The following is a 72089-nucleotide window of genomic DNA, read 5'->3' as shown; positions in this document are numbered from 1 at the left end:
CGCGATCTAAGCAAAATAAGATGCATAAAAAGGATTAACATCACATGCAATTCATATGTGATATGATATGGCCCCTTTGTCTTTGCGCCTTTGATCTTCATCTCCAAAGCACAGACATGATCTCCATCATCAACGGGCATGATCTCCATCATCGTCGGCGTAGCGTCAAGGTCAATGGCGCCGTCTTCATGATTGTTCTCCCATGTAGCAACTATTACAACTTCTTTGAAATACTACTCAACATGAAATTTAAAGACAACCATAAGGCTCCTGCCGGCTGCCACAATATAATAATGATCATCTCATACATATTCATCATCACATTATGGCCATATCACATCACCAAACCCTGCAAAAACAAGTTAGACGTCTCTAATTTGGTTTGCATATTTTACGTGGTTTAGGGTTTTCGAGTGAGATCTAATCTACCTACGAACATGAACCACAACAGTGATACTAGTGTTGTCAATAGAAGAGTAAATTGAATCTTCATTATAGTAGGAGAGACAGACACCCGCAAAGCCACTTATGCAATACAAGTTGCATGTCGAGCGTGGAGCAAATCTCATGAACGCGGTCATGTAAAGTTAGCCCGAGCCGCTTCATCCCACTATGCCACAAAGATGCAAAGTACTCAAACTAAAGACAACATAAGCATCAACGCCCACAAAACAATTGTGTTCTACTCGTGCAACCATCTATGCATAGACACGGCTCTGATACCACTGTAGGTATTCGTAGCATAGAAAACAAAAAATTTCCTACCGCGAGAACGCAATCCAAGCCAAGATGCAATCTAGAAGACGGGAGCAACGAGGGGATGAACGAGACTAACCCTTGAAGATTTCCAAAGACTACAAGAGGAGGCTCTCGTTGCTGCGGTAGACGATCACTTGCCGCTTTCAAAAGCGCGTAGAAGATCTTGACGGTGCCACAATCGGGCAGCACCTCCGTACTCGGTCACATGTTCGGTGTTGATGAAGACGACGTCCTTCTCCCCATTCCAGCGGGCAGCAGAAGTAGTAGCTCCTCCTTGAATCCCGGCAGCACGACGGCGTGGTGGCGGTGTTGATGGAGATCTCCGGCGGAGCTTCGCTAAGCGTTTGCAGGAGAGGTGGAGGAGGAGGGGCGGCTAGGGTTTGGGGAGAGGGGGTGGCCGGCCACTAAGGGGTGCGGCCAAGGTGGCTTTGTTGTGGCCGGCCCCCTCCCCTTGTCCCTCATTATATAGGTGGAACACCGAAGAGTTGGTCTACAAGTCTTCGAATAAGACCCCAAACCAAAACCTTCCATATGACATGAAACCTACCCAAGGTGGGTGATGACCCACAAGTATAGGGGATCGCAACAGTCTTCGCGGGAAGTAAAACCCAATTTATTGATTCGACACAAGGGGAGCCAAAGAATACTTGTAAGCCTTAACAGCGGAGTTGTCAATTCAGCTGCACCTGGAAACAGACTTGCTCACAAGAGTTTATCAGTAGTAACAGTTTTATAGCAGTAGCAGTAGTGAAATATAAGCAGCAGTGTAACAAAGACAACAGTAGTGATTATAGAAAACAACAGGATTAAAATACTGGCACAGGGATGGATGAACGGGCGTTGCATGGATGAGAGAAACTCATGTGACAATCAAATCAGGGCATTTGCAGATAGTAATAAAACGGTGTCCAAGTACTAATCAATCCATAGGTATGTGTTCCATATTTAGTCGTACGTGCTCGCAATGAGAAACTTGCACAACATCTTTTGTCCTACCAGCCGATGGCAGCCGGGCCTCTAGGGAATCTACTGGAAATTAAGGTACTCCTTTTAATAGAGCACCGGAGCAAAGCATTAACGCTCCATGAACACATGTGATCCTCATATCACCGCCTTCCCCTTCGGTTTTCCCAATTTCTGTCACTTTGGGGCCTCGGGTTCCGGACAACAATACGTGTATACAACTTGTAGGTAAGATCATAAAACAATGAATATCATCATGAAACAATAACATGTTCAGATCTGAGATCATGGCACTCGGGCCCTAGTGACAAGCATTAAGCATAACAAGTTGCAACAATATCATAAAAGTACCAATTACGGACACTAGGCACTATGCCCTAACAATCTTATGCTATTACATGACCAATCTCATCCAATCCCTACCATCCCCTTCAGCCTACAGCAGGGGAATTACTCACACATGGATGGGGGAAACATGGCTGGTCGATGGAGAGGCGTCGGTGGTGATGATGGCGATGATCTCCTCCAATTCCCCATCCCAGCGGAGTGCCAGAACGGAGTTTCTGGTCCCGAGACGGAGTTTCGCGATGGTGGCGGCGTTCTGGATGTCTTCTGGCGATTTCGACTTCTCGTCTCGCGTTTTTAGATCGAAACCCTTAAATAGTCCAGAGGGGGGCGTCGGAGGCTGGCCGAGGCGGCCTCACCATAGGGCGGCGCGCCCCCCTCCTACGCCGCGCCGGCCCATGGTGTGGGGGCCGTGGGCCCCCCTTGGCCTGCCCTTCTGGCTCCGTGAATCTTCTGGGAAAATAAGCCCTTTGACATTAATTCCGGGGATTTTCCTGAAAGTTGAATTTCTGCACAAAAAACGAGACACCAGAGCAATTCTGCTGAAAACAGCGTTAGTCCGTGTTAGTTGTATCCAAAATACACAAATTAGAGGCAAAACAATAGCAAAAGTGTTCGGGAAAGTAGATACGTTTTGGACGTATCAACCCCCCCAAGCTTAGCTTATTGCTTGTCCTCAAGCAATTCTGTTAATAACTGAGTGCGATAAAAGAACTTTCACGAACACATTTGTTCATATGATGTAAATATTCTCATGATATGAACAAGTACTTAGGCAGTTCATAATAAGATACATGCAAATAAAGTCATCTAATAGCTATGTCAATCATGGAAAAAGGTACCAACAAATTAATAATAAGCATCATGGATCATGTCTATCAGCAAGATTGCAATGTTCATAAAAGGATATGATAAAGTGGTATCTCGCTTGCCCGTATTTGTACAGCAAAACATAAATGCTCGGGCACCTTTGATGTTCATGGAAAGACTGGAAGTAGAGATTGTCAAAGATAAAAGCATCAAAGTTATACCACAGTTAATCACATTTTGGGACGTACAAGCATATTATACTAAGAATGACAGTTGTGCTCTCAAGAAAGTGCTCAAAGAAATGATGGTGACTCAATGTAAAAGTAAAATATTGACCCTTCACAGAGGGAAGCAGAGATTAACATGCGCTAGAGCTTTTCATTTTTAAAACAGGAGTAAAATTATTTCGAGAGATGTTTGTTGTTGTCAACGAATGGTAGTGGGCACTCCAACTACCTCGTCAACCAGACTTTCAAGAGCGGCTCCCATGAAGGACGTTATCTCTACCAGCAAGGTAAATCATCCCTCTTCTCTTTTGTTTACACACGTACTTTAGTTCTATTATGGATGACACTCCCCCAACCTTTGCTTACACAAGCCATGGCTAACCGAACCCTTGGGTGCCTTCCAACATTCACATACCATGGAGGAGTGTCTATTTCCAAATTAAGTTGCTTACTGATAAATCAGGGCAAAACATGTGAAGAGAATTATTGATGAAAGTTAATTAATTGGGGCTGGGAACCCCGTTGCTAGCTCTTTTTGCAAAATTATTGGATAAGCGGATGTGCCACTAGTCCACTGATGAAAGTCTGCCAGGAGTAAATGACAAGGTCGAAAGATAAACACCACATACTTCCTCATAAGCTATAAAACATCGACACAAATTGAGAAGCATTTTAAAGGTTTAAAGGTAGCACATGAGAATTTACTTGGAATGGTTTGAAATGCCATGCATAGGTATTTATGGTGGACAATTTGGAATAACTTGGTTTTCAGGGGTTTGGAAGCACGAGCAGCATTCCCGCTCAGTACAAGTGAAGGCTAGCAATAGACTGGGAAGCGACAATCAAGAGAGCAATAACTGTCATAATCATGCTTGCGACAAAATAAATTAACGGAGGCATAAAAGTGATACAAGAACTCTGAGGCAAAGTAAATCATCGAGGCTTAATTGACTTTTTTGTTCAGTCATATGCATGCGTGAGCATGTGCCAAGTCGATTCAAGTGAATTATTCAGAGGAGGATACCACAATGTCATACCTATTTATGAATAAAACAATGCAAGCAAATATTTATGACATGCTACTCATATTAATAAATTGGAGCTAAACATGAGAGATCATGAACTACTAGACTTTCTTAAATGACATATACCTCACATGAACCAACTAAGCATGCTCACATGGATGAGTATATGTACAAAAATGAAAACAAATAGAGTTCATACCAGTCTCTCACCACAGTCGAATTGTCGTAGATCGTCATTATTGCCTTTCACTTGTGTAGCTTGAATAATATGGAATGAAAACCAAGCTCCAGCCACCGAAGACCGCTGAACTCCATAATGAACTTTACAAAACCAAAGAAGAACAACAAATATTCTTGGTGTTTTCGAATTGGAAACAAGAGCAAAAGGAAACAAGCAAACAAAGCAAAATCTTTTTGGATTTTCTTATAGCAAACCAACGATAGCAAATAAGGCAAAATAAAGGCAAGAAACCAAAATAAGCAAATGATGAAGAGAAACAACAGAAATATTTTTGGTCTTTTTGTGTTTTAGGAAAGAAACAAAGCAAAAACAAGAAAATGAAAACTATAAGAGTCACATAAACACAAAGCGGCAGAAATTCATCAAACTTGACAGCAGTACAGTAATCGATTTTTAACAAATTCTTCCGCTGCCCAGCTCGAAAAGTGTTCAACTAATGAAAGTTAGATAACAACCTGGGTAACATGCAAAAAAATTGGCTTCACAAAATAACGTTCTGGCTGTTTTTTAGAATTTTTATGGTATCAGTCGAGAATCTGTTTTCAAACAGCACTTCCCCAAATATCATCTCCCTCTTATTAGAAACCACTTTAAGAAGCTAAACAAGTATGTACAAGTATCCAGAAATTATAATATGCAATGAATGAGTGATGCCGGTATACCTCCCCCCAAGCTTAGGCTTTTGACCTAAGTGGAGTTCAACCCCAGCGAGGGTCAGGGTTCCACACCGGTGGATCATACATGGTGTGGTCATAATAAGGTCCCTGTGCAGAAGAAAAGGGTGAATGCTCCACATGCCCGAAGTGTTGATGCGAAGAGCTTGCTGCATCGGATGACAAGTCGAGGTGTTCCTCGGCCTCCTCCATGCCGTCCCCTGCATGATGGCCATCCCCCTCTATGTATGCATTCAGTTTTTTTTCTTCCGTGACTGACCAATTTTTCCACTCTTATCTGAGAAGCTTCTCCGTTGACAGATCATCTTGTATAGACTCAAGAGCTCCTGCGGCAGTCCCCTAACCTTCTCGCACGATCCCCATTGTGGCACTCTAATTGCTGCACAAAAATCATCAAAGGGCAAGTTGACAGTTTTATTATAAATTTTGTATCGAACCATGGGGTTAGTTTGGGACCAATTGAATTCAAAATCCTGCACCACTGACATGGTCAGTTTTGCATATTGGTAAGGTTCACCAACAACAAAACTTTCCAACCCTGCATTGGAGATCAGATTTTGAACATCCCGCAAGATTCCTGCACTCCTCATAAAATCAACGCATGGGTAGTATGAGGGGTATACTCCCTCTTCGCGGTGAACTCTCATGACTTCTTGCACCTCCAATTCTTGTTGGTTTAGTTGGTTCCTATTCCACTCCATTTTCTGAAATTTTTCAACAAACATTATAAAAGTTGATTTGGAGACATATAATTGAGGGAAACTACTATAGGAACTTGCTAGAGTACTAAACATGCATCAAAACTATTTTTTACAACTTAGAACAAGCATGCAAGCTCACTAAACATGTTACCTACAGCAGCAAAATATTCAAGATATACTCAACCAAACAAAATTCTATTTGGATAATCGGAGGAGTCACATACCGGAGAGCAAATGTGCCAAATTTCAGACAAAAATCTGGGCTGAGCAAAGAGATCGAGAAATCCCGAGTTCTTGAGCAAAAACGCGAGTGAGAGAAAGCTGGTTCAAGTTTTTTCGGGAGAGAGAGTGAGATGGGACGAAAAGATGAATAAGTGGGGCAAGGAGGGGCCCACACCATAGGGTGGCGCGCCCCCTCCTTGGCCGCGCCAGCACATGGGGGGCAGCCCTGGGGTGCCCCACTGGTCAGCCCCAGGTGCTCCCAGGTAGCTCTTCGAAAAATAAGACCAACGGTATAATTTTCGTAAATTTTTGAAAACTTTGAAAAATTCACATTTTTAGGTGTTAAAATTATTATTACTGGGCAGAAAAAGATTTTCAAACCTCTAAAAAATTAAAGAACCTTGCAAAACAAGTAGTGCTACAGCGAGTAAAACAAGTGGAGGAAGAAAGAAACCTCTATGCATATAAAATATACTTGTTAACAAGGTTGATCAAGTCTTGTCACCAAATAAATTTTACATAACATAAGAAGAAATAAACCTCAAATCAATCATGTTACCTTGTATTGCATTGATATGGATCCAATCATAATATTTTGATATCCTTCTTTAGGCTCATATATAGGACAATCAATAACTCCCACTTTGATAGTTCTCACATTAGAAATTGTATTAACTCCACATACTTTATCAATCCTCTTGGGAAAATAAACAGTATGCTCCTTGTCATAAACATTGAAAGTAACTTTTCCTTTATTGCAATCAATAACAGCCCCTGCGGTGTTAAGAAAAGGTCTCCCAAGAATAATAGACATATTATCATCTTCAGGCATTTCCAACACAACAAAATCAGTTAATATCAAGCAGTTATTAGTAACTTGAACAAGAACATCCTCACATATACCAACAGGAATAGCAGTAGATTTATCAGCCATTTGTAAAGATATATCAGTCGGTATCAACTTATCTAAATAAAGTCTCTTATAAAGAGAGAAAGGCATAACACTAACACCTGCTCCCAAATCACATAGAGCAGTTCTAACATAATTATTCTTGATGGAACAAGGAATAGTCGGTATACCTGGGTCGCCCAGCTTCTTTCGAACTTTGCCATTGATGTCTACGCCCCCCCTCCTTTTCCTGTAGACAGTGTTGGGCCTCCAAGAGCAGAGGTTTGTAGAACAGCAGCAAGTTTTCCCTTAAGTGGATCACCCAAGGTTTATCGAACTCAGGGAGGAAGAGGTCAAAGATATCCCTCTCATGCAACCCTGCAACCACAAAGCAAGAAGTCTCTTGTGTCCCCAACACACCAAATAGGTGCACTAGTTCGGCGAAGAGATAGTGAAATACAGGTGGTATGAATAAGTATGAGCAGTGGCAACGGCACCAGAAAAGTGCTTTGCCCAGGACAGTAAACAAGCAGTAGTAACGCAGCAGTAGTAACGCAAAGAAACAAAGAAACAAGCAGCGATAGCAGTATTTAGGAACAAGGCCTAGGGATCAGACTTTCACTAGTGGACACTCTCAACATTGATCACATAACAGAATAGATAAATGCATACTCTACACTCTCTTGTTGGATGATGAACACATTGCGTAGGATTACACGAACCCTCAATGCCGGAGTTAACAAGCTCCACAATTCAATGTTCATATTTAAATAACCTTAGAGTGTAAGATAGATCAACTCGACTAAACCAAGTACTAACGTAGCATGCACACTGTCACCTTCATGCTAAGAAAGGAGGCATAGAACACATCGATACCATCATAGCAATAGTTAACTTCATAATCTACAATGCTCTGTTCGGATGTTGATATTGGGGGGCTAGACATTGTATTGGCCCGAATGTCCAATACCCAGGATATTGATATTGAGAGTGAATGTCAATGTTTTCTGTTTGGATGTGCTAGATATTCGGAACTAGAGTAGATATTGAAGTTGAATGCCAAATGGTGTTCGGATGCTCAAAGTGATGTATTTCAGTCCTAGGAGAATTCAATCATATACACTATGTTATGTACAGAACATGCACAATATTTTTGCAGTCTCATTAACAAGCAAAGAATATACGAATAACAGTACGTACGAACAATAATTTTTTACAGAAATTTGACAACATAAATATAGTTCCATTCATAATCCATCAAAAGCAAGCACATAAGATGAGATACATCACTGTCTCAAATCATACAAAAGACATAGTCTAGAAACGGTGGTTCACATAGAAATTCCGATACAGTTACAAGTTATTCAAGGTAACATAAGCAGCCATTCCTTTCTAGCATCCAGCGGGAGCTCAAGAAGTGAATGGAATAAACGCTCACTGACAGTAAGTTTCGCATAAGCTCGCAGTTGTTCAGTTCTGGACATATCAGGTACGGCTTCAATTGTAGTAAGCATCACGGAAGGAGGAGTAACCTGCGGCTGCTGTAGTGGCTCAGTTGACTTCATGGCATCATCAAAAGATGTCTTCAAACTTCCAAGCATGCACATAATTGCTTCACCAGTACGTGGCCTCTTTGGTGATGGACCAACTGCTTCAGGAGATGTATCATTGCCTTCTACAACTGGTTGTATCACCTCTGGATCAGTCGACTCAGCGCCTGTGCGAGCACCAAGCCCGATCGCATGGTCTTTTGAGTAAATGGTACATATCTCATTCCAATTGTGGATTACTTTGTTCTTGTATGGAGCTGCTTTTTCATTAGCCTGGAAACACATACAATCTGAAGTTAGAAACCAAATCCCAGGCAAAATAGAAGTATAATTAGTTATGACATGTCTCATACCTCCACATATCTTTCCTACACTTCGTCACTCTCAAGTTGTAAGACATTCTTTTCCCAGTCCCAACCAAATCCACTCTGAGAAAGAATTTTGCTAACTACCTCATAGTGCTTGTCAAAAGTTTTCAACCTTGATACAATTTTCTCCTTTGTGACATCGACCCCACACTTTTCGCGAACAGCTTTGATAGCAGCACGGTACACATGTGACTTCCATCCGTTCTGGGCATGATCACCATTGTTGTGATGCTCAACAAATACATCTAGCAAGGCGTTGTCCATCTCCTGAGTCCATTGTGTGTAATTCCTGCTAAACTTCTTTGCTGGTACTTCCTCCATGGACCTACACAACCAAAAAAGATGCAATAGTAGACAAACACAATGTATCAATCTTATATTATATATATAATCTGGTCACATCATACATAATATCCAACCAAGGTGCTAGCTATCTATACCAAAACACCACGGACAAGGCAACCACCAAAATACCATCAACTAGCTAGCTAACTCATACATCCTACTAAACCTCTAGTTCTGCATGGGCAACAAGGTAATCCGCAAACATGTCATCAGCGAGTTGCTTCCTAAAGTTCTTCCAAGCAGTAGTAACTCTAACACTTGTAATGTAACCAACATGATCTTCAGCCTCAATTGGCTGAGCTGCTAGTTCTGCATCAACTTCCTCCAGTAATAAATCATCCATCATGTACTGCCTATCCCTTGTATAGTTGTGCAACACACAGCAAGCATTAATAATTCGAATCTGCAAAATATTTGTTCTTAGTTAGCATATGCCTATCTTTCATTTGCAAAATATTAGTTAGCATTTGTAACACACCTGGTCCTCTATGCGAAAGAAACATGGACACCGTAAGATAGCCCACTTTTTCTTCCACAGCCCAAATGTTCTCTCTACTACATTTCTAGCACGAGAGTGCCGCAAGTTATACAGCTCGTGGGCCGTTTTGGGCTGTTGTGCACTTGCTACCCATTCTTTCAAATGGTACCTAGTGGATCTGAATGGTGTAAGAAAGCCAGGTCCATTGGTGTAGCCAGCATCAGCTAAGTAATATTTTCCTATGGTCAATCAGGCACACAAGTTAGTTAAGAACCAAAGCAAATACAAACAAATGGGCAAGCTAAAGAGTAGTACCATTAGGTACAGCAAATGCATCTTGGCGACTTGTTCTCATTGCATCTTTTAGGACTCGTGAGTCAGAAGCTGAACCCTCCCAGCCAGGCATGGCATACAAAAATTTCATGTTCCAATCAACTACACCGAGCATGTTAGTGGTGATGTCTTGTTTTCTATTTCTGTAACGCCCTTGGTCAGCCACATGAACACAAACATCAACATGGCATCCATCTATTGCTCCAAGTGCATTGGGGAACCACTTCCATTTGTAATCATCCGGAGGTGTGGAAGAAGGATCTGGCAGCTTAATGAACTCCTTATGGAGAGATAGTATAGCAGTTAAAACCTCAGAAAAGTGTGCACTAATTGTCCCCAATGACCTCTTGTACTGCCCACGCAACAACCTCATTTTCAAACCATGTCCAACTACAAGCAAGAACATTGCAACCTTTTCTTCCACAGCTACATACACGCTCTCACGCAAGCCACACTTCTCACGCAACATAGTGCACAAATCATGGAAATTTCTTTTTGTTAGACGGAGCTGATCATAGCATGCAACTTCGGACCCATCATACATATCTTTGAGCAAGTACTTTCTAAGCGAGTGTCTATGCTCATCGTCGGTAAAGCTCCCTAAATCCCACGGTACCCTTTGTGTACTAACATAATACAAGGCTAGAAGAGTGGATTCAAAGAAATGTTTCATGAACACAATCCTTCTCTTCTTTCTTCTTTTGTTTTCTTCAGTAATGTAAGAAACCATGGCTAACTCATCCGACATTTTGCAACTACAATATATAGATCAATGTTAATTAGCATGGCATGCAATTTGTATAGATCGATTTAAAGTAGCATGGCATCTGCACAAAGCATCACATAGGAACCCACAACACAGGCATCAAATAAATATGCACAGAGGTCATGGACAACACAGGCAACACATGCGTCTCCCCAAACAAAGTGCAAGGACAACAGATCGACCGGACCTACGGAACAAACCTGCGCAGACGGAGGTCACCGGAGCTCGGGAGGTGGTCGCCGGAGCACCTGCGAAACCTGCGACGAATGTTGGAGAAAGTGAGATGGAGGGCGGACGGCGAGGGATAGGAAGGTAGAGCGGAAGCCGAGGGATCCGTTCTGAGGCGGAGATGGAGGGCGGGAGGGCGGGAGGGCGGGAGGGCGAGGTACCTGAGCCGCCGCCGCCGGCGGTAGGGTTCCGCCTGGAGCCTGCGTGTTCGAGCGGGTTCCGCCTGGAGCCTGCGGGTTCCGCCTGAAGCGGTGCGTGGGGAGCGAACGAGCGAATACCGAGCCAATCTCCACCTATATCCCTCGACATTGCCTGCCCATATTTTCTGCCGTTCGGCCCAACATGAGATATCAAGGCCGAATACCTAGCCCCAATACCTACACCAGCCAAACGCCCAGAATCCAGGTATTCGGGAGCCCAATGTCCCGAATGTCCAATACAGAGCCCCAATATCAACATCTGAACAGAGCCCAAGAGATCATAATCATAGCATAAACCAAGTACTAACACGGATGCACACACTGTCACCATTACACCGTGCAGGAGGAATAAAACTACTTTAATAACATTGCTAGAGTAGCACATAGATAAATTGTGATACAAAACACATTGTAATCATAAAGAGATATAAATAAGCACTTCACTATGCCATTCATAACAGTGAATAAGTATTCTGTGAAATATAGCCTAAGAGACCCACACGGTGCACACACTGTCACCTTTACACACGTGGGACAAGGAGTCTCCGGAGATCACATAAGTAAAATTCACTTGACTAGCATAACGACATCTAGATTACAAGCATCATCATATGAATCTCAATCATGTAAGGCAGCTCATGAGATTATTGTATTGAAGTACATAGGAGAGAGATGAACCACATAGCTACCGGTACAGCCCCGAGCCTCGATGGAGAACTACTCCCTCCTCATGGGAGCAGCAGCGGTGATGAAGATGGTAGTGGAGATGGCAGCGGTGTCGATGGAGGAGCCTTCCGGGGGCACTTCCCCGTTCCGGCGGCGTGCCGGAACAGAGACTCCTGTCCCCCAGATCTTGGCTTCGCGATGGCGGCGGCTCTGGAAGGTTTCTCGTACCGTGGCTTTTCCGTCTCGAGGTTTTAGGTCGAGGGCCCTTAAATAGGCGAAGAGGCGGCGTCAGAGGGTCGAAGGGGTGGCCACACTATAGGGGGGCGCGGGCCCCCCTGGCCGCGCCGGCCTAGGGTTTGGTGGGCCTGTGCCCCCTCTCTGGCGGTTCTCGTGTGTTCTGGATGCTTCCGGGCAAAATAGGAACCTGGGCGTTGATTTCGTCCAATTCCGAGAATATTTCGTTACTAGGATTTCTGAAACCAAAAAACAGCAGAAAACAGGAACTGGCACTTCGGCATCTTGTTAATAGGTTAGATCCAGAAAATGCATGAATATGACATAAAGTGTGCATAAAACATGTAGATATCATCAATAATGTGGCATGGAACATAAGAAATTATCGATACGTCGGAGACGTATCAGCCATTGAAAGAGTAATTAGCAAGCATAGTGGAAATCTCCTCATTAGGAATTTTCCTTTTGTTAGAGACAATATCTTTCATATACTTTGAATAAGGAGGCAATTTAATAGCATCAATCAAAGGGATTTGCAAGAACAAAGGTTTCATCCAATCACAAACTTTATTATAGTGTTCTTCTTCCTTTGATTTTAGTTTCTTAGCAGGAAAAGGCATTTGCTTTTGAACCCAAGGTTCCCTTTCATTACCATGTTTCTTAGCAATAAAATCTTCTTTAGTATACTTTTTATTTTTAGCATGCTTTTCAGGTTCATCTTCAACCTCTTCTTTATCAGAAGCATCATTCTTATCATTATCTTTATCATGTTCATTACCACTTTCAGTTTCAGCATCAGAAATAGAAATACTATTAGGATCATTAACAGGCTCAGAGGATTCTACAATATTTTTATGTTTCTTCTTCTTTTTATTAGAAGGAGCACTAGGTTCAATTCGTTGAGAATCTTGTTCAACTCTTTTGGGATGCCCCTCAGGATATAGAGGATCCTGAGTAGAAACACTGCCTCTAGTTGTTGCTTCATAAGCATGTCTTTCTTTAGAATTATTTTTTAACAAGTCATTTTGCACTTTAGTGAGTTGATCAATTTGAGTTTGAACCATATGAAAATGTTTAACAAGCATCTTAACATCATTGGAGGTTCTCTCCACAATATCATGCAATTTACTAATAGCTTGAGAATTTTCCATTAGATGATTCTCTACTCTCATATTAAAATTTTCTTGCTTAACAATATAATTATCAAACTCATCTAAGCATTGAGCAGGAGGTTTTGAATACGGAATATCTTCCATAGTAAAGCGTTGAAGAGAGTTTACCTCAATCATGGATGAAGGGGGAGTAATCTTGCATAAATCTTCTATGGGAGGTAAGTTCTTCACATCTTCAGATTTAATACCTTTCTCCTTAAGAGATTTCTTGGCTTCCCTCATATCTTCATTATTTAATTTAATAAAACCCCTCTTCTTCAATATCGGCGTCGGGGTTGGTTCAGGTGTAGTCCAATCATTGTGATTCCGGCCTATTCTAGCCAATAATTATTTAGCTTCGCCCGGAGTTCTTTTCCTGAAAACACAACCAGCACAACTATCCAAATATGCTCTAGACTCAATGGTTAGTCCACTATAAAATATATCAAGTAAATCATGCTTTTCCAAATCATGTCCAGGTCGAGCTCTGATAAGAGAGCAAAATCTTGCCCAAGCTTCAGGCAATTTCTCTCCATCTTCCTGGTCAAAACTATAAATTTTCTGCAAAGCAACATGTTGAGCACTAGCAGGAAAGTATTTCCGAAAGAAAACATCAAGCAAACCACTTGGGCTATCAATAGAATCAGGAGGCAAACTATTATACCAAGTTTTAGCATCACCCTTTAATGAGAAAGGAAAAAATTTAGCAACAAAATAAGTACGCATCTTGATATCATCAGAAAACAGGCTACTCAAAGTAGAAAGTTCATTCATATGTTCTACAACACTTTCTTTTTCAGTACCACAAAAGGGTGTTTTCTCAACAATAGCTATATGAGATAGATAAGAGAAAAATCATAATCCTTATCCTTAATGTTTATAGGAGATGTGGAAAATTTAGGATCAGGAGATAGTTTATATCTAACAGTATGTTGTGCAAGAAACTTTTTAATTTTACTTGCATCAGTAGTAGCATTGCACTTATCAATAAAATCATCATCAAGTTCAACATAATCCTCATCAGGATCATCACTAGAGTATTCAACAGACTCAGGTGAATTAACAGGTGTAGCAGCATTTTCATTAGGAGTTTCAGTATTTTCAATTTGTCTAGACATAGCAATTGTAGCATCTAGAAAAGATCCCAATGAACCACTATCATCAAGCACAGCAGAAGCATCATCAAAATTATGAGAATTTTCAGATTCAGTAGAAGTACCAGCATGTGAAGCTTGTGGTGGTGAATGTAACATCCCAAAAATTCAAAACAAAACAAATGAATTTCCCTAGTTCCAAATTTTGGAACCAACAAAAACTTTTATCAAATTAAGTTTGATGCTGAGTGATCTTGCTTAATTCTTGTGCTATTGCCAGGATTGCTTGTTATTAGTATTTAAAGTGATCTTAAACCCTAAACCTCACCCCTCTTTTCACCATACTAGTTAAAATGAAATAAAAGGAAATTAAATAAGAAAAAGGTATATGTGCCTATGGCTATTTTTATAAATCTTTACCCTATGCTTTTCTACTTTGCTTAGAGGTTTGGAAAACCTTCATACACCTTACCTAGTACTTATCAAACCAAATCCAAGTGGTTTCCAAAGAAAATAAAAAGAAACTAAAAATGCCATAGAGGCATATGAGGGTAAAATAGCAAACTTGGGAAATTTTGAAATATTGACCCTAATACATGTTGTGAATGGTTGGATCACTCCTATATACCATTTCAACACTCAACAACACCAATTGAGTCAAGCCAAGTCAAAGTAAAACACAAATGCAACATATGCATAGAGGCATATGTGACACATAGCCATAATATCCAATTTTTGCCCTATGACTTTAAACCTTGACCAAATGTTGGGAAACCTTCTCTAAACCTAATCCAATGCTAAATTGACCCTAACCCATGTCCAAGTAAAGCAAGGTGAACCCTTTTCAAAAATAATAAAAATTGACACATCACCTCTTATGTGTTATGGCCATTTTTGCAAATCTTTGAACAAGACCATTTGAATTGGTTTCAATGGTTGGAAAATGTTTCTAAACTAATAAGAAACACATTAGAGTCAACAAAAGTCAACTCAAATGGGGAGAAATCAAATAGGGAGAAAATCCCCAAAATCCACTCACATACACTTAGCCAAATTTGCAAATCTCCAACCAAGGCCACCATTGCTTGACTTATGGTTTCTAAAACTCTTATATAACAAAAACAAACACAAATGAATAAAAGAAACCAGATTCAAATCAAGGGAAATTTCAAATTTGACATACATATGATAATGGTCATATGACCCATTTATAAAATCTTCACTACTTTACCCCCCCTGCATTTGAATCTTCCTAAACTAAACTTGGTCAACTATGACCATGTCATCCAAGACCATGTCAAGGTCAACAACTTTCATGTTGACCATCTCTGCTGAAGTTGACCAGGTTGACCAGAATAAGTTTGACAAGAGAGGACTTTAAATTAAAGAGAAGATGATCCACTTTTTGAAATCTCACAAACCTTCACCAAAATGAGCACCACCACCACCAATCTTTCACTTTAATTATATGTTGGAGCTCCACCAAAAAGATTCTCAAAATTCAAAACTTTTTCTCATGCGGCCATTTATACAAACACATGGCAGGCATTGTTCCAGAATTTCAATACATGCTATTAACCTCTGGGGTTTTGCCTAAATCACTTTCTATCTCTGATCATTGTGCTACTGGTACCCTCTCTGCATCATCCTATGCCCTGCAGCCCTGCAAAAGGTGAAGCCAACGAGCAAAAACTCCACCATGCCGGCCATGATGGACATGCTCATGCTCAACCCTACCCTGGCCCTCTCCTCTCTACATAACCTTGCCAACCTAGCTCCCCTCTCTCTGCTGAGCACGCTAGACATCGTCCCAGGTTAAAGAGAACACGACAACGCCCTGGACGACTCGTGGTCACCACGACTGGCCACGCCAGAGCGTGCACCACCAGCACCCTGGACGCGCCAGGATGCCACCGTGCCCAGTCGCCCTCGTCCTCCTCTCCCTCTCTCCTGGCGCGTGCACACTCCACACCACACCAGTACACGCCTAGACAAGCTCCTCTGACCGCGCGTGCACCGTCGCCATCGCCATGATCATCGCCTTCCGACACGGTACCGCGAGTACACCTACGTCGCCAGCATGCCTCAGCCCACCTTTCGCCATGCCGTCAAGCTCACTAGGACCGCCATGATGTCACCAACCCCGCGCGTGCTTTGCCTTGCCCCTTCGCCGTCCCAATCGCCATAGCCATGCTCGACCTTGCCGTGCACCCGCAGCACCTCGCGTTCCTATAAAAAGAGGCCCCCTCAGCCTTCTCCTTCCACACCAAACTCGCTCCACTCTTCCTTCTGAGCCTCCTCGACCCCTCTCTCATCCACATTGCGCAGTAGAACGCTCCAATCGAGACGTCGATCGCCGGAGTCCGCCGCAGAACCACCCTTCGATTTAGGCCACCCCAAGCGACGCCGCGACCACCATTCAACTCCTCGTCATCTACAACCTCTCCTCGAACCAGCGCCGCCCCTCGCCGGAGCCCCGTCAAGCCGCCGACCCCCTACCTCGCCGTCGCAGCACGCCCTCCTCCCCCGTCGACGACGACGATGGTCAACCGTCGGATCAGCTTCTGATCGCACGGCTCAGGTGAGTGGATACCGTTTCGGTGAAGTAACCCACTGACGCCTGGGCCCCATCTTGTCAGGCGGCCCGCTCGCGCCAGACGCGTAGTTGGGCCAGCCCAGTCCCTTCCCCCTCGTTTCGGCCCATTCTGTTTTCCCGCGCTGGCCCTTTTATTTGAATTCAATTAATTCTTTTAGTTTGAAAATCAATACTGGTCTGTCCTATAAATTGAATAGTTCAAATTCTACAAACTCAAATTTAGCAAATCAAAGTGTTCTGGAAAGCTTATGATTTGCTCTAACTAACCCCACTGGATTCAAACTCATAGGTTGTGTAGTTTTTGAATAGCAAAAATAACAAAACAGATACTTTTCTGTATTCAAATAAATCTTAAAAATCAACCATTGTGAATTTTGAAGTAAATCCAATTGCAATAGTTCACATTTAACAAACCTTAATTTACTATGTAAAAATATGATATGGGTTCTGTACATGATCATGGGCTAGAATCAAAATATTGGCTATGTAGTCAATACTAGCTCATTTAAACTATTTCAAATTTTAGAATTTAAATCTATGAGGTGTAGCACCTCATTTAAATCATTCTCACAAGTGATATGAAGTAATGTGTTGACCTTTAAATGCTTAGGCTCATACTTGCCCACTTGTAGGTTTTTAAATCTAAATAGTATTTACTTTGCCATGGTTATTTAAATCACATGAGATGATGAATCTCATTTAAATCCCTTCTCTCAAATACTAAGTGTGAAGTGTTGACCTTGGTCAACATGGGATCATCCCTGGTTATTTGAGAATATTGCATCACCTCAATAATAGTTTTTACTAAATTAGTTACAACTATGGGTTAAATCATATGAGAGTTATTCCTCTCATTTAAATCTTGTTCTCAAGTAATTCAACATGAGGTAGTGACCATGGTCTCATAATCTCATATTGAATTATTTGGTGGCATTAAATCACTACCATATTAGTATTAAAATGCATGAGGTATGGAACCTCATTTAAATCATTTTCTCAAATGATAAGTATGAAGAGGTTGACTTTGGTCAACCTAGGTCATATATTATTCGTAAGAGAAATTAAATCTTAAGAAGAAGTCAATGAGAGGAAATTATTTCTCCAAACCAAAGAGAAACCCTAAGTTCAATTTTCAATGAGAAGAAATTATTTTCCTAATGTTAAATAAGGAAACCCTAGAATAATTGTTGGATAAATGTTAAGTAATGATGCTAGATCAATTATGTGAGCCATTAAGGCTAATTAAGAATACTTAAGTGTTGTTTGGTGATTGTATCCTCGTATTCGTTTATAGACGCTAGTACCGGAGACTATCAAGAGGAAGAGGTCTTCTACCAAGAGGAAGAGCAAGAAAACTTTGATCACATCACCAACCAAGGCAAGCTAATCTTCTTGCAAGATAATACTCTTGCAAAGTGCAAAGCTCACCATGAGCAAGGCATTACCCCATTTACTTTATGCTTATGACCCTATTTCCCAGTTTTACCTTACAAGCTTTATTTACTTTTGGATTTATCAAAGTTACTTTTTGGTTTATGATCCACTTGGTTGAATTATAGAGTAGTACAAGAGCATCACACTTAGCCTAGCGAGCTCCAAGATACTTAGCACCCCTCATAACTAGTTGCTAGTGCTCAAGATTAAAAGTGACTACTCTAGTTGGGAACTTGTGAATTGAAATGACTTTGAAAACCTTGGAATGATGAGTCATTCTATTGAGAGATTTTGAAGGTGAATATGACTGGTGAATGACTTGGTGAATTTTACAAAAACTGATGGTTGGGTTCGGATGCGATACCATTCCAATTTTACAAGTACCCCCACAATACCTGAATTTGGGTAAGGCTTAGCTGGAAACTTATGTATTTTAGTATGGGTTCCCTCTAAACAAGCGTCATAGGGGTTATGCTGAGGCTGCCTCCGTCTTGGTGAAGTGATGTGAAATGACGTGAAATGAGGTGAATGTCCGGCCCAAGCCCTGTGCAGTTCCCAGGCTGACCGCGTGTCTTCACTGGGAGGCCAAGCTCATGGGGAGAGGTGCCTATACTAGAGTATGTAAATGAAAGGTTAGGATTGGTAGTTCGCGTACTGCGTACGATAAATCAGGGCGATTACCTGACGAACTATTGCAATTGTTGTGGCACAAGTGTACAACCTCTGCAGAGTTAAACCTATTCGAATAGCCGCGTCCGCGGTTATGGACAGTTGGAAAGGCCATACTGTTCCATCATCAGAAATTTTCTAAAAATATGAATGGTGAATTGTGACTTGAATTGAAAGGTGACTTTGATTTTGAATCACAACTGAGTTGTGGGAATGACACTAATGTTCCCACTTGAGTTAGTTGAGCAAATGAAGGTTTTTGATTATTAACGTGTTTATGAAATAAAACTGGCTTTATGCAAATGAAACTAGAGCTTAGAACCCCCCCTTATTATAGTTGATAGTATTTACCTTAGTATTAGTTTGCGAGTACTTTAAAGTACTCATGGCTGTGTCCCTGGCTATTCAAATGGCCAGACTATGAAGATGAGTACCAGAACCCGGAAGAAGGACATCAGGACGTCTACGACAACTAGGATCACTCCTGACGTCAACAGTTGCCTGTGGAATAGATGGACTACTACTACGCTACTTTCGCTTCCGCTATGTGTTATGTAATGAATAAATAGAACTTCTACTGTTGTAATGAGAATGGATCATGTGATCCTTTATTTGTAAGACGATTATGGTATGTAATGAATGATGTGTTGTGATATCAATCTATTATGTCTCGCAAAAACAATATTCCTGGGATTGCGATGAATGGCATAATAGGCATCTGGACTTAAAAATCCGGGTGTTGACAAGTTGGTATCAGAGCCATTGTTGACCTTAGGAGACCCTAGTTAGAATGGACGTCTGAAAATTTTAGTTCCAAAACAAATGAAGTGACTATTTAAGAAAACTTATTCTCCCTCTTATCATTGAGATCTTTTTCAAAATAAGAAAGTTATGCTCTATTCTTCTTATACTATTACCTAAAATTTTGACACACTTCTCTAACTTACTCATCATAATTCTTCACAGATGGAGTACAAATGGGAGTTTTATCAGCTTGGTCACGGAGGCAACCTGATGTTCGAGAAAGACTTGAAGCAACTAGTGGACTATCTAGGACGCCCGTACCCCGAGTTCTTCGGAACACCCCTCAACAATAACTCCGGAGGACCACCTCGGTGGGAAGTTTCTGCCGATCTACGAAGGAAGCCTGGAACCCCAATATGGGAAACCATATGGTTTTCTGTAACGGGAAATACTTGGAAGGAAGGACTAGTCAGAGCTATGCAAGAAGCAATTTCTCGTCTGTGTGGACAAAATGAGAACAAGATTAAGAACACTCGCTTCATCTACTACCCAAGACATGACCCCACCGGAAGACCGATGACCATGCCCCCGCACACGGAGATGAACCACTTTGTAGCACACCTCGACTTCATGCTGTACAAGACCCGCAAGGAGTTGAACAACGCCCTCGCCTTTCGCCAAGCACATTACCCGTGAAGATGAAGAATCCCCCCTGAAGAGTAGTTTCATTTAAAGCACTTTCGTATGTGTGAGTTGTATCAGGATCCCCTTATATCGTAGAGCGATGAATGGTTCTTCAAACCAACGGTGTGTTAGATTTGTAATGTATGATGCTTGGTATGAATGAAAAAGTGTTGTTGGTTTTTACCCCAGCAACACTACTCAAGTTTTCAATATTATGAACTCTTTAAACTTAACAAAACAAACCATAGAAATTTCCCTCTTATCTTATCATCTACATCAATGTTCAGATGGCCCCTCCCAATCGCACCAACGACGCGATGATGCAACTGCTGCAAACCCTGATGGCAGACCGAGAAGTCGAGAGAGCTGAACGCCAAGCCAACATTGCTGCACTGCAACAGATAGCTCAGAACAATCAAGGCCACGGAAACAATGATCATTCTGGATCAAAGCTGAAGAACTTTCAGCACACCAACCCTCCGATATTCAACAAGACTGAAGAGCCCCTTGATGCTGATGACTGGCTCCAGACCATGGAGAACAACCTCGAAGTGGCGGGAGTGGAAGCCGCAGAAAAAGTACTGTTCGCCACCCACTACCTGTCAGGACCTGCCAGAGCCTGGTGGACAAGTGCCCGTGCAATGAATGCGGGACAGATGATGACATGGGAAGACTTCAAGCTGAAGTTTAGCAAATACCATGTGCCTCAAGGATTGATCAAGAAGATGAGAGACGAGTTCCGTGAACTCAAACAAGGAAGGATGTCCGTGGTGGAATACCGCGACAGGTTTCTCACTCTGTCAAGGTACGCCCCGGATGAGACTGACACCAATGAGAAGAGAAAGGAAAGATTTCTGAACGGACTGCACGACGAGATGCAAACTGTGTTGGTGAACATTCCGTTCGCTGACTTAGAAGCCCTCGTGGACTCAGCCATACAGATGGAAGGAAAGCTACATCAAGCCAATGAGAACCGCAAGCGCCGAATGATGAACCAGAATGGACCCCACCATACCCAGAAGTACCGCAACAACTCCTCTGGAGGATTCACCCCAAGATACAACAAGCCCCCTGCCCAGAATTATCGCCCCAACTACACCAACAACAACGGAGGACCTCCGAAGCCCGGAGGCAACAACAACAACAACAACCACCCCAACAACAACAACAACAATGGCAACAACAACAACAGCAATACTGCCCCAAGGACTGGAAGCAATGCTACCCCCATCATTCCCAAAGACAAGTCCACCGTCAACTGCTATGAATGTGGAGTTGTGGGTCACTTCTCCAATGAGTGCCCCAAAAAGCTTGCCAGGATTGCCGCCAATACCGCAGCACCTCTCAGCAACAGCGCTGCTTTGCCGGAAGAAGGAACCAGAACAACAACAACGGCCGTCTCTACCACATGACTGCCACTGAAGCTCAGGAAGCACCCCAGACTATGCCAAGTATGTCTTCATGTTAATAAAATGGTCAATCTCTCTTAGAAACCTAACTTTTCTTAAAATCTCGGGACGAGATTTGTTTAAGGGGGAAGGGTTTGTAACATCCCAAAAATTCAAAACAAAACAAATGAATTTCCCTAGTTCCAAATTTTGGAACCAACAAAAACTTTTATCAAATTAAGTTTGATGCTTAGTGATCTTGCTTAATTCTTGTGCTATTGCCATGATTGCTTGTTATTAGTATTTAAAGTGATCTTAAACCCTAAACCTCACCCCTCTTTTCACCATACTAGTTAAAATGAAATAAAAGGAAATTAAATAAGAAAAAGGTATATGTGCCTATGGCTATTTTTATAAATCTTTACCCTATGCTTTTCTACTTTGCTTAGAGGTTTGGAAAACCTTCATACACCTTACCTAGTACTTATCAAACCAAATCCAAGTGGTTTCCAAAGAAAATAAAAAGAAACTAAAAATGCCATAGAGGCATATGAGGGTAAAATAGCAAACTTGGGAAATTTTGAAATATTGACCCTAATACATGTTGTGAATGGTTGGATCACTCCTATATACCATTTCAACACTCAACAACACCAATTGAGTCAAGCCAAGTCAAAGTAAAACACAAATGCAACATATGCATAGAGGCATATGTGACACATAGCCATAATATCCAATTTTTGCCCTATGACTTTAAACCTTGACCAAATGTTGGGAAACCTTCTCTAAACCTAATCCAATGCTAAATTGACCCTAACCCATGTCCAAGTAAAGCAAGGTGAACCCTTTTCAAAAATAATAAAAATTGACACATCACCTCTTATGTGTTATGGCCATTTTTGCAAATCTTTGAACAAGACCATTTGAATTGGTTTCAATGGTTGGAAAATGTTTCTAAACTAATAAGAAACACATTAGAGTCAACAAAAGTCAACTCAAATGGGGAGAAATCAAATAGGGAGAAAATCCCCAAAATCCACTCACATACACTTAGCCAAATTTGCAAATCTCCAACCAAGGCCACCATTGCTTGACTTATGGTTTCTAAAACTCTTATATAACAAAAACAAACACAAATGCATAAAAGAAACCAGATTCAAATCAAGGGAAATTTCAAATTTGACATACATATGATAATGGTCATATGACCCATTTATAAAATCTTCACTACTTTACCCCCCCTGCATTTGAATCTTCCTAAACTAAACTTGGTCAACTATGACCATGTCATCCAAGACCATGTCAAGGTCAACAACTTTCATGTTGACCATCTCTGCTGAAGTTGACCAGGTTGACCAGAATAAGTTTGACAAGAGAGGACTTTAAATTAAAGAGAAGATGATCCACTTTTTGAAATCTCACAAACCTTCACCAAAATGAGCACCATCACCACCAATCTTTCACTTTAATTATATGTTGGAGCTCCACCAAAAAGATTCTCAAAATTCAAAACTTTTTCTCATGCGGCCATTTATACAAACACATGGCAGGCATTGTTCCAGAATTTCAATACATGCTATTAACCTCTGGGTTTTTGCCTAAATCACTTTCTATCTCTGATCATTGTGCTACTGGTACCCTCTCTGCATCATCCTATGCCCTGCAGCCCTGCAAAAGGTGAAGCCAACGAGCAAAAACTCCACCATGCCGGCCATGATGGACATGCTCATGCTCAACCCTACCCTGGCCCTCTCCTCTCTACATAACCTTGCCAACCTAGCTCCCCTCTCTCTGCTGAGCACGCTAGACATCGTCCCAGGTTAAAGAGAACACGACAACGCCCTGGACGACTCGTGGTCACCACGACTGGCCACGCCAGAGCGTGCACCAGCAGCACCTTGGACGCGCCAGGACGCCACCGTGCCCAGTCGCCCTCGTCCTCCTCTCCCTCTCTCCTGGCGCGTGCACACTCCACACCACACCAGTACACGCCTAGACAAGCTCCTCTGACCGCGCGTGCACCATCGCCATCGCCATGATCATCGCCTTCCGACACGGTACCGCGAGTACACCTACATCGCCAGCATGCCTCAGCCCACCTTTCGCCATGCCGTCAAGCTCACTAGGACCGCCATGATGTCGCCAACCCCACGCGTGCTTTGCCTTGCCCCTTCGCCGTCCCAATCGCCATAGCCATGCTCGACCTTGCCGTGCACCCGCAGCACCTCGCGTTCCTATAAAAAGAGGCCCCCTCAGCCTTCTCCTTCCACACCAAACTCGCTCCACTCTTCCTTCTGAGCCTCCTCGACCCCTCTCTCATCCACATTGCGCAGTAGAACGCTCCAATCGAGACGTCGATCGCCGGAGTCCGCCGCAGAACCACCCTTCGATTTAGGCCACCCCAAGCGACGCCGCGACCACCATTCAACTCCTCGTCATCTACAACCTCTCCTCGAACCAGCGCCGCCCCTCGCCGGAGCCCCGTCAAGCCGCCGACCCCCTACCTCGCCGTCGCAGCACGCCCTCCTCCCCCGTCGACGACGACGATGGTCAACCGTCGGATCAGCTTCTGATCGCACGGCTCAGGTGAGTGGATACCGTTTCGGTGAAGTAACCCACTGACGCCTGGGCCCCATCTTGTCAGGCGGCCCGCTCGCGCCAGACGCGTAGTTGGGCCAGCCCAGTCCCTTCCCCCTCGTTTCGGCCCATTCTGTTTTCCCGCGCTGGCCCTTTTATTTGAATTCAATTAATTCTTTTAGTTTGAAAATCAATACTGGTCTGTCCTATAAATTGAATAGTTCAAATTCTACAAACTCAAATTTAGCAAATCAAAGTGTTCTGGAAAGCTTATGATTTGCTCTAACTAACCCCACTGGATTCAAACTCATAGGTTGTGTAGTTTTTGAATAGCAAAAATAACAAAACAGATACTTTTCTGTATTCAAATAAATCTTAAAAATCAACCATTGTGAATTTTGAAGTAAATCCAATTGCAATAGTTCACATTTAACAAACCTTAATTTACTATGTAAAAATATGATATGGGTTCTGTACATGATCATGGGCTAGAATCAAAATATTGGCTATGTAGTCAATACTAGCTCATTTAAACTATTTCAAATTTTAGAATTTAAATCTATGAGGTGTAGCACCTCATTTAAATCATTCTCACAAGTGATATGAAGTAATGTGTTGACCTTTAAATGCTTAGGCTCATACTTGCCCACTTGTAGGTTTTTAAATCTAAATAGTATTTACTTTGCCATGGTTATTTAAATCACATGAGATGATGAATCTCATTTAAATCCCTTCTCTCAAATACTAAGTGTGAAGTGTTGACCTTGGTCAACATGGGATCATCCCTGGTTATTTGAGAATATTGCATCACCTCAATAATAGTTTTTACTAAATTAGTTACAACTATGGGTTAAATCATATGAGAGTTATTCCTCTCATTTAAATCTTGTTCTCAAGTAATTCAACATGAGGTAGTGACCATGGTCTCATAATCTCATATTGAATTATTTGGTGGCATTAAATCACTACCATATTAGTATTAAAATGCATGAGGTATGGAACCTCATTTAAATCATTTTCTCAAATGATAAGTATGAAGAGGTTGACTTTGGTCAACCTAGGTCATATATTATTCGTAAGAGAAATTAAATCTTAAGAAGAAGTCAATGAGAGGAAATTATTTCTCCAAACTAAAGAGAAACCCTAAGTTCAATTTTCAATGAGAAGAAATTATTTTCCTAATGTTAAATAAGGAAACCCTAGAATAATTGTTGGATAAATGTTAAGTAATGATGCTAGATCAATTATGTGAGCCATTAAGGCTAATTAAGAATACTTAAGTGTTGTTTGGTGATTGTATCCTCGTATTCGTTTATAGACGCTAGTACCGGAGACTATCAAGAGGAAGAGGTCTTCTACCAAGAGGAAGAGCAAGAAAACTTTGATCACATCACCAACCAAGGCAAGCTAATCTTCTTGCAAGATAATACTCTTGCAAAGTGCAAAGCTCACCATGAGCAAGGCATTACCCCATTTACTTTATGCTTATGACCCTATTTCCCAGTTTTACCTTACAAGCTTTATTTACTTTTGGATTTATCAAAGTTACTTTTTGGTTTATGATCCACTTGGTTGAATTATAGAGTAGTACAAGAGCATCACACTTAGCCTAGCGAGCTCCAAGATACTTAGCACCCCTCATAACTAGTTGCTAGTGCTCAAGATTAAAAGTGACTACTCTAGTTGGGAACTTGTGAATTGAAATGACTTTGAAAACCTTGGAATGATGAGTCATTCTATTGAGAGATTTTGAAGGTGAATATGACTCGTGAATGACTTGGTGAATTTTACAAAAACTGATGGTTGGGTTCGGATGCGATACCATTCCAATTTTACAAGTACCCCCACAATACCTGAATTTGGGTAAGGCTTAGCTGGAAACTTATGTATTTTAGTATGGGTTCCCTCTAAACAAGCGTCATAGGGGTTATGCTGAGGCTGCCTCCGTACTGGTGAAGTGATGTGAAATGACGTGAAATGAGGTGAATGTCCGGCCCAAGCCCTGTGCAGTTCCCAGGCTGACCGCGTGTCTTCACTGGGAGGCCAAGCTCATGGGGAGAGGTGCCTATACTAGAGTATGTAAATGAAAGGTTAGGATTGGTAGTTCGCGTACTGCGTACGATAAATCAGGGCCAGTTACCCCTGACGAAATATTGCAATTGTTGTGGCACAAGTGTACAACCTCTGCAGAGTTAAACCTATTCGAATAGCCGCGTCCGCGGTTATGGACAGTTGGAAAGGCCATACTGTTCCATCATCAGAAATTTTCTAAAAATATGAATGGTGAATTGTGACTTGAATTGAAAGGTGACTTTGATTTTGAATCACAACTGAGTTGTGGGAATGACACTAATGTTCCCACTTGAGTTAGTTGAGCAAATGAAGGTTTTTGATTATTAACGTGTTTATGAAATAAAACTGGCTTTATGCAAATGAAACTAGAGCTTAGAACCCCCCCTTATTATAGTTGATAGTATTTACCTTAGTATTAGTTTGCGAGTACTTTAAAGTACTCATGGCTGTGTCCCTGGCTATTCAAATGGCCAGACTATGAAGATGAGTACCAGAACCCGGAAGAAGGACAGCAGGACGTCTACGACAACTAGGATCACTCCTGACGTCAACAGTTGCCTGTGGAATAGATGGACTACTACTACGCTACTTTCGCTTCCGCTATGTGTTATGTAATGAATAAATAGAACTTCTACTGTTGTAATGAGAATGGATCATGTGATCCTTTATTTGTAAGACGATTATGGTATGTAATGAATGATGTGTTGTGATATCAATCTATTATGTCTCGCAAAAACAATATTCCTGGGATTGCGATGAATGTCATAATAGGCATCTGGACTTAAAAATCCGGGTGTTGACAGTGAAACAAGTTGACTTATCACAGATGGTGAATCAAGAGCAGCAGAGGTACTCAGAGTTGTACCTTTTCTTGTAGTGCATGGTAATATGGCGACTTTAGGTTCGCGAGATTTACCCATGATGGATAATTTGCAGCGAACAATATCAATCCAAGTGAACTTCCAAATAAAGCTATGCTCCCCGACAACGGCGCCAGAAAAGTCTTGATGACCCACAAGTATAGGGGATCACAACAGTCTTCGCGGGAAGTAAAACCCAATTTATTGATTCGACACAAGGGGAGCCAAAGAATACTTGTAAGCCTTAACAGCGGAGTTGTCAATTCAGCTGCACCTGGAAACAGACCTGCTCGCAAGAGTTTATCAGTAGTAACAGTTTTATAGCAGTAGCAGTAGTGAAATATAAGCAGCAGTGTAACAAAGACAACAGTAGTGATTATAGAAAACAACAGGATTAAAATACTGTAGGCACAGGGATGGATGAACGGGCGTTGCATGGATGAGAGAAACTCATGTGACAATCAAATCAGGGCATTTGCAGATAGTAATAAAACGGTGTCCAAGTACTAATCAATCCATAGACATGTGTTCCATATTTAGTCGTACGTGCTCGCAATGAGAAACTTGCACAACAGCTTTTGTCCTACCAGCCGGTGGCAGCCGGGTCTCTAGGGAATCTACTGGAAATTAAGGTACTCCTTTTAATAGAGCACCGGAGCAAAGCATTAACGCTCCGTGAACACATGTGATCCTCATATCACCGCCTTCCCCTTCGGTTGTCCCAATTTCTGTCACTTTGGGGCCTCGGGTTCCGGACAACAATACATGTATACAACTTGCAGGTAAGATTATAAAACAATGAATATCATCATGAAACAATAACATGTTCAGATCTGAGATCATGGCACTCGGGCCCTAGTGACAAGCATTAAGCATAACAAGTTGCAACAATATCATAAAAGTACCAATTACGTACACTAGGCACTATGCCCTAACAATCTTATGCTATTACATGACCAATCTCATCCAATCCCTACCATCCCCTTCAGCCTACAGCGGGGGAATTACTCACACATGGATGGGGGAAACATGGTTGGTCGATGGAGAGGCGTCGGTGGTGATGATGGCGATGATCTCCTCCAATTTCCCATCCCGGCGGAGTGCCAGAATGGAGTTTCTGGTCACGAGACGGAGTTTCGCGATGGTGGCGGCGTTCTGGATGTCTTCTGGCGATTTCGACTTCTCGTCTCGCGTTTTTAGATCGAAACCCTTAAACAGTCCAGAGGGGGGCGTCGGAGGCTGGCCGAGGCAGCCTCACCATAGGGCAGCGCACCCCCCTCCTAGGCCGCGTTGGCCCATGGTGTTGGGGCCGTGGGCCCCCCTGGCCTGCCCTTCTGGCTCCGTGAATCTTCTGGGAAAATAAGCCCTTTGACATTAATTCCGGGGATTTTCCTGAAAGTTGAATTTCTGCACAAAAACGAGACACCAGAGCAATTCTGCTGAAAACAGCATTAGTCCGTGTTAGTTGTATCCAAAATACACAAATTAGAGGCAAAATAATAGCAAAAGTGTTCGGGAAAGTAGATACGTTTTGGACGTATCAGTGGGATTCCCACTCGAGGTGGGATTCCCACCTTTCCTTGGGAGGGGGTGGCCGGCCACCTTGGTGTAGTCCACCTGGGACTCCACCCTTCTAGGGTTGGCCGGCCAAGCTTGGTGGAGTCCCTCCGGGACTCCACCTTCCATAGTGATTTATTCCGGACTTTTCTAGAACCTTCTAGAACCTTCCATAAATGCACCAGATCATTTTCAAACTTATAAAATGACTTCCTATATATGAATCTTATTGTCCGGACCATTCCGGAACTCCTCGTGATGTCCTGGATCCCATCCGAGACTCCTAACAAAACTTCGAACTCCATCCCATATATTCAATATCTACTAATCCGACATCAAACCTTAAGTGTGTCACCCTACGGTTCGCGAACTATGTAGACATGGTTGAGACCTCTCTCCGACCAATAACCAATAGCGGGATCTGGAGATCCATAATGGCTCCCACACATTCAACGATGACTTAGTGATCGAATGAACCATTCACATACGATACCGATTCCCTTTGTCACGAGATATTTTACTTGTCCGAGGTTTGATCATCGGTATCTCTATACCTTGTTCAACCTCGTCTCCTGACAAGTACTCTTTACTCGTACCGTGGTATGTGGTCTCTTATGAACCATTCATATGCTTGCAAGCTTATTAGACAACATTCCACCGAGAGGGCCCAGAGAATATCTATCCGTCATCGGGATGGACAAATCCCACAGTTGATCCATATGCCTCAACTCATACTTTCCGGATACTTAATCCCACCTTTATAACCACCAATTTACGCAGTGGCGTTTGATGTAATCAAAGTACCTTTCCGGTATAAGTGATTTACATGATCTCATGGTTGAAAGGACTAGGTAACTATGTATCGAAAGCTTATATCAAATAACTTAATGACGTAATCTTATTCTCCGCTTAATTGGGTGTGTCCATTACATCATTCATATAATGATATAACCTTGTTATTAATAACATCCAATGTTCATGATCATGAAACTATGATCATCTATTAATCAACAAGCTAGTTAAGAGGCTTACTAGGGACTCATTTTTGTTTATATAACACACATGTATCAATGTTTCGGTTAATACAATTATAGCATGGTATATAAACATTTATCATAAACATAAAGATATATAATAACCACTTTTATTATTGCCTCTTGGGCATATCTCCAACAGTATCAACAAGATCCGCCATTTCGTCGAGTCCTACCTTTATGCATTCTTTGTTGAGGAAGACATGGCCACTGATGCACTCAGGTCCTACCGAGACTTTAGCCACCTACATCATCAACATCACATGCTTGCGTGGAGCCGAGGAGGAGGCATCCCTGGAGGTATGTTTGTGGTATCGACCATAGTGTGTTGGCGGTTGGGTGGAACATGTGATTGAATCGTTGCAATAGGGTTTGAGGTAGGCAAAAAGATGAATCATCGATAAAGAAAAGGAAAGGGCATTGACTCGGTCCGGCCGGCCGGGTTGCGTCTCGCGAGGAAACTTACCTGTACGCATTGTCTTCTCCCCTAGCCTCTTTCTTCACATTTCCGTTCCCCAACCCAATCACCGTTGTGGCACCGACGATGGGGCGGTTTTGAATGAATTAATGGTGGAGGATCCGAGATCATGATTCATTGATTCCCAAGAAATCTCTCTCGAATTTGCAACGGTCAGTACAATCGCCTTCTATATATTCTTCAAGATTCGTTTGTTCTTGCTCATCCCTGCCGATTTGATTTGATTTGTTCTCCACTTCTCTTTCCTTATTCCCCAATCCTCATGTGCTTGACCCTTGATCAAGACAGAAGGTTGAAGATATGTGGAGTGCAAACATAAGTGAGAGCTAGAATTTAAGCTGAAATGCAATAAGATCGTGAGTAGAGTCCAAGATTATGTTAAATAATTAATTTTTAATTAAATTAAATATAATATTTTTCTCTATTGCTTGTGTATAGAGCCTTTTTTGGTCTTGCACCGGGCCCCTGATATGTTAGGGCCAGCCCTGTAATCGTTTGTGTCTTATATGAGAGCGATAGGACCAAACCGTCCGGTTTGCGGGTTATTTTGTAGATGGGCACAACATAGTGCATAGGGAAATTATAGCCGCCACTTTGTTCACCAATTCCTATTAAGACTAGGCACAATGGGTAGCATCATATACCGGTATCAAGCATATGGTACTAGTGAAAGATACTACCTCTAAAATGCATGGTATCTTGTATTTATTATTTTGTAGAATCTGAATGCAAAATTGTGTACAAGATCTATTTTAAATGAAATGCTATAATACGGTATCTACCTATGATACTACCATCCTCTCTTTTATCATTAGTTGCAGCACCACATCAGCTTTTTGCATGCATGCAATGCATGATACTACCTATGATACTTTTATTGTGGGTAGTCTAAGGGCAAGTACAATAAGTTCTAGTCAGCTGGCTATAAGGATTAAAGTAATATATTGTTACTTAGTTGGAAGAGAGAGAGGATGAGAGAGAAGAGAAGTGGGCTCTTATGCAAGAGCCAGCTCTAACACGTGCTCCTAGGCACTATGTGAGAGTGAATGGTTGGCCATACATAGATAAAGTAGTACAATTTTATAGCTCACTATTGTACATGTTGGCTCTAGAATGACTATAGATGACATGACACTTGGCTTATAGCCAACAATTGGCTCTACTATTGAACTTGCTCTAATGGGCGGAAGACAAAGAGAAGACGTTGTGTCACATTCTATGGATGGGCTAAGAGTAAATTGTGGGCGACTGAGGGAACTAACACACCACTAAATACCACTTGTATTGCAGCAAACTTTGAGGATATATTTGTCAACAAAAAATTGGTGAAATAACACAATTAAATGCACAAGTGAAACAATGGCTAAAATGGAAAAATCCCCTCGGACTTTGAGGAGTAAAAAACCATGGTTGTGACCGACCGGTTAGATAACTTCATTAATGAGAGATGATAGTATATAATATTCTCTAAAACATCTACAGATATACAAACAAACTTATCATGGTTGCCAACAACCACAAGATGCATGAATCAACAAATTAAGCAGTGATATCACATTTCTATTCCTCTTAGTAAATTGTCAACTGTTTGCAGACACCTAAATCAAACTGCACGTCTTCCCCACAAACCAAACCAAATTTAATCCGAACCATACACCATTTTCCTTCTCAAATTTTTCACCTACTGAAATTTCTCTAAGCTGGAACTGCAGTAGTTTGAACTCACAAAACCACTCTCAAAACTAATTCACCACTATCCCAAACCTCATTCTAGCTAACCATATATAAGTGCTCAAAGTAAGGAACGAGATCACCAATTTCGGAGCCAATCCAACCACGTATGAGCCTCAAATCAGTAGCTATAAGAAAATAAATCACAAACCACATCAATCATGACATAAATCACTTCTCCTTCTTCCCTTTTCTATTATCACAAGATTTTGGTGCTTTTATGTGTACTCTTTTTTTTCTTACAGTGGTAAGAAATCTCGGATAATGGTGGCTTGTGTATTTTCCTCTCCCTCTCTCAAAGGAGCACTCTCAACTATTGGATGCAACTTAGACCAACTCTTCGATATGTTAGGCTTTTGGGATGAAGTTATAGCTGCAAACGCACCTCCATGTAGAGAGACTTAGCCCAACCATAATGGACATGAAATATGAGGTGATATGCCAATGATGGACACAAGAGGGCTTGTGGCATACAACTAGCCCACTCCAAGTTTGAACTACATGTACTTGTCTATTTGTAGCGTACTCATATGTTAACCAGCTCGGGTGGCATGTCGGGAAATTGGAAATATAATTCCGCCTCGGTGTTGTAGAGGGCTCAACGCAATCTACATGAAGTACATTGATCGTGGACCTCCTGAGGTTGTGCCATTACTAGGTTAGACCAACTTAGTGTTTCTTCCCCTCGACATAGTCCTCTCATTTCTTCTGTGTAACACCGTGCCACACATTCAATTTGGTGATTGGCTCACCATATGCTTATTGAACAAGTGGCGTTGTAACTCCAAGAATGGATGCATGGGTTCCTGTAGTTTGTCACGGGCGTTGTACCTCCAAGAATGGATGCATGGGTTACTGTGGTTTGTCACGGGCACATTTTTTTTTTGGGCAATGCTTTCGTCTTACTTTACGATGCTCCTCAACGGTTTTGAGTCCGTTGATTCGTTTGAAATTCCGGATCTTCTCTTATTCATGATTATTATTCGTGCACCAGTAATTGTAGCAGCAATATTAATTTCTTATGCATCTATACCTTTAATTGTTACCTTTGGTTCAATACCTTTACTGATTGTGGGCTTTCTTCAAGACATTTGTGGTAGTAATTTTCTCAATTAGTAGCCTAGCTAATTTATGCAATTTTAATACTATTATCCATTTAATTTGGTTAAATTGTGCGATTAACCATGTGGATTGGCTCTTGGCTTATATTTGTATTTGTATGATGAAAAGCTTTGGCACGGAATTTCGGGAGCTACGCTAGGCTCGTGTTTAAGTTAAGGCAAACAACACCGCGCGTTGGAAGTTTCCAACGAGACATTGCATCATAGGATAGCTCTGGATTGCCCGGTTGATCGGTCATCTCATTTCTGTGTGCTTGAATACATGAAAAGGACCGTGTAGGTTGTGTCGTCGCTCGCGCCACCCCTGTCTGAACACTTCCTCGATCTCCTCGAGCGGCCGGCCTTGGGTTTCCGGGCAGAAGAAGTAGAAGAATGTGGCCGCTCCGACTGACAAGAATCCGAAGAGGAAGAAGGCGCCGCCCATGGTGATGGCATTGGAGAGGGAGATGAAGGTGAGGGCAACAGTTGCATTGGCGACGCGGTTGAAAGCCACGCCGACGCCGACGCCCTGCGCGCGCAGCCGGAGCGGGATGACCTCGGAGCTGTAGGCGCCTGTGATGGGCCCCAAGCCAATGGAGAATGAGGCCACGAACGTGAATACCGAAGCGATGGCCGCCCTGGGCCACGGGACGTCCTGGTTGGGCTTGGAGTGCTCGATTACGGTGAGGCTTAGGCCAAGGCAGGAGAGCGAGACGATGACGCCGGCGAGGCTGGAGAGGTATAGGCCACGCCGTCCGACACGGTCAACGAGGAGGATGGCGGTGAGGATGAAGACCGTCTTGGCCAGACCCACCCCGATGTTGGCGGCGAGGATCTCGTTCGTGCTGGCGATCCCAACGGCCTTGAAGACCCGCGCGCTATAGAGCTGCACGCCGTTGATGCCGCTGAGGTGCTGGACGAAGAGGACACCCATGCCGGCCACGAGCATGCGGCGCACGGGTGGCGTCGGGTGCAGGAACATCTCTTTCCAGACGCCCAGGCCGCCGCTCCATTCCTCCGGCGGCGCGGCCTCGTTCCACAGGACCTGGGCCTCATCACCGGTGGCGCATAGCTTCTGGAGCACGTCGAGAGCCTCGTCGACGCGGCCATGCATGACTAGCCACCGGGGCGACTCTGGCAGGAAGACCGCCCCGACGGCGAAGATGGCGCTGGGGAGCGCGCTGATGCCGAACATGGCGCGCCAGCCGTAGGTCAGCGGCAGCCTGCCGAGAAAGTAGTTGGCCACGTAGCCGATGAGGATGCCGAAGTTGATGCTGATGTCGGGGATGGAGGAGAGCGAGCCCCGCGTCTTTGCGGGCGAGATCTCTGCCGCATATACCGGAGCGGTCGAGAGCGCGTAGCCGACGGCGACGCCCGTGACACAGCGGCCGGCCATGAGCATTCCAAAGCTGCCGGCGAAGCTCATCAGGACAGAGCCTATGAAGAATATCCAGGCGGCGATGGAGAAGGTGCGTCGGCGGCCGAAGTAGTCGGAGACTTGGCCGGCCGTGAGGCAGCCGGCGATGGCGGAGACATTCATAATGCCGGTCAAGAGCTGCACCTGTTCGTCGCTGAGTTTGAAATCCTCCTGGATGAACAGCATGGCACCGCTCATGACTCCAGTCACTACATCATTCAACCATCCAAGAACAATGGAAATATGAATTCCCTATACCTCCATTTTTGTATCTAAAGAAAAAAGAACATTTGTAGTGCTCAGTCGGTGAGACATGAAGATACTTATGTATGAGTGTGATTATTTCTCAATCGAGTGAAAACTAACTTCGTTCTCAGCAAGATGATGTTATCAAATTTTGGTTGCAATTCATAACTTGCATGAATCACGATGCAAATTAAATGGTGTAAATTTTAACTGAGCACCGAGTTAGCTCTCAACTAGTAAATACTAATAATGTTCACAAGTTATGTAGAGAAATACTAATATACTCTCAACGATTCATATTAAATGACAATGATTTGGATAGGGAAAGCAATTGTTTATATAAAATTAATAAGTATGTGGATACATATACTCCCTCTGTTTTATAATTCTTACCGTGGTTTCAATTATTGCAAAGGAAGCAGTGATACACAGTTTAAAATAGTTAGCTATTGCATTTAGCGGGATTATTATTTCCAGCAGTTAAGAAAGACTTTAGCGGGCTAATCTATTTAACGCTTTATAATAACCATTGAAAATTTCAATCATATCTTGCAAAAAAGTAAAAACAATTACTTAAAAATGATTCAAGCTACAACTCGTTTAACTATTCAACCATTTAGCTCACAAGTTTTATTCAAATTAGATTGAATAGAAATTTAGAAAACAAGAAATAAAATGAACAAGAGAAGAGAACTTGAACAAAAACATGAAGGTAAGCGGCTAAATTAGGGGCAATGGTGTTACAACCGGAATTAGCGGGTTTTCTTATTTAGCATAATGGGTTTCTAGAAGATTATATTTGAGCTATAGCCAACCTATAATCAGCTATTTAAAACATCGAGTAGTATACAAACAAAAAATAGAAAAAAAAAGCTACACCCGGAGAAAGAAAATAGAATCACACTGAATCTTGTCGTGCAATGACTATTCTTGTCAACTCAACATGGAATGAGAAATAGGAGAAGACTAAGTAAAACACATATCCATAAAGAGATATTTGATTAAAATATACCGTATCCTGATATGATGGAGATGAAGGAACCAATAATGCAGCACACCACGGCATAGTTGCGATTGCCCATGCTGCTTCACGTCAACTGATATAAGACTGCCACGTAGGAAATATAAGTTACGTCCACTAGGCAGAGAGATAATTGAGTAAGATGGGTGGAGACGCGTGTCGCCTAAGCTTCACGCGCCTACCACCCAATCTCTGCTCTGAGCGATGCTGTCTCTTCCCGGCGTGGTAGGGACATCTTTTATAGTGTGCATAAAAATCAATAACGGCTATATATAGACAAGAGATTACTCCCTCCTTAGGGTGTTCCAATTCGTTTGGACGACAATTATGGGTGGTAATTAGCACAGTTTAAATTGGGTAGTTAGTACCAGTAATAGTTTGGTACCGCTGCCCTTTTCTAGAACCATCCATATACCACCTAAAAGTCTAAAACGGTTGAAGAAAAAAAAAATCCATAACGGGCTCATAACTTATTGCTTCATTCCAACTTAATGGTCTCACTGATCTGCTACTCCCTCCTTTTCAAAATAAGCTGTTCAAATTTATCGAAATATGCTTGTATTTAGAATTTTAGATATATTTTTAATGTGTAGATATGTTTGTATCTAAAGAAAATTGAGCAAATTATTTTAGAACGAAGGGAGTATATATTTGGCTCTGTGCAGCACCTTTCATCTAGCAACAGGTATGGTTCTCTTATCATACTGCATGCTTATGGCACATCTAATTGTTTTTTTTTTTTGAAATGGGGATAGGACCTCGGCTTCTGCATCATGATGATGCACACAGCCATGCGCATGCTAATTGTTGATTAAGCAAAACATATAATTTTGAAATCACTCACGGATGCTTGTACATGTTGGGGATGAAAATTAAAAAGTTTCCTAAGATGATAGACCATGCAATTTGCCACGTACTGTTTCCAGCACTAGTATGGATCGGGGTAATTGGTAGGACTCTTGTTGAGCAACGTATTTTTTCCTCCGTCAGCAAGTAACCATAGGTTTGATATTGCACATGGTTGGATAACGTGAGGGCGCTGTTGCACATAGTTCCGGATAAAGATATTGCCCCGCATGTTTGTACCAGACAACTGTGTTCTATGGATCTTAATTGCAAATGGTTAATTCAGCAGCAGGGTTGGAGCTGGTGGCAATAGCTATGCAAGTTGCAAACCGAGCTACTGAACTCTCTAAATGGAGATTTACAATTTGAGCATACACAAATATACAGGATTCAACAATGGAAGATTTTGATTTTCACAAATAGTTCAACATATATTGATAATACAAAAATGACAATGTGGGAAAGACGTATGTTGCGGAGTAAATATAAATTTCTTGGTTACATTGTTGCAGACGTGGTTGTTGTCTGCGTGAAATGAAACATGTGAATCTCATCATCCTTCCTTTGAGGCTGGTGATGAGATTTGACATATGCCTCGCTTGTGAAAATAGTTAATTAACATGTTATATCAGCATATAATAATACACAAAATGAACTAGATTGAGAAAAGTAAAGTGAGATGAGTGTGTACCCTAGAAAGGAGAGGGCTTGATATTAAACCCCTCTCTATTCCACTTTCCAACTTCTTGTTCGGAGTTACAAAGAGCATGTCCCGTAAGGTGGATCGGAAGTTACCTGGCTCCGAAAACGGGAATCGTGAGGCCATATATATTAGAAGTTGTCATATACGGTGACAAACATAGATATTAGAAGCTGTAATTACGAGTAGTATATACACTAAAAGTAGGTAATTTTACCTAAATATTTACCACACGTAAATATACCACGTGTATGAAGTTTCGATCGTCCGAGACTTTGTTAGCTCTATGATCGGATTGTCTACATCATGCTCAACAATTATAATCAAGCTAATGATTCCCAATAGGATGATTTAGGACGGCTTACCTAGAATTAATCATTACTACTTCTGTAGAGTGCTGTTGGAATATAAACGGTATGATGAACAGACAAAAGGTGTTTTGTAGAGTATGTCAAAACATCACTATAGCGATGTGTTGTATTGCTACCCCTTTTTGAAATTAACAGTGTGACTTAGGGCATTTTATGGATTTTTTTATAGGACAGAGGGAGTACTTAAACTTTTTGTTCAAATTTTGCCAAAATATGCGAAATCCACTCATAGTTTATCCTCGAATACGTGCTATTCTATTGTTGTATGTTGATGATATCAAACTGACTGGTGGTTACTCCGTTGCCATATCATTGATCAAGTGTCGCCTTCATAAATTATTTGCTATGAAGGCGCTGACGCGCCCTAAGCCTTTTCTTGGCTTGGAGGTCGCACATTCTCCTCGTGGATATTTGGTATCTCAGATCAAATAACATCATGACTTGATCACTCGAGCTCAACTCAATGACGAGAAGACTATTGACACTCCCTTGCTTGGAGCTTTCCGTTAAATTCAGTCCAACTTTCAACGGCTGGGCAAAAATCCATTTATATTTCCCATATTATTACTAACATGACTAATGAATTACTGTAGTTTTAGAAAGTTTTAAATAAAATATACTAAAATACGTTGAATTGTTAGATTTTTAAAATAGTGTTACCATTAAACCCCTAAAATTTAAATTTCTATTAAACTCCTAGAACTCGTCGGTTTCCCCAACTCGTTAATTTTCCAATAACATCTAGTACCTCTGGTCCGTATCTTGAGAACTTACGACAATTATTTTGGAATGGAGGGAGCACGTAAAACTCAATTTTCTTGGTTGTTTTGTCATAGACTCTTGGTTTAGTAAATTTGCCCTAATATTGTGTATTCTTGTCACCTAGTTTCCTGTTTCACTTGAATATCCCCTAATCTTGGGTTTTCTTTTCATTTCAACTATTGGTTTTATTAAATTTCGCCAATCTTTTTTTTTTGTTTTCTATACCCCAAAATATGATGCTGACTGAATGTAACATGGAGTACACCTAGTGTACGGTATAATAGCTTGGAATGTGTTTAGATTGTTGTTACAGAAGTGAATGAAATATGTGTGGTCTGTTGATGGATCGATCATCGGCGGGTTGTTTTCATAGACGGACGGGTATCTCCAGAGACGAAAGCTGGTGCCGGGCGCGCCACCCGTGGGTGAACATCTCCTCGATCTCCTCTAGCGGCCGTCCCTTGGTCTCCGGGCAGTTGAAGTAGAAGAAGGCGGCCATGCAGGTGGCGAGACCCGCGTAGAGGAAGAAGGCCCCGCCCATGGTGATGGCGTCGGAGAGGGAGACGAAGGTGAGGGCCACGGCGGCGTTGGTGAGCCGGTTGAGCGCCACGCCGAGGCTGACGCCGTGCGCGCGCAGCCGGAGCGGGAGGACCTCCGAGCTGTAGCATCCCGTGATGGGCCCCAGGCCGATGGAGAAGGAGGCGACGAAGGTGAAGACGGAGGTGATGGCCACCGGGAGAGTCCAGGGCGCCGCGTGGTGGGGCTCGGCGCGCCTGATGATGGTGAGGGTGGTGCCCAGGCAGGTGAGCGAGACGATGACGCCGGCTAGGCTGGAGAGGTAAAGCGGGCGGCGGCCGACGCGGTCGACGAGGAGGATGGCCGAGAGGATGAAGACCGTCTTGGCCAGCCCCATGAAGACGGTGGTGGCGAGGATGTGGTCGCGGCTGGTGATCCCGGCATCCTTGAAGACGCGCGGGCTGTAGAGCTGCACGCCGTTGATGCCGCTGAGGTGCTGCATGAAGAGTATGCCCACTCCGGCCACAAGCATGCGGCGGACGGGCGGAGTCGGGTGCAGGAACATCTCCTTCCAGACGCCGGCACTGCTCTGCGGCGACGCGACGGCCACGGGGGCGATCTTACTCCATAGCAGCTCGGCCTCCTCGGGCGTGTCGCTAAGCTGCCGGAGCACCGCCCTCGACTCCTCGACGCGGCCGTGCATGGCCAGCCACCGGGGTGACTCAGGCATGAAGAGCACGCCAAGGGCAAGCACGGCGCTGGGGAGCCCGCCGAGCCCCAGCATGGCGCGCCAGCCTTGCGCGAGCGGCAGCTTGCCGAAGAAGTAGGTGGAGGTGTAGCCGGCGAGAGCGCCGAGATTGATGCAGACGTCGGGCGTGGCGGCGAGCGAGCCCCGGGTGGCCGCGGGCGCGATCTCCGTGGCGTACACCGGCGCGATCATGAGCGCGTAGCCGACGCCGATGCCCGCGGCGCAGCGTCCGGCCATGAGCAGCCCGAAGTTGTGCGCCTGGCTCATGACGGTGGAGCCCGCGACGAAGAAGCACGCCCCGACCGTGATGGTGCGGCGGCGGCCGACGTAGTTGGAGACGTGGCCCGCGGTGAGGCAGCCGATGAAAGCGCACACGTTGAGGATGCCGATGAGGAGCTGCACCTGCGTGTCCGTGAGCTTGAGGTCCTCCTGGATGAAGAGCGACGCGCCGGCCATCACGCCCGTCTCTGCATCTACCCAACCATGCTTGCATCAAAGAAGAGAACACGTACATGCATACAGAGAGAAATGAAGTTTATATACCGTAGCCGGAGAGGATGGAGATGATGGAACCGATGAGGGAGCACGCCACGGCATACTTGCTGTTTTTCCCCATTCCGGCCGCGCGCCTCTCGATCAACAGGCGGATAATTGTTTCAAACTACGTACTGTAATATAATTGAGCAGGATTGCAGGAGACAAGCGCCGCCGGCCTCAGCTTGACTCCCCAACCTCTGCTCTCCGGCTGGCCGGCCGGCCAATTGAGCTGAGCAGGATGGACGGAGACACGCGCGGCCGAAGCTTCGCGTGCCTACCACCCAACCGCTGCTGCCCATGGTGTCTCTCCGGGTGTCTTTTATAGGGCAATGCAGTGCCATGTATAGACATTCATCCTGGCTGGCCTTTTGCCTCTACGATTTGTGGCCCGCGGTTAAGGTTATAGTAAATCGTTTTAATTAACAGCAATTATTACTAAACATGCACAGATTAATAACCATCGACATAAAAGGAAACATTTTACTCCCTCCTATCCACAATAAAGTATGGGTGATTTACTCAGACACTTGTCATCAGATGAGGGAGTAGAAGATTTTGTTGCATTACAGATTTGTAGATACCCAAGGCGTAAACCAACCTCAAGACAAAAACCTGTGCCGGTACAGAGCAAGTTCCTGCATGTAATCTCTTGATAGAAACTCCAAAGCTACTCAAAACTTCAGTCAAAAGGTTTGGCTAATTTCGGCCGCCAACACAAAAGCTTACCAGCTAATGTGTAATCCGTATGTAAAGGATCTTTATATTTACCAGCTAGATGATGTCTATCTTCCGGTTGAGGGAAACAGCGGTAAACAGAGTATTTATAGCTACTACCATGAAACGCTGACCAAAAATGTTCCAAACAAAAAAAAAAAAGGAATTACTGCGAAAAGAGAACAGAAGGAGTACTGTTTTTCTAGCAAATGAGACTGAATTGTTCCAATGCTAAGCATCATTCGACAGAAACTATCAGGTACAGATAGCAGTTACGAAAATACTCACTCAAAAGAGTTGTTTTCAAGGCCTGGGAAATTAATCCCCACTCTGCCGTTTTTCATCATTGAATTCCAATTCCTTTCAGACAGTCTTGAGCAGCATTCACTTCTCCACTTTAGGTGCCCTAATTCTTGTCAGCGTTTAGTCTCAACCCTATACAACATTGCAGTGCAAACTTAAAGTTAAAAACAGACTTTACCCAAATAATGTGTTGGTGCATTTAAAAGCAAATGTTTAGAACTCCGATGGAAATGAGGGACACTGACTACTCACTTTATGGCATAACTTTTGCAACACATGATTGCTGAACAAAGGAGCTCGTATGTAGTACAAACAACCTCATGGAAGTGCACTATTTAGCTGCCATATGCCACTGAACAAATGTTCAAAATATTGTCAACTCATAAGTCAGAGCACAAAATTTCTCACCAAACTTCACACCGACTCTTCTGCCCCTTGGGCATCCTGGTTTCGCCGGATGTACGGCTGGGACGGCCCCCACGACCTGGGAGACCGCCACCACCTCGATACCCCCATTTGGAAAGACATCGTGGCCGGGCTTGTAGCCTTTCGCTCTATCTCCAAGGTCACCTTGGGGAATGGGACCTCAACTGCCTTCTGGATGGATCTCTGGCTGGGGATCAACCCCTGCATGAACGATACCCCAACCTGTTCTCCCACTCTACCCGCCCTCACATTAATGTAACCACTACCCTGTCCTCTGGCCTCCGCACCATCCTTTGACCTCGCCTCACCGCTGCTGCGGCTGAGGACTTTCGAGCTTTGTCCCATGAGCTGAGCTTGGTTGACCTGCGGCTCGACGTGCCGGATCTTCGACACACCCGCCTCTCTAACAAAAAACTCTCAAACAAATGTTTCTATGTCCACTCCTTCAGGCATTTGCAGATAGATGTCATGGAGACGGTGATCTGGAGGAGTGCAGCTCCTCTTAAGTGCAAGATTTTCTGCTGGCTGGCTAGGAAGGAACGGCTCCCCACTAACGAACGGCGGTTTCGGCATCACCTCACCACCTCCGCCGCCTGCCTCTCCTGCAATGTGGATGAAGATACCGACCACTTGCTGCTCTTCTGCCCTCGGGCCACTGAAGTATGGGACTTCTTCCACCACGGCTTCGACCCCGCCGACTACTCCAGCTTCTCCGACTTCTGCCTCAAGAAAAGCTGCAGCTACGAGGAAGCCACCATCAACACGGCCATTGCTTGGAATATTTGGAAGCGACGTAATGCTCAGACTTTCAACGACGATGTGGAAAGCCTCACCTTGGTTACTCGTAGATGTATCCAGGACATTAGGCTCTGGGCCTTTAGATGTAACTCTCCCTCCTCAACCTCCTTCCTTAATTCTTGGTGTAATGGATATGATCCCCCCTAAACTCTCCTCTCTCTCTCTCGCTCTCTCTGTAGCTCTCTCTCCTAGCTGCCTAGCTACCTAGGAGCCTCTCATCTCCCTTGTTTTTGTACCACCATGTGTTTTTGTTGGCTATAAAAAGTTCAGGCTGGCGTAAGCCCGCCGTAGTCCAGGTCACAAAAAATAAGTCAGAGCACAAGTTTTCCTGGTTTTAGAAACTGGGGTCAGTTGATCCCACAAAAAATCTTTGAGAAACTATTCCATATAAGTGAATTTTATATAAAAACCTAGAGAGCAATGCAAACTTAAGAGAAAATCATGTATTTCACCAAACAGTGGTGCAGCCCTAGCAGCACCAATGGTCCAAGGAAAGGGACAATGATAAAGAGTAACTTCTTTAGGTTTACCTTTCTGAGAAGGAGGAGCGGCATCCTCAACATCTCTACCAGAGGTTTTTAAGTTCCCAACATCTTCTTTGCTGGTTGCACCCATCACAGATTCTTCATTTGATGCACTTTTGGGAACATTATCCAAAGGATCGTTCATCGCTTGAGCTTCGTATAGCAAGGCACGCCCATACTCGGTGCTAGCATACTCGAGAGAACCTTCTCTGTGACTCGGAACCCTAGGTGACAACAAACACGAGCGTATATCAATTTTGAGTAATAACATAAGGCCATGAAAGACAGAAAGATACCGTAATCTGAGATAGAGCAGCACAGCTACAATTACCTACACCAGGTACTAATTATGCTCTGTTGAGTTCCTTTTCCAACAACTAGCTAGTGTTTGCACAGATTATAAAGTACAATTACGAAGTACCAAAGGCACATAGATGAGACATTTGGCACTAGTTAATACTAGAGAGGAGTACTAATTTCTCAAATAGGATAAGCACTTATGATTCTAGTAAGAGCACGCTGATTCGATGCTCATTGCAAGCAACATGCAGATCATGTCAAAAGGATCACCTGTTCTAACTCACTCGTAGGTGTTGTCATGGAGTGACATCAAGGCTAACTGAACTCCTGAATTCCATGAAACACCAACACACATAGGCATTCTCCCTGCCAAACACAATTACCTAACTCCCAAGTATTTCTATGAAATAACACTAAAGGCTTGTTGAATCCCTCAAACACCAAGACTATAAATTTGCTTGATGTCGAACACAAGAATCCGCAACAACTAGATGCCACCTCCCAAACTACACAACTCAAAGACTCAAAGGAACTAATTAAGGACACATGAAAACAACAGCTAACCAAATGAACAATGAACAAATTCGAAGTTTTTTTTCTCCACAATCCATTGGTGCACACACTTGGGCACGGTTGGGAGTAGAATCCTAACCTGGTCTCAAGGGCGTGGCTGGAAGGGGCATTGACAAAGCCCCCCTGCTCGATAGCATTGGAGCCTTTATCAAAGAACTGTTGCGGCTGCTTTACTACTTTCTCCTTGTCTCCCCCCTCCTCACCACCTGCCTCCACACTAGGGCCCAAGAACGGCAGAACCGGGTGCTCGCCTTGGGGCACAGGAGTGTAGAAGCTGACAACTGGAATCAAGTTACAAAACCCACGATTAGCGCATACCTTCCTTGCCTTCTCTAATTGCAGGTCGACTTAGAATAGGCCTGCAACCGTGCATAAGAAAATGACATTTGCTCCCTCAGCAAAACCCATCACCTGCACTGTACAATCATCTGGATATATACAGGGGAGCACCAATTGGGACCAAATTGCTTAGGTAGATGACCCGGCTCAGCACCCACTGTGCATCAGCGCCGTCGCTAGCCTCCCTTGTCCATAGTTTGAGATTCGGATCCAAGTATTCGCCTGCTCCCAGACCACCATCCTCCATTCGCATGATGTTAAATCTGTCCACCTGGCCTGCCCTGTAGTTTGAGTTTGGTGGCTTAATCACGGCCATGCCATGCCTTGCCAAGTCATACTCTAGGATCACCTCATCACCACACATGAAGTGGAGCAGAGAGCTCCCAACGAGCACGCTGGAAGAAGATGTGAATTCCATGCAGAACTCCTGATCGTCGAGCTCAGCTTGTCCCACTCCCACATACCGGTCTCGGACGAGAACACGCACGCCCATATCTCAAACGCCTTGTCGTTGTATGGATTGGCCATGGACAAGTCAGTCAATACCAAGACCAATCCGAAGGAATCCCCGTCATGGCAGTGCCCCCGGTGGTCGCACCCACACAAGGAGCTCCTGAGCAACGTTCTGGTCCTCGGAGAGGAAGACGGCGCGGCCGTGGCGGCAGTCGAGGGCCCGCCAGGAGCGGCAGTCCGGGGCGGCGAGGGAGAAGGACGAGGCGGTGGTGGGGATGAAGCGGGGGATGGGTTGCCGACGCCAGTTATGGAGGAAGCCGAGCACGGGGGGCGTCCGATGGAACTCGTGGAGGCGGCGGCTGAAGGCGGCGCTGGAGATGGTGCGGCCCCAGGCCTTGCTAACGAGGGAGGCTCGTAGGAGCCACGCTGGTTCGGGAGCGCCGGCGTCGGCCCGCGGCGGCGCTCCTGCCATTGTGCTCGCTGTGTGTGGGTGGGGATTGGTGGGGGCGTGGAATGGCTCAACCAGGTGCAGCTTGAGGGGGCCAGGTGGTTCGAGTCGGACCGCTGTGGTCTGCCATTAACCCTCAAATAATAATGTGTTGCAAAAATAAATTGTGTTTATTAAAATTCCTCGGTGGCGATTTCAGGAAAGAAACGTGAAATGCATCTTTCACCGAATAACTCGCATTTCAGATCAAGGAAAGCATTTTTCAAACAAAGAAGCAATTGATAAACAGAACGGTGTTCATAGCAATTGATAAACAGAACGGTGTTCGAAGAGAGGAGGAACCTACTTTGAAGGAATGTATCAAGTGTATGGCTCTTGCTAGAGTCCATACATAAAAAAAATTCTCACCTCAAACCTTTGAACAACACATGAGAGTGGCTTGGAGCCTAGCAAAAAAAAATCAAGTTTCGTCACATTGGAGGTAATCTGTTTACAATATAATGCTTTTTTTCTAGGAGATTGGATTAAATATGATGGGCTTACTGACCCAGAAGTTGTCGATATGCACTCCTTTGCTACGTGGACCCAAAAACACAAGCTACCCGTGGGATATAGGAATGAGGCTTTGATCAAGAACCTTACTAGAAAAAAGGTTGGGAAGTTATTGGTTGTAGAAACTCATGTTAAAGGCATGTGCAACTTGGCCCGAGCACGAGTCAAGCTAGACGTAAGAAAGGTGTTAGTACACTTTGTTTCAATCTCATGAGAGAGCCAACAAGAATTCTATCAAGCCCAATACGAAAAGATGCATAAGTTCTATGGCGCCTGCGGTTTTATGGGGTACATTCATGTTGAGTGTGGGACATGCGAGTATGACGACGAAAAACGGAAGTGGGGTGACTCTTGAAGGCCAACTGGTCTACTTGATGATACATGCACTAGCCCTGTTAAAAATAAAGATGAAGAGGTCCGGGACAGAGAACCTCTTGATGTAAATGCAAATAAAGAATACTACTCTTAGAACATTAACATGAGAAGGACGACCTGGAGGGGGAAAACCAAGGCATGCCTCCAGTAATGGTTGTTGATGAAACTAAAGATAATTTGACGAGTGATGCTGAAACAAATGAGTGAAAAAAATGCTCAAAGAAGGACGGAGCAATCTCCACTTCAACAGGATCGGCGGGTTCCTTCGAGGATCCCGTCCGATCGCAATGAGGATTGTAGGCCTCAACTGTCAGGGGTTGGAGAATGACCCGATAGTTAGTGCGCTCTTGGATATCCAAAGGTGTTATTCCCCCGAGGTGTTGTTTTTGTTAGAGACTCATCTCGATAGCCATCCGGTTGAATGTTTGCGTAGAAGATTGAAGATGGATTTCGAGATAGTGAACCCAACTACCACACAGAGTGGTGTTGGAGTCTTTTTTTTTGGAAAAGAGAAGTTAAAATCGAACAAATTTATTTTCATCCGAAGTATATTGATGTTCATGTCGTTGAGAGTCCTAGAAAAATTTGGAGATTTATGGCATTTACGAGAAACCTCGATGGGAGGATAAATATATGACCTGGGATAGAATAAGAGAGTTCAAAAATAATTCAAACCTTCCCTGGATTATCCTAGGTTTTTTTAATGAGGCCATGTTCTCTCACGAGAAGTAAGGTGGTAATCTGAGACCACAAGGATACATGCAAGCTTTTCGAGACGTTCTTAGTGACTGTGGGTTGGAGGATATTGTTTTTTATGGTGATCAGTTTACATGAAAGAGAGGACGAATCCGTGAGCGACTTGACCGAGCGGTTCATTATGGTGCTTGGTCAATCATGCATCCTGGAGCTAAGTTGCAGCATCTGGAATATACTAGGTCGGGCCATCTGGAATATACTAGGTCGAGCCATCGTCCAATTCTCCTAGATACTGGCTACCAAGGTAATATGAATAGTGGTCGGAATGGGCCCAATCAATTCAAAGCAAGGTGGTTGAAAGAGGGGGGATTCCGAGAGGAGTTTGAGGGGGCCTGGGTTGCGGCTACTAGTGCAACTCCTAACGGTGTGCTGGCCAAGCTGGCCCATATGCATGCAGCGTTGCATGCATGGGATAAACCAATTTTACAGAAGTCCAATCATCGCTTGAGGAAAGCTCAGCGGGAGATGGATGCAGCTATGAGTGCACCGATCACAGATGAAAATGAAGCTAAAGCAAAAGAAATGGCTAATCTAATAGAGTTATTCATGGAACAGGAGGAAGTTCACTGGCTACAGAGGTCACATGTTGAATCTCGGAGACTGCAATAGTTCATTTTTCCATAATTTCGCTTCGGCTTGACGGAAGAATTTTCTATTAAGAGGTTAAGGAATGGAGACAATGAGTGGATGGAAAGTAGGGAGGCTCTGAAACCGCTTATCTTTGATTACTTTGCCAACCTGTTTAATTCGAAAGTTCATGCTAGAGAGCTGGCTCTCCTGGAAAAAATGCAGAACAGAGTTACTCCGGCTATGAATGATAGACTTCTTACTCCTTTTACCGCTGAAGACACTACAGGAAAATCAGGCGCTGCCGTGCAGCATATCATTGCCGTGAGGCACCGCACGGCAAAGAATTCTTTGCCGTGCGCCGCAATAGGCACGCACGGCAAAGAATATGTTCACGGCAAAGTTACAGGGTGGCGCACGGCAAAGATAAAGAGCACGGCAACCTCACCCATGCCGCACGGCAACGTTCCCTCGCACGGCAAAGTTCCTCAAACACGCACGGCAAAGAAACCATGACGGCAAAGCCAACAGAGGCCGCACGGCAAAGAAACTGTGCTCGGCAAAGGACTGGGACATTGCCGTGGGCTTCCCTTTGCCGTGCGGCCAGATAAAATGCACGGCAAAGACGCCTTTGCCGTGCACTCCTTCTTTGCCGTGCGCCATACTTCATTTTATTTGTTTTTCTTTCTATTTTATTTCATCTAATACTTATATTTATTTTTTTATTAGTTTTACTTTTTGATGACTATTTATTAGTGTTACTTAAGACAATGTGCAATACAAAATTAGTCTCCATGCTCATCCCCCACAAATATCAGGGTTCCGGTGCTCCGGCGGCCGTCCCCCTCCTTCCCCCCAAAACAGCGGGACGGCGGGTCTACCCCCGTTGATTTCTCCGCGCGAGGGTGCACAATGTACTTTTTCATTCTCTTAGGTTTGTTAGGGTAGGTTTTAGGTCCAGTTGCAAGTTTTGGTTGCATTTCGGAGCTCAGGGGTCATTCCCCCTAAAAACGGTGTCTGTGGGCCCCGGATGGTCTACCCCCTAGATTTCTCCGCGAGGTTCCACCAATATACCTTTTCATAGGTTTAGGTTTGTTTAGTCCATGGACATATGGAAAACCATGTGTGGCACCCTTTGGCACAGTCTAGCCCCCGATATACCCGCGGCGGGACACTTCACCGTACACGTCCAGGAATCTGTTAAGTGTTATCGCCCGAAGGTGAGGGATGTCAGACCGGGGATCCATGCCATGCACCATTTGGTGAATTACACCTAGCATCACACTTTGACACATATCATAGGTCCACATGCAAGGTTTGGTGGGGTTCCGGTGCTCCGGCGGTCGTTATCCCCCTCCTCCCCCCAAAACAGCGGAACGCGTGCCCCGGCGGGTCTACCCCCCTAGATTTCTCCGCGCGAGGGTGCACCAATGTAACTTTTCATAGGTTTAGGTTTGTTTAGTCCATGGACATATGGAAAACCATGTGTGGCACCCTTTGGCACAGTCTAGCCCCCGATATACCCGCGGCGGGACACTTCAGCGTACACGTCCAGGAATCTGTTAAGTGTTATCGCCCGAAGGTGAGGAATGTCAGACCGGGGATCCATGCCATGCACCATTTTGTGAATCACACCTTGCATCACACTTTGACACATAGAATAGGTCCACATGCAAGGTTTGGTGGGGTTCCGGTGCTCCGGCGGTCGTTATCCCCCTCCTCCCCCAAAACAATGAACGTGTGCCCGGCGGGTCTACCCCCCTAGATTTCTCCGCGCGAGGGTGCACCAATGTAACTTTTCATACTTTTAGGTTTGTTTAGTACATGTACAAATGTAAAACCAATTATGGCTACCCTTTGCAAAATATACCAGCTAGAGCCATTATCACACGATCGACGGTGTGCCTGGTCTACTGGTTAGGGTTAGGTGTAGGGTTAGGGCTAGGGTTTAGGGGCTAGGGCTAGGGTTTAGGTTAAAGGGAAAGTATTTATGGTTAGGTATAGGTTTAGGGTTTAGGGTTAGGGTTTATGATGCATGGTTCTGCAGCTCCGGCGTCGTGGTTTAGGGATTTAGAGGGGTTTAGGGCTCGAAGCCTCCCCAGTTTAGGGTTTAGGGTTTAGGGGAGCTACTTTTGCACCATTAGACCTTGCATCACACTTTGACACATATCATAGGTCCACATGCAAGGTTTGGTGGGGTTCCGGTGCTCCGGCGGTCGTTATCCCCCTCCTCCCCCAAAACAGTGAACGCGTGCCCGGCGGGTCTACCCCCCTAGATTTCTCCGCGCGAGGGTGCACCAATGTAACTTTTCATAGGTTTAGGTTTGTTTAGTCCATGGACATATGGAAAACCATGTGTGGCACCCTTTGGCACAGTCTAGCCCCCGATATACCCGCGGCGGGACACTTCAGCGTACACGTCCAGGAATCTGTTAAGTGTTATCGCCCGAAGGTGAGGAATGTCAGACCGGGGATCCATGCCATGCACCATTTTGTGAATCACACCTTGCATCACACTTTGACACATATCATAGGTCCACATGCAAGGTTTGGTGGGGTTCCGGTGCTCCGGCGGTCGTTATCCCCCTCCTCCCCCCAAAACAGCGGAACGCGTGCCCCGGCGGGTCTACCCCCCTAGATTTCTCCGCGCGAGGGTGCACCAATGTAACTTTTCATAGGTTTAGGTTTGTTTAGTCCATGGACATATGGAAAACCATGTGTGGCACCCTTTGGCACAGTCTAGCCCCCGATATACCCGCGGCCGGACACTTGACGTACACGTCCGGGAATCATTAAGTGTTATCGCCCGAAGGTGAGGAATGTCAGACCGGGGATCCATGCCATGCACCATTTTGTGAATCACACCTTGCATCACACTTTGACACATAGAATATAGGTCCACATGCAAGGTTTGGTGGGGTTCCGGTGCTCCGGCGGTCGTTATCCCCCTCCTCCCCCAAAACAATGGAACGCGTGCCCCGGCGGGTCTACCCCCCTAGATTTCTCCGCGCGAGGGTGCACCAATGTAACTTTTCATTCTTTTAGGTTTGTTTAGTACATATACACATGGAGAACCAAAGATTGGGACCCTTTGGCACATATACCAGCAGCTAGAGCCATTATCACACGATCGACGGTGTGCCTGGTCTACTGGTTAGGGTTAGGTGTAGGGTTAGGGCTAGGGTTTAGGGGCTAGGGCTAGGGTTTAGGTTAAAGGGAAAGTATTTATGGTTAGGTATAGGTTTAGGGTTTAGGGTTAGGGTTTATGATGCATGGTTCTGCAGCTGCGCGTCGTGGTTTAGGGATTTAGAGGGGTTTAGGGCTCAAGCCTCCCGGTTTAGGGTTTTGGGTTTAGGGGAGCTACTTTTGCACCATTAGACCTTTCATCACTCTTTGACACATATCATAGGTCCACATGCAAGGTTTGGTGGGGTTCCGGTGCTCCGGCGGTCGTTGTCCCCTCCTCCCCCAAAAGCGGAACGCGTGCCCGGCGGGTCTACCCCCCTAGATTTCTCCGCGCGAGGGTGCACCAATGTAACTTTTCATAGGTTTAGGTTTGTTTAGTCCATGGACATATGGAAAACCATGTGTGGCACCCTTTGGCACAGTCTAGCCCCCGATATACCCGCGGCGGGACACTTCAGCGTACACGTCCAGGAATCTGTTAAGTGTTATCGCCCGAAGGTGAGGAATGTCAGACCGGGGATCCATGCCATGCACCATTTTGTGAATCACACCTTGCATCACACTTTGACACATAGAATAGGTCCACATGCAAGGTTTGGTGGGGTTCCGGTGCTCCGGCGGTCGTTATCCCCCTCCTCCCCCAAAACAATGGAACGTGTGCCCCGGCGGGTCTACCCCTAGATTTCTCCGCGCGAGGGTGCACCAATGTAACTTTTCATTCTTTTAGGTTTGTTTAGTACATATACACATGTAGAACCAAAGATTGGGACCCTTTGGCACATATACCAGCAGCTAGAGCCATTATCACACGATCGACGGTGTGCCTGGTCTACTGGTTAGGGTTAGGTGTAGGGTTAGGGCTAGGGTTTAGGGGCTAGGGCTAGGGTTTAGGTTAAAGGGAAAGTATTTATGGTTAGGTATAGGTTTAGGGTTTAGGGTTAGGGTTAGGGTTTATGATGCATGGTTCTGCAGCTCCGGCGTCGTGGTTTAGGGATTTAGAGGGGTTTAGGGCTCGAAGCCTCCCCAGTTTAGGGTTTAGGGTTTAGGGGAGCTACTTTTGCACCATTACACCTAGCATCACACTTTGACACATATCATAGGTCCACATGCAAGTTTTGGTGGGGTTCCGGTGCTCCGGCGGTCGTTATCCCCCTCCTCCCCCCAAAACAGCGGAACGTGTGCCCCGGCGGGTCTACCCCCCTAGATTTCTCCGCGCGAGGGTGCACCAATGTAACTTTTCATAGGTTTAGCTTTGTTTAGTCCATGGACATATGGAAAACCATGTGTGGCACCCTTTGGCACAGTCCAGCCCCCGATATACCCGCGGCGGGACACTTCAGCGTACACGTCCAGGAATCTGTTAAGTGTTATCGCCCGAAGGTGAGGAATGTCAGACCGGGGATCCATGCCATGCACCATTTTGTGAATCACACCTTGCATCACACTTTGACACATAGAATAGGTCCACATGCAAGGTTTGGTGGGGTTCCGGTGCTCCGGCGGTCGTTATCCCCCTCCTCCCCCCAAAACAGCGGAACGCGTGCCCCGGCGGGTCTACCCCCCTAGATTTCTCCGCGCGAGGGTGCACCAATGTAACTTTTCATTCTTTTAGGTTTGTTTAGTACATATACACATGGAGAACCAAAGATTTAGGTTAAAGGGTAAGTATTTATGGTTAGGTATAGGTTTAGGGTTTAGGGTTAGAGTTAGGGTTTATGATGCATGGTTAAGTATTAATGTGTTAGGATTTATGGTTAAGTATTAATGTGTTAGGATTTAGGGTTAGGGTTTAGGGTTAGGGTTATGATTTAGGGTTATATGATTTAGGGTTAGGGTTATGATTAATGTGGCTAGATCAATGGGTTAGGATTTAGGGTTAGGGTTAGGGTTATGGTTAATCACACATTTCTTGAAAAACATGAAACATATAGTATTAAATAATACACATTTTGAAAAACAAGTTTAATATAATTTACAAATAAAACTTAATGTTATTGATAATTTACAAATAAAATTCTTAGTGTTATAGAAGTGGTAAAAAAAAAATGCTTTGCCGTCTTGTGAGCGCACGGCAAAGAACTCTACCCGCACGGCAAAGGCCGCCATGCGCACGGCAAAGAGTGCCCGCACGGCAAAGGCCCTTTGCCGCACGGCAAAGAACGGCGCACGGCAAAGTGTGGGGATAAGGTACCTGGTCGGGGCACCTGAGCCACAAACGCATCGACCTCGCCCTTCACTGCATCCACGCCGCGCCGCCTCGCCCGCATCCACGCCACCACTGCCGCCAGCCACTGCCGCCCCTCCCCGGCCGCTGCCGCCAGCCACGCACACCGCCACCCCTCCCCCGCCGCTGCCGCCAGCCACGGACACCACCGCCCCTCCCCAACCACTGCCGCCAGCCACGCACGCCGCCATTCCCCCGTCGCCGCTGCTGCTTCCCCGCCCCCCTCCCCCACCGCCGCTGCTGCTCCCCTCCCCCACCGCTGCTGCTGCTCCCCTCCCCCACCGCCACCGCGGCCGAGCTAGGGAGCTAGGTCCCGCCGCCGCCCCCGCCGCCTGCTCCGATTCCGGCGGGATACGGGAGGTCCTCCACCCTGCTGCCTCGACCCGACGGCCTGCTGACCCGAAACGACGGCCTACTGCCCATTCCGCCAATCTGCCAATCTCTGCAGCAAGGTGTGTTTGTGTGTTCCCGACCCGACGGGTTGTTTGTGTGTTACATTGAAATGAACGCTGCTAGATGTAGATAAATTTGAAAATCTGTGAGCTATTTGTGTGATATTTTGACATGAGCTGGTATTTTATTCATATCATGCATGAAGTTAAAATACTTTGCCTTATGCCTTTACATGGATCAAGATAAGACACGTAAAGCACATTGAGATGCATTGATTTTGTGAAATTTGCATACACGAGCGTACGGAAAAATTTAGGTCTCGGTAGGTCAAAATTAGGGCCATTTAGCAAATAGGAATTTGAGGCAGAATTTAGTCTTGACTTGAATGACTAATTTATTTTTCTCGCTATGCAGACGATGTTTCGAGGTGGACACAGGGGCCGGCGTTGTCGGGGTGCTTGAGGAGCGTTGCCGGAGGGTCATTGGTCTTCTTCGCCGGCTGTCGGTCACGCTTCGAGGGTGAGAATCCGTTCGCCTCTCTTGTACCTAGGTTTTTTCTTTATGTCTAGATCACCAAGTCTGTCGCGATACCTAGGCGTCTCTTCCCGACCGTAAGGGTTACGCGGATAAATATGCATTAGTGGTCTCGCATATTATGAACCGTAACTCTTACGGCATTTATCGGGACAGCCGGCGGATGCGTAGTTGGGTACGTTCTCCGTGCTCTACCCCGATCCGAGACAGGATTTCGGTAGCGCCTCCCCGTTGTTCTCCGGATGCACACCCCTCTCGGCTTTTTGCCGAGACGTGTATCGGAGAGCAGCGGGAGGTGCTGCCGAAATTCTGTCTCGGATCGAGTAGAGCACGGAGAACGTACTCAATCTACGGATCCGGCGGCTGCTAGGAGCCCACCTAGTAGAGTTTCAGGTTGATGCACGCGTAACATAAATAAATATATGATGCATTTATTTCCTATTTGATATATAAATGCTATGTTCGTCTGTTTTGTTGCTGATTAGAGGATGGATAATCGTGGCTGGATGTACGATGGCAGAATCAATCAGTGGAACTATACTGATGAATGGGGAGAAAAGACCGAGCAGTTTGTGGATAGGGCGTTTGCCATCCCTAGCAGACCTATAAGTGTTTGGTGCCCTTGTAGTAAGTGCGCTAACCGAAAGGCACAGGACAAGGAAACTATGAGTATGCACCTGATCAAGTTTGGGTTCACACCGTCCTACAGGATTTGGACTTACCATGGAGAAAAGGCAAAGAAACGTGCTAGGAAGGAGGTGCGGCAGATTCAACCTAGGGGGGAATATGACACTGGTTTTGATAGGTGCTTAGAAAACTTGGCTAATGGTAATGTGCCTGAAAGCTCTCATGTAGAGGTGGAGACACCTCAGGATGCGGAGACAAGTGAGGACCCGGAGGAAAACACAAAGGAGTACTATGAGGCTCTGTTTGCTTCGCAGAAACCCCTACATGAAAATACAGAGGTTACCCAACTAGATGCCATCGCTCGCCTTATGGCCTTGAAGTGCCATAGGAACTTGTGCAGAGATGGGTTCGATGAACTTCTGGTCATCGTAGGCAGCCTTCTGCCGAAAGGGCACCTCTTGCCGCAAAACTTCTACTATTCGACCAAATTGCTCAGTGACCTTAAGATGTCATCTCAGCAGATACACGCTTGTCCAAAGGGATGCATGCTATTCAGAGAGGAGCACGCTGACACAAATTATTGCATCAAATGCAATTCCTCTAGGTACTTTGAGGTAGACCGCAATGGTGATGGTCGAAGAGGCGGACCACGGTTGCCAAGAATATCCTCCGCTATCTTCCGGTTCTACCGAGGATCCAGCGGCTCTTCATGACCGAGGATACTGCCCGGCAGATGAGGTGGGCCGTGGAAGGAAAGCAGATACACCGACAAGATGATACATCCGTCGGATGGTACTGCATGGAAGAACTTTGTGAAGAAATTTCCACCGAAAGCAGTGTGACCCGAGGAGCGTAGCGATTGCGATATCTACCGATGGGTTCAATCCATATGGTATGTCGGCTGCGGTATACGGTTGTTGGCCAGTGTTTGTTATTCCCATGAACCTCCCCACGGCGTCCGCATGAGATCGGAGAACATGTTTGTGTCGATGATAATCCCAGGCCCAAATACCCGGCAAGAACATGAATGTGTACACGGAACCGCTGGCGGATGACTCGGTTCGTGGCCGGGAAGGGCGCGGGATCCGAGCAGACGACGCAACACAGAACGACGACTTCGCTATGAATGTGTGGTACCACACGTCCTGCATGACCTGCCGGCCACGTGCTTTGTTACGCGGGTGGTGTACACATGGGAAGTGGCCTTGCCCACCGGTGCGAACATGTGCCGTGACTTTCTTACGGCTAAACAAGGGAGGCAAGTATTCATGCTTTGATGAAGCTCGACGGTTCCTTGAGCGGAGGCATGCATACGGGAGTGATGTAAAGAGTTTCAAGAAAGGCCGTGTTGTCCGTGGCCCGAAGCCAATTCCGAAGACCGGAACGGAAATCAAGTCCGAGTTAGATGCTCTTCATCCTAGCCGTGATGGTAATGGTTTCTTAGGATATGGGGAGACACACCAATGGACTCACAAGCCGTGCTTATGGAAGCTCCCTTACTTTGAGTTTCTCGAGCTCCCGCATAACATTGATGTAATGCACACCGAGAAGAATATCAGTGAAGCCATTTGGAGCACGATTGTGGACACTGAGAAGACGAAGGATAACATAAAGGCTCGAATTGATCAAGAAAGGTGGTGTGATAGGCCGGAGTTGAACATGCAGCCACCTAATGGTGCCAAAAAAACTTGGACTAAGCCACACGCTCCGTTCTGCCTCACAAAGGCCCAAAAAAGGAGGTCTTCCAATGGATGAAGGACTCCTTGTTTTTCCCCGATGGGTTCGCAGCCAACTGGATGAGGGGCCTGAACATTGAAACGCTGCGAGTACAAGGACTGAAGAGTCATGACTACCACATATGGCTTGAGCGGATAATGCCGGTGATGATTCGAGGCTATGTCCCTGAGAAGACTTGGCGAGTGCTAGCGAGGTTGAGTTTTTTCTTCCGCCAGATTTGTGCTAGGGAGTTAGACACTAAAGTGATTGAGAAGCTGGATGAAGAGGCACCCGTGTTGCTTTGCGATCTGGAGAAGATCTTTCCTCCAGGGTTTTTAATCCGATGCAACACATGATCCTGCACCTCGCGGAGGAGTGCTTAAAGGGGGCCCGAATTGGGGCCGTTGGCAGTTTGGTCCCGAGAGAGAAACACAAAAGCCGTCAAATGACTGGCAATAAATGCAAGATCGAAGCATCCATAGCCGAGGCAGTCCTGAACGTGGAGGTGGCAAACTTCACCACTAAGCACTATGATCCCAACATTCCCACAAAGCACAACCCGGTCCTCCGTTTAAATGCCGCCAACAATGAAGAAGTACCCAAGCTTAGCATCTTCGTGGGGCTTGGTGGCAAGTCAAGTGGCTCGAAGCCGTACAGAACGGACCTACCTGAGCGGACCTTGATCCACTCGTATGTCTTAAACACCATGGTCGAAGTGAAGCCGTACATCGAGTAAGTGCGAACCATTTAATTATTCGCAAACGTTCACTCGTATGTTCGTGGCTAACTCTTCCTCTTTTCATCGGTATAGGAAATTCAAGGCTATACATTGGAAGAATACCCACAGGGAGCCTACCCAGGAAGAATCCAAGCAAATTTTCGATAAGGGCGGCGGTTTCGGTTTCATTAGCTGGTTTTGTAATTTGGTACTATTCTATCCAAATTAGCTAGCACTTCCTACATTTATCGGTCATTTCTCGTTCTAAACTTCTTGTGCTAAACTTGTAGGCAAGAACCGACAAAGAGATGAAGTCGAGCTAAGAAAAATTGCTAGGGGCTTTGACCATTCCGTAGAAGCGTTCAACTCCTATGACGTGAACGGGTATCGCCTGCACCCATCAATACACAACAAGCCGGCCCAACGCGAAGACAATAAATAGTGGGGTGGTATGTCAAGGTGATGATGGGCTCCATTACTATGGAAGAGTCGAGGGTATATACGAGCTGAATTACGGGTTTCACAAAGGGCTAAATCCCGTCGTCTTCAAATGCCATTGGTTTGACCCACGTCGGGTGAGACGGGATCCTGAAATTGGGTTGGTCGAAGTTGAAAGGAACTCCATTTATAAGGGAGAGGATGTGTACATCTTGGCAACCCAGGCCTTTCAAGTATTCTATCTCCCATACGCGTGCAGAAACCCGACAAAACGTCTACATGGATGGGATGTTGTGATGACGGTGCCTTCACGCAATAGGCCGCCCCCGCCAAACAAGGACGATTACCGCCGCGTAGACCCCACAGCAAGGAGTGTCGAGTTTTATCAGGAAGAAGGGCTCCCCGGCCATTTCACAATCGGCTTGCCGACTATCGATGACATGGTCGTAGACGATGAACAAGAAGACGCGGGCATGGATGGAGACAATGCGAGAAGATGAAGGCGAGGATGTCTGTGCCCCGGAAGACCTGAGTTTGCTCGAGGCGTTCAAAGCAGGGATTGACCTCGATGCGAGATGGACCACCTCCAGGTTTCATTGATGATTATTGGTTCGCCGAGCCTGATGACGATGAGGAGACACGCGGTCCAATCACGGATGGCGACACAGGCTACTGATCTATGTAGTATTAATTGTGAGGCTAGCCTATTTGTAATAACTCCGTGTAATAGAGATTGTCTAGCTAGGTTATTTGTAAGAACTCCGTGCTATATTTGAGAGAACTCTATGGTAGCTATTTGTTGCTTCCACTAATTAATTAATGTTCATCCTTTTGCATTATTTGTTGCTTTCATTAATGTTCATCTACTTATATTTCTGTTGCTTTCACTAATATTTATCTCTTTACAATATTGCGTACTAATAAACCACTCTCTTCATTTGTGTTTGCAGGTGATTGAAGCATGCCGCCAAAAAAAAGGGGTGGCGGTCTTAAAAAGAAGCTCAAGGACTTGGTAGGTGTAGGGACTTCGAGGCGGGGCCCCCACCCTAGCCCCCCTCCTAGCCCCCCTCCTGGCGCTCCCACGGGCGGCCGCGTAGGAAGAATGCGACGCGGGTACTCACTCCTAGTCCTAGCCCCCTCCCGCAGCCGATGATGATGACGAGGAGGGAGGAGGTGGGTGGGGAGGACCAGGAGGAGGAGGTGGGTGGGGAGGACCAGGAGGAGGAGGGGGGTGGGGAGGACCAGGAGGAGGAGGGGGACGAGGAGGACCTCTCGGAGGATGAGGGGTTGGGGAACTTAGTGTTCGATCCTGATCCAAGCCTAGAGTGGTGTGAGCCGGAGGATTACCAGTACGTTCCAGCTTTGGAGAGGCTGAGGCCACGTGATAGGAAGCCATATCGGCGTGGGATAACACAGCTCCCCTCGCTGAGAAGCTGGCGCTACAGGCACGTTGTTCTTGTGCCCTATGGAAGGAGGTACATGTTATTTTTTGGCATTTCGTTATCGCAATTTTGTCATTATCAAAATTATTATCACATACATATTGATGTTGTCGTTTCATGGTGCAGCTCGTTCCAGTTTGAAGACCCGACGCAGAGACCGCCACGTGGGTACTCGAACATCCTTGGGGGCCTACTTAGGTGGTATTTCCCTGGGATAGTCAACTTCCCTACGGTGGCTGCGACGTAGCTTGGAGGTGGGCGCACTACGGCCTCGCGGAAGATCCTCTTGGCCGCGGCACCGCGGCGGATATGGTTGTTGCCAAATTAGGTACGTGACTTTTGACTTCTTACCATTCATACACTCTCCTTGGTTCACAATAATTGCACTAATGCCCCTTGTTTTACCTATGTGCATGGTTGCAGAAATACTTCAAGAGGGCCGAGGGCAAGGAGAATGCGTGCGATGATGTCCTACACCAGCTTGCAAGGAAGAGGGTGGCGGCATGCACTACGAGGCACGTATTCAATGCGTCCGCGACTGGCACGCCGACCGCTTCGTCCACATGAGTAAGGAGGACGCTCGCGACACGCTCATGCAGCCGTGGCAGTACTTGCAGGTATTTGCATTTATGTGTTATTGATTTCTTTATCGCCATGTAGTTTATTTTACCATAATGGGTTTATCTTGTGCATGTAGAACCCTCCTCGCATGCGTCGGCAACGACGATAGGTGCTTTCGTGCGATGGTCATGTGGTGGACATGCCCCCGGTACCTCAAGAAGCACGAGGAGGGCAAGGCGAAGCGGGCGAGAGATGCGAGGTGGATCGCATATCCAAGGCAGCATCCCCATCTCTCTTCACCTGCAGAAGGAGGTGAGCAAATTAATGGTTCCTTCATTCTTTGAATTCATGTTATATATTTGTTAACTCCGCAAGGGTGTGTCACTTCACTCAATTACATGTTCTCTTTTGCAGGAAGTCAGGACAGGAGCGAAGCCTAACGTCTTTGCCGTGCTAAAGAAGATGAAGCAAAGGAAGACGCCTGATCCTGAGACGGGGTCCTTGTGGGTTAACCCGCAATCCGAGACCCAGTGCACGGCGTATGTCTCCAAGTTCAAGCAGAAGCACGGCGAGGACGCCAATCCAGAGGCCGAGGACTTTGACCCTGAGGTCGCGGTGCTTGCGGGAGAAGGCTTGAAGCATGGCCGCCTATGGTTTGGTGACGGGTGCGTCGACCCAGCGAGGGTTCCCTCTCTCCGCCAGATCCGTCGTGGTCGTAAGAGCGGCCAGCCTGAGGTAGAGCCCCGGCCACGGGCTTCGGATCTAGCTGTCGAGCGGTTACGGGTATGTTCTTCCTCGGGTCTCTACATTTCCTTTACATGCTTTCCATTGAAATGTTAATGACATCGCGGCAACACAACGTAGGAGGAGATGGCAGCGAAGGAGCAGGCGGCCCAGGAGCAAAGGGCGCAGATGGAGCAGCAGATTCTGCAGTACCAGCAGCAGCAGACACAGATGATGCAGCAGATGCAACAGCAGCAGCAGATGATGCAGCAGCAGCAGGCACAGATGAGCTGGCTCATGAGCCAGACGGCTCTGTCTTCTCCACCGGGGAGTATTCCTGCTCCTCCACCTTACTCCATGCCGTGGATGCCGCCACCGCCCACTCAGAGCCCGGGGACACCTCTCACCGTGAACAACTTGAACATCATCCGGAGCATGAACCGCGGTGAGTCCTCTTGTGCACAACCCGGTACTTGTACTTGTTCAAGTGTTCAATATGCAAATGCAAATGTTCATTCCATCAACCTTATAGATTATATGTCACAAGGAAATGACGATGAGGCCGGCGGAAGCGGAGGAGGACAAGGTTGATGGCATGGTCTTCGTGCACTTTGTCGGATTGTATGCTTGTAATGGATTGTAATATTGGACATTGCACTATGGACTCTATGTAACTTGTGTGGATGGACTATGGACTCTATGTAATGCATGAATATGTGTGTTTGATGTATTTGTGGTGTTCCCGTAGTGTTTGGTGATGTTATGTTGAAGATTATATGAGTATATGCTTTATTGTCAATTGCTATATTTGAAATGCAGGGAATAAGCAAAAAACAGCAAAAAAATGAAAAAAACAGGGCCCTTTGCCGTGCGTGTGCACACGGCAAAGGACATTTGGTCACTTTGCCGTGTGCACACGCACGGCAAAGGGGCCACGTGGCGGCAGCCTGTAGACCTGGGAGGTCCTGGGGGGTGTGCTGCAAAGCACTTTGCCGTGCGAGGCGGCGCACGGCAAAGCGTGCGCACGGCACAGAGCAGCCGCACGGCAACGTATGCGCGCACGGCAAAGTGTTGGCCGCACGGCAACGTACGCGCGCACGGCAAAGCATCCAGCGCACGGCAACGCAGTGCCGCACGGCACAGACTTTGGCGCACGGCAGAGAACTGAGCGCACGGCAGAGGGCTTTGCCGTGCAGAACGAGCACGCGCACGGCAACGTTGGCTTTGCCGTCGCTACCTTTGCCGGGCAAACTTTACCGTGCGCACGCGCACGGCAAAGCCTTTGCCGTGCGTATAGGTGTCTTTGCCGTGCAAAGTGGCGCACGGCAACGCCCTGTTCTCCCGTAGTGAGATGCGCAACATTCAGTATATGAGATTTCAAAGTTCGGGTCCGGATGGTTTTGCATGTTGTGTTCTATAAAACAAAATGGAGCGTGTGTGGAGACGAAATCACACATGAAATACTAAATGTTCTAAATATTGTAATAATTCCCGAGGGCTGGAATAACACTACTGTTGTGCTAATATTGAAGACAGATGATCCAGAACTGATAACACAATTCTAACCTATTAGCTTATGCAATGTTATGTATAAAATTATATCCAAGATGCTCACACTACAAGAAAAGTTCTGATAGACAACGTCCCAAAATCGTCAACTAAGGGGCATTTTTCGTCGCCTATGGGCCTAACCCGACGATATGGGTTCTGTTGTCGAAACTGCGTCAGGCAAAGTCCTACGACGATTTTTTCGGTCCGTCGCGCTTGGGCGCCCTTCCGCCACGGAAAATCGGACCGTTGCCCAAGTGTTTCCGGGAGCCCGTTGACTGCTGACGTCATGCAAACTGACACGTGGCAGACGCCGTTAATCGCGATTAACGGCGTTAACCGGCTGAAACCCCGTGGTAGATGGTAGGCCCACACGAGGCCTGCCACGTCTTAAGCGGGCCGGGCCAGCTGACTTAGTTTGACCGGTCAACTATATAGCTGGGCTGGTCCATTAGTTACGTGGGCCGGGCCTAACCTCTAAAGTTGACTGGTCAAAACTTTAATGGGCCGGCCCACTAAGCATGTGGGCCGGGCCGAATGCACTCGTTTGACCGGTCAACAGGCAAAAGGGCCGGCCCACAAGACATGTGGGACCCACTTTCCTGGTATCGGGCCGGCCCATTTACAAAGTGGGGTCCACATTAAGGCAACTGGGCCGGCCCAAGAAGTTATTGGGCCGGCCCAATTAGCATGTGGGTCCCACTTTCCTGCTATCGGGCCGGCCCATTTAGTACGTGGGGTCCACATTTGATCAAATGGGCTGGCCCAACAAGCCAGTGGGCCGGGCCAAAAGCACCGGTGGGTCCCACTTTCCTGTTAAAGGGCCAGCCCATTTAGTATGTGGGGTCCACCATATAGCAAGTGGGCCGGCCCAACAAGATAGTGGGCCGGGCCAAAAACACAGGTGGGTCCCACTTTCCACTTAAAGGGCTGGCCCATTTAGTATGTGGGGTCCACCATATAGCAAGTGGGTCGGCCCAACAAGATAGTGGGCCGGGCCAAAACACTGGCGGGTCCCACTTTCCTGTTAAAGGGCCGGCCCATTTAATATGTGGGGTCCACCGTATAGCAAGTGGGCCGGCCCAACACGCTAGTGGGCTGGGCCAAAAACACAGGTGGGTCCCACTTTCCTATTAAAGGGCCGGCCCATTTAGTATGTGGGGTCCACCATATAGCAAGTGGGCCGGCCCAACACGCTAGTGGGCCGGGCCAAAAACACAGGTGGGTCCCACTTTCGTCTTAAAGGGCCGGCCCGTTTAGTATGTGGGGGCCACCGCAAAAGCAATTGGGCTGGCCCAACTAGTTAGTGGGCCGGCCCAGTACTGGGTGGGGTCCACCTTAAAGCAAGTGGGCCAGCCCAATAAAAGTGTGGGGTCCACAGTAAATCAAGTGGGCTGGCCCAATAAGTAAGTGGGCCAGCCCGTTTAGTTGCTGTTTATATGCCGGCTTAATAGGCGCTTTAGGATTTTGCGGGCCGGCACATATGTGATTTCGCTTAATTGGGCCGTTTAAGGGATGGGAATTCGTGATTTAGCTACTGAGAATATTTACGCAGCATTGATTTCTGTCGGATAGCCTCACTTACCACAAGCACCAAAGAAAAAATGCGCGAAAGAACTATAAAAACTAACTAAATATTACATCAGCTGCAAGGCATTGAAAGAATATTACAGAACCCAGAGAAATTGAATGGTAATTAAACCTAGCAATACAATGAAGGGATCCGGCAAATCTTTTAATTTGTCCATGCAGCACCTATATCTGAAACAAAGACATTACAAGTTAAGACAGCAACAATGGAAAGGCAAAGACACTACAATATTGTTTGCCAAAGAATTTGGAACTCATCATTTCGTCGTTATAACAAGATCATTGTAATGCGCACAATAAGCAAACAAAGAGTGCATGCCGCATACCAATGTGACCAATATAACAGAGCATGTTAGAATGAAACAGCAGACTTACTAAGCCGAGTCCCATGCAAACCAACATGTTCGGGGAGTACAAAATTGGCTTGAACAACATAGTAGCATGCTTTTAATTTTGTAACAACGACTGAGCAAGATGAAGTTATGATGGCTACATCTACAGAGCAGGGAATGTAAACCAAAAATAGAAGTTACGATGGCAAAAGCTAAAGAGGAGGGAATGTGAACCAACATGTGCCAAGTGCAATTACTTCATTTTGGCCGTGAACTAAATAATACTCCTGAACTTATAGTGAAGGGGATGCAAATCAAGATGTTTCGGGATATAAACTTGTAATGAGCAACACATAGAGGATAGTTAATGCTGGAGCTTAGGATGGACAGATACAGAATATAGTGGGATCACCTGTGAACTTGTATAAGAGGGAATGCAAACCAATATGTTCAGCTTTCCATATGTGAGCGTCATGCCAAGTCAGAGAAACAAGTCAATAATGCAGCTTTTGAAGAACAAGATGGCACGCAAAATTATTATCTAGTAGTATGACAAGTATATTTGTACTACAGGCTAGATAGCAGAGTGACAGCATGCCAAACTAAGTCCTTACTTTGTTAGCTTACAATGAACTAGATACAAAACAATGGCATCACCTGTAGTACAGGGAATGCAAGCCAACATGTTCATGGAGTAAAAAATTGGCACAAACAACATAGTAGCAGGCCATAATTTTTGTAACAACGGCTGAGCAAGATAAAGTTATGATGGCTAGATCTACAGAGCAGGGAATGTAAACCAAATATAGAAGTTACGATGCCAAAAGCTATAGAGCAGGGAATGCGAACCAACATGTACAATTACTTAAAATTGGCCATGAACTAAATAATAGCAGGATGTTACTATAATACCTATAATTTTTGTAACAACGACTGAGCAAGATAGAAGTTATGATGGCTACATCTACAGAGCAGGGAATGCAAACCAAAATGTTCAATCGCTTAAAGTTAGCAATGAAGTAGAAAATAGCAAGGTGTTACGGTCATAGCTATGAATGAACTAAAAGAGCTTCAGACAAACAAGCATCTGAACCCAGAACATGGCGCTAAAACAAGGGACTTACATTAGGAGAAGCACTCTGTGGGAGTCACAGCAGATCTTCCTGGGGTTGATAGATCCGGTGATGAAGTACGCTACATGTGCTACTTGGGGTTGGAGAGACGGCCATTACACTTCATGGTTACTCATCTCATCTGCAAAAACGTAACGGCGCGTCGTTAGCACAAACAGGTTCCCCCAAGATTAAACAAGAACTTGCAGGCAAGCAATAGAAAAGCAACAGTAGAAGAGTTTAGATCATGCACGGCGCCGGTGAAGCAGATCCGGTTAATGCACAGTGGTGTCGGTGAGCTAGATCCGATGCGGTGGACGACGGATCCGGTGAAGCGGCTCCGGTGGGGTGGACTATACCGCAGTGCGGTAGACTGCTGGATGAGTATATGGTTTCGAGGTTCGGCGGGGATGATCCGGTCCGGTTGATGATGGCGTCGATGAAGCGGCTCCGGCAGACAGCCGAATGACGAGGATCACGAGGCCTCGGGTAGGCCAGGGAAGTCCGGCGGGGATGTTCCGGTGCGGTGGCCGTGTGGAGGTGGGAGAGAGAGGGACTTGGGAAGTTCCGGTGGGTGGTCTCAGAGGAGAGAGTGAGGGAAATGAATTTTTTTTCGGGGGGTTTCCGGAGCTAGGGAGGTGGTGATCGAAAAAAAATGACGGGTAGACCCCCCACCAACCGACTTATACATGGACATTGTTGTCATCTTTACGAGGGTAGAATGGGAAGTTAGAAGCGTGTGAAATATTTGTATTTTTCGGGCGGGAAGTTTTGCCGCTGGAATGAGATTTCAAATTTGGCCACAGTCCAAGTACTAAGTAATACAAAAATATGAGACCGTACTAGTACGGCCAAATGTCACATCAATTCATCATCACGTTGAAAATCGGTTACCACGATCATAATTATTGGCCGTTGGCACATCAGTTCTCCAACGCTTGATCCAACGGTCAAAGTTCCTTTTTTTAAGAGAACGGTCAAAATTCATTGGATTCGCTCGGGAACTGCATGCGCCAAAACGAGTCTGACGAAGATGTTTCTAGAGTTCTCACGGACGCGCCTTGGCGATACATTGAATGCAAATCTTGCAAGGTCAAAAAAAAATGCAAATCTTGCAGGATCGTATGTGGCTGCTATGAGCTGAAGTACTCCATGAAACCATGAACATACATGTAGATGGGAATCCCATGTAGACGATCTGAAGAACGACCCGCTGCATCTTCCACAAATCCATCTACATGACATGATAAACTTTAATTAAGAAGCAGCCACGTAACAATTATTGCCCAAAATCTAACGGGTTCGACAATAAGCTGGTAATTTTCTATTATATATAAACACCAAAAAAATATAGCAAGTAAGAAAGGAGTGTCAATGCCACCAGGACTTACAAAAAAAAAGGGAATTAGCACTTCGTAATCTCTTTGTTTTTACACATACCTTCTGCTCAGGAATCCAGGGCCTGGGGTCACATCAAGTCATAATCAGAAACCAAAGTCGGTTCCCATGTTCTCCAATTCAAAACGCGTACAAAATATTTCAGTGTGTGAAATAATTGTATTCAATAGGCAGGAGGTATATGCTACAGTGTTGAGATTTTGAATTAGACGGTTGTTAAGCTATTGATTATATGGAGTCGAAATTTGGTAGTATACATAAGTATCTTTGTTCACAACTACTTTGTCTGAAGCGAGGAGCAGTTTGTTGTGTTGCGGCACAACACAAAGGAGAAGCACTTGTCCGTTCATTGCACTCAATACAACGATGAATGAACCAGACCAGTTGACAAGCTTCTAGACCTGGGCTATATGTAGAAAGCTGGAAATCAATGGATCACAGAAAATCATCAGTGTCAAGCTTTAATGCACTAGCCAACGCGACCAAAAGTCTGAACTTGAGACTATGGGCTCTGATACCATGTCAAGCTTCATCCACGAGCAAACGGAACCACAAGTCAGAACTGATGGAAAGGGCTAGGCAATCCACTTATAATATTAACAATCAGCAGGGTTCCGGTTCAAAAAAAAATCCACATCACAACAAGGAAACGACCACCAAGATCATAGCAATTGCAGATAAATGCACCTACGAAATATGCTCAGACTAAGGAACCATTTTACAAGACGAAGGTAATGACATCATCTTTGTCCCCGTTCATCTCCAATTATCTAGCAGATACTCTTCTTACTACTTACTAGCATTCCTAACCTGCTCCAAAGAGGGCCTCCTTCTGTGCTGCTATCGTTCTAAAATTGTCGACTTCTAGTCTTAGCGCGGTGATGCAGCTCGTTCTACTTGGAGTTGCTCCTCTAGAACTTGAGCATGCAAATACTTTGACTTGGACATGGACTTGCACTTCAGCAGTCCAGCATTCCGTAAGAAAGTGTTTTTGGCAATGCCTTTCTTTTTTATTGCCATAGAAAATGCCTTCACACATTCTTCATCGGTTTTTTCCAGACCGTTTTTACCGGGTTTTGCCATCTCTAATTTCATATCTTCCTGCAAAAAATTCAGTTCGTACACATGTGTAAACATGATAGTTACTACAGAGAAACTTGCTGATAGTAGATTTATCATGTGTATGACCTACTTTTATTCCTACAGTTTGGCATGTCTGATTCACATCACATGAATTTTAATAAACATATATAATATCATATTGACATGTACTTTACTACTCCTACATGTTGCGATGTGAGTCGTCACAAAATTTCAATCTTTTAGAAGACTTACAAGAACACTCTGTGCGACTTCTCCAATCACTTCAAGTTTGTTCTTCTGGCATGCTTCAAAAATCTCTGGCAGAGTCATCTCTTTGTTTGGTTCCCTTTTACTTGCATTATGTAACATCTGCATTTTAGTACTACCATTTATAAATCGAATAACGTGGTTGAAATGGAGGATCATAATATAAGCTGCAAAGTGGTGTATATACTCTGCATGATCTTTTACTAAAATATTTCTAAATAGCAGTATAAAACAACATGTCCTTACTTTTTGCCGAATGTGCACTATAAGGTTACGAGATCCCGTACGGCTAGGTAAAAGTAGTTTACCGCGGTTTTTCTGATTCTGTTTAGCCAAATTCTGCAAAAAGGAGACTAGTGAGACACTGCTATAAATAAGAATCCAAGATGTGATCTGGTCTCAGTCTTACAAATCATACCATATTCTTTGGATCAGACCAGTGCTTCACAAGATCTCCCCACTGTTTGTCAGTCATTTGCTTAAAAGGAGATATAGTTGGAACACTCCCAGTAATCTTTCCAGTGAAGTATTTCTTCTTTAGCTTTCTGCGACATCAAGCAGACAGTCTGAGAATAGACTGTTGAGAACATGCTTTACTTCCTCTTGGTCCTCATCGTACTCGAACATTAACTGTTCACAACAATATAAACCGTTGGTGCGATATACATAGAGCCAACAACAAGCTAGAAGGAACGGGACGTGCCAATGTGGTATACTAGTATGAGTAACATTACCAAGAGAAAGATGACTTACGTGTAACCTGTGCACTAATTTTTCAAAATGCGCAGAGGTGTCTACGTGCTCTTTCCATGTTGGGAAGATAGGAATTTCATTCACGACGAAAATTCCTACATCCGATGCTAATTTACAAGATTCTTAAGGGTCCAGTGGCCTTCTGCCACCTACGATAGATGAAAGGCGAAATCTTGATTCCATCCCAGCAAGCTTAGCTACGAACATTTTCCCTACTGTTGGATCCCTCGTTTTTCTTGATCGTGGTGCAACTACAAAGTTAAGCATTACATCAAGCTATCAAGGTAGATATATATATTTATATTTATATATATATATTTATTTATTTATCTATAAAGTATAATTTTATAACGGAGAATGAAACTATAAGCATTGGAAAATGTACCTTCTTCGGTGTGGGGCTCATCCTCAGGGGAGTTGTCTATGGCAGGACTAATATGGGTCAGTGGGAGATCATCAACAGTTTGTTGATGTTGTGCTATGATGTTTGGCAGTTGTGGTTGTGTCATTGGGACTGCACGATGTGTCCTTGGGCAGTATTTCCTACCACAGCCATCGCTGATCCCAATTGTGGCTGAGAAGTTGCCGTGGAAACTGGTTCTGCTGCCAATTGTTGTTGAGAAGTTGCTGTGGAAACTGGTTCTGCTGCCAATTGTGGCTGAGAAGTTGCTGTGGAAACTGGTTCAGCTGCCAATTGTGGCTGAGAAGTTGCTGTGGAAACTAGTTCTGCTGCCGATTGTCGCTGGTTGACTGGATTGGTAACAGGTGGCTGATTCAACCTCTTGGGGTGTTCACCACGTTTTTTTATTTCAGTACTCTTAGCATTTTCGTTATTTTCTTCAACTAGTGCCATGAATCCCTGAGACTGTCTAGTAGCAGAAGCAGGTTTCTTTTTTGGTAGCAGCTGTTCTATCACCGATTCAGGTGCATATTGAATGGTCTTCCTCTCATTGGTGGTTCCTGCGAAATTCTTACTTGAAGCTGCAGATTCCTAGCACACATAAACGATATTTCAGTCTACAGAAGTCCCATATATGATGATATGCAAATGGGATAGAATGAAGAACAGTAAAGGATGACGTGCATGCTGAAACATATATATGATGCATTAAGGAGACCTAGAGGTGGCATGTGAACATGTTTGGTGGGATTCAGGATACAAGTATACAACACATGGAAGTTGCAACAGATATCTCAAAGTAAAAACACAGAAATCACCTGGTGGGGTTGAGGAGAATGGTCAGGCAAGGCATCTTCCTGAGTCAGCTCTCCAAGAGGCTCAGCAGGATCAAATTGTGAATCATAACATTGTTCTTTATCTTTGGGGAGGGGAAAGGGTTCTTCTCCGATTTTGTTCAGGTTTGCACTAGAGGCAATAGAGTTACAAATGCTTGTGCCCACACGGCTTGCATATCTTCTACATATATTCCGTATCCGTTTCTCTTTTAATTCATTCTTCTGTATTGCAATAATATCTAGCATGCATTACAAAAAAAATGCTAATGAGATGGCGGTGCAAGTAAGCAAAAAAATACTTTTCGAAATCACATGCATAACGAATGCGGCCATATCAACCTTCTTGGAAGTGGGCGCGTGTACGCTTTGGTTTCCTGCCGTGGACCATGGGGGCGCCCATCTCTCCAGTCCGGTGGACGGAAGGAGTAGGGGATTAAGATACGAGAACCCGGCGATGGTGACTGTCGCTGACAAGGCGGCGGTGGAAGTCGGCTACGGAGGAGCTCGTATGGTAGAGTGGTCGTCGGTGGGGGTGGGGGAGGTGGAAGCTACTCCGGCTTGCTAAAAAGCAAGGGAGACGGTGGCCGATGAGAAGGCAGTAGTGCTGGTGTGGGAGTGGGACAGTGGGCCGGCGCCGGCGTGTGAGATGATCCGGTGGGTCATGCAGGGTGGAAGCGTGAGAGAGAGAGATGCGGGGTTCGGCGCCGCCGGTGATAGGTCTGAATTGAGCGGTCCGGGGGGATAAGATCGACACTGTACTTATTTCACATCGCTTTGAATTTTGGAAGCGGGAGGGGGGTTTTCGGCGGGAATTTTGCGGCGAGTTGAAATTATTACTGGTTGGTGGAAAAGCGTGGAACCCTAGCCTACGAAATCCCAGGTCAGAAGCAGAGGGTCCTTTGGGTGTGGCTTTTGGGCTTTTGGATTTTGGAAGCCAAAAGAATATAATATTTGTTTTTGGCTTCCAAAATCCAAAAGCCAAAAAGGCAAAAAAAAAAAAACCACAACAAAAGGGCCCTGAGTATGTTCGGGGTCAAGGGGATATGCTTGTTGGTTCTTGGGTGCATATGATCTCTTTATTTCGAAATTCATCTTCTATACATTTTGAAAATTGTCAAAAAAGAATAAAACGAAAAATGCATGTGTACTTCTTCGCTTGCTTTATACACATAAAATATTTCAATGGAAAATCGAATAGTAATTTGGGCTATGTAAAAAAGAGTTACTCCGTAAAAAAAAATGTGCTAACCATAAGGCTTTTTATGAGACATGTTTTCTCTCTTTTTTTACATCGACCATGAAAAAAACTTGTTTTTTTACATCAACCATGAAAAATACTTTTTTTTACATCGACCATGAAAAATACTAGGAATTTGCTAAGAGCATTCACAACGTGTAGCCAAAAGTGGTTCCATATTTGATTTTTGGCTTTTGGAACTAGTTCCATACATTGTAGAGGTAGTTCCAAAACCAGAAAAACAAGGAACCGGAGCAAGTAGGTGCTCCGATGCCAAATTTCACTTTTGGCATTTGGAAATAGTTCCCTACATTGTGAGAGTAGTTCCATATTGGCTTTATGTGTTGTTTTAGCTTGATGGCGGGTCCCACGTTATAAATATTTGGAACCACTACATTGTGGAGCTATTGCTATATTTCACACCGAAGCCAAATTCACCATCGTATCAGATTTGGCAATAGCAACATTGTGGATGCCCTAAAGTTATATTTTCCATCTTGTACACAATTAAAAATATCTTTAAAACAAAAAAATCTCTAATGTCTAGGTGTACCATCTCTACTAGTACTAGTATATACTAGTAAATTACACGTGCCTTGCTCGTGAGAGCTCTTTTTTTTAGTGAAACAACTTCGACGCAGGATTTTGTGAAGCTTTTTAACTTAATTGGTCAAACATGCGAAGCATGTGCCATTTACTTGTACAACTTTATCGGAAAAAAATTACTTGTACAAGCTAGTTCCCCTAAGTACTACCAGCACATAAGTAAACAAAAGAACCAGGGACATCATCAACTGAAAACAACAATCTATTCATATAGCGGCTCTTGCATCACCCTTTGAAAATCATCTACCTGCAAAGATGAGTGCAGAGTTTCTGCTCGTGCTTTCACCTGTTCCAAGATCTTCCAGTTGATCTCATGGACATCTGCATCAGCCAAAGCGGTAACCAAGTTGCCAGCCACTAGCTTCTGCAGATCAGCAACAGCATGTAGGCCATCTTGAATTGTAGAATTCCATCCTCGGTTCATTTCTTTGTTCCGCCAAGTGGCCACATCCAAGTCCTTTTGAAGACGCCTAATCTTAGCTTCCCCATTGCCACATCCTTCTGTTTTGTTCCTACAAACGTTTGCATCAACTGGAACTACGGACATCTGTGCTACAATGCTGCTTGGCGAGGACATGAGCGATCACTTGCTTGCGATTTGCCATGCATAAAATCAATCAGCAGATTAAAAGGAAATATGTTGGTTGATTCATGTCACCACTTTGAGCAACCCATGAGTTTCTAAACCTTAAATGGAGTCTAAAACATTGCAATAAAAGGGTGGGTGCATCATTTGGATGCAGAGGCCGGGGCGACCCTATTTTCAAGAAAAAATTAGGAAATCTGAAATCTATATCTATATCTCTACCATCTATACCACTCCACTCCAGTTGACAGTTTGATCTCTTTCAGTACATTAGATTATGTCATGTTTAAAAC

General features: G+C 44.9%; 3 protein-coding genes, 1 long non-coding RNA gene and 1 pseudogene across 6 annotated transcripts; 2 read left to right on the top strand and 3 right to left on the bottom strand.

The window, feature by feature from the left end:
• Window positions 1-33416: 33416 nt before the first annotated feature.
• LOC127292010 (probable polyol transporter 6) lies at window positions 33417-36101 on the bottom strand. 3 transcript variants are annotated; one of them, XM_051321353.1, is made up of 3 exons: window positions 35999-36101; window positions 35870-35940; window positions 33417-34820 (listed from the first exon to the last, which is right to left on the bottom strand). In XM_051321353.1, the coding sequence occupies exons 2-3, from the start codon at window positions 35937-35939 to the stop codon at window positions 33451-33453; spliced, it is 1440 nt and encodes a 479-aa protein (XP_051177313.1). In that variant the 5' UTR covers window position 35940; window positions 35999-36101; the 3' UTR covers window positions 33417-33450. The 3 variants fall into 3 exon arrangements, with proteins under 3 accessions (XP_051177313.1, XP_051177314.1, XP_051177316.1); XM_051321354.1 differs by having other exon boundaries at window positions 33417-34782; XM_051321356.1 differs by having other exon boundaries at window positions 33417-34883; window positions 35870-36101.
• Window positions 36102-38791: 2690 nt separating this feature from the next.
• On the bottom strand, window positions 38792-40663 carry LOC127292009 (probable polyol transporter 6). The gene is made up of 2 exons (XM_051321352.2): window positions 40365-40663; window positions 38792-40288 (listed from the first exon to the last, which is right to left on the bottom strand). Exons 1-2 carry the CDS (start codon window positions 40435-40437, stop codon window positions 38925-38927), a joined length of 1437 nt encoding a protein of 478 aa, XP_051177312.1. The 5' UTR covers window positions 40438-40663; the 3' UTR covers window positions 38792-38924.
• A 2247-nt stretch (window positions 40664-42910) lies between these two features.
• On the bottom strand, window positions 42911-45260 carry LOC127346641 (uncharacterized; annotated as a pseudogene).
• A 7642-nt stretch (window positions 45261-52902) lies between these two features.
• Window positions 52903-58359, top strand: LOC127348289 (uncharacterized). Its single transcript, XR_007879722.2, has 3 exons — window positions 52903-53348; window positions 53704-53808; window positions 58273-58359. It is a non-coding gene; the product is annotated as an uncharacterized lncRNA (long non-coding RNA).
• A 1218-nt stretch (window positions 58360-59577) lies between these two features.
• Window positions 59578-60847, top strand: LOC127348288 (uncharacterized). Its single transcript, XM_071819634.1, has 4 exons — window positions 59578-59637; window positions 59740-60108; window positions 60190-60493; window positions 60581-60847. Exons 1-4 carry the CDS (start codon window positions 59578-59580, stop codon window positions 60637-60639), a joined length of 792 nt encoding a protein of 263 aa, XP_071675735.1. The 3' UTR covers window positions 60640-60847.
• Window positions 60848-72089: the final 11242 nt, after the last annotated feature.

This window comes from Lolium perenne, chromosome 4 (genome assembly GCF_019359855.2).
Source record: "Lolium perenne isolate Kyuss_39 chromosome 4, Kyuss_2.0, whole genome shotgun sequence".
Lineage (NCBI taxonomy): Eukaryota > Viridiplantae > Streptophyta > Magnoliopsida > Poales > Poaceae > Lolium > Lolium perenne.
The sequence above is the reverse complement of the archived record's forward strand: the minus strand, read 5'-3'. Positions and strand labels throughout refer to the sequence as shown.

Coding starts and splice junctions, on each gene's coding strand:
- LOC127292010 (XM_051321353.1), bottom strand. CDS start 35,939: ATGGGCAATCGCAACTATGCCGTGGTGTGCTGCATTATTGGTTCCTTC. Junction 34,821..35,869: donor CTCCATCATATCAGGATACG/GTATATTTTAAT, acceptor TGAATGATGTAG/TGACTGGAGTCATGAGCGGT.
- LOC127292009 (XM_051321352.2), bottom strand. CDS start 40,437: ATGGGGAAAAACAGCAAGTATGCCGTGGCGTGCTCCCTCATCGGTTCC. Junction 40,289..40,364: donor CTCCATCCTCTCCGGCTACG/GTATATAAACTT, acceptor GGGTAGATGCAG/AGACGGGCGTGATGGCCGGC.
- LOC127348288 (XM_071819634.1), top strand. CDS start 59,578: ATGCGAGGTGGATCGCATATCCAAGGCAGCATCCCCATCTCTCTTCAC. Junction 59,638..59,739: donor CTCTTCACCTGCAGAAGGAG/GTGAGCAAATTA, acceptor TCTCTTTTGCAG/GAAGTCAGGACAGGAGCGAA. Junction 60,494..60,580: donor CATCCGGAGCATGAACCGCG/GTGAGTCCTCTT, acceptor TCAACCTTATAG/ATTATATGTCACAAGGAAAT.